A 70,839-nucleotide genomic window follows, 5' to 3' on the forward strand; every position below is an offset into this window, starting at 1 on the left:
TGGAATGCGCACTGGGTCGATGTAACACCCCACTTTTCTTAAATCTAAATCACAACACTTAACTTCAAAAGATAACTAATCAAGTTCAAGATAACATTAGTAACTTAAAAACCAATCCCAAAAGAAGAGTTACCGTCACAATCACCACACACGGTGATTGCACAGGCTAAGATAAGTACTGTCTAGAGTCAAACTCACAGTCTACAAAACATGTAAACAACAGAGTTTTTAAACAACCATAAATAAAACAGAGTCTAGACTAACATCTAGCAACTCTAAGCTACGCGCTAATCTATCTCGATCGCGCTCAAACACTGGGCCCACCTGAAAGGGGTTAACAAACATGCAAATAGAAAACAACCCGTTAGCACGAATGCTAAGTATAACACCACTCAACCCTGTAAAATAGAATTTAGAAAATAAATTTTTGGGTTGTCACATTTTACCGTGCTTAAAAGAAGTTTCGTCCTCGAAACTTAGAAGGAACGAACAGGTTTTTCTTAAAACAGGAGCCTTTGAGAAGATGGCAAGAATTGTAAGAATTGGCTTAAGAGTTTTCTTGGAATATTTGGAAAGTTATGAATCTCTGAGTTTCAAGCTAACATACCACAACTAAAGCACTGCTCAAAACTAACAACTTGAGTAAAGTCTACTAACTGAACTTAATGCTTAACGGTTTACCTTGGTTAAAGTCTCTGGGAGCACCACCTTGAGGCACGTACTTGAGATCCCATCCATACGGGGTCCATCTGTGAACATTCTCCACTCCCATTCTCCCTTCGAGAACTGCAGCCCTTTGATCGAAGTTTGCAAAACCGTAATTCACTTGGGCACTTAAGTTGTTGAACCTCTGATTGATCATCTCATAAAGCTCATCGTAGGTATGTCCCCTTCACCCTCCTTCATAACCTCCTTGTGGCCTTCCCTGAGGTGCTGCAATATTCGCCATTTCATTTCCAGTACACATCTCTTGATCAGTCCCCGTGGCATTCCCTTCACCACCTTCCTCAGCTACAACACCGGCCTCAATGCCAACACTTGACCACTTCTTTCGTGGTATATTTTGGCTAACCACGAGTGCCATCCTCTCATCCATGGGCTTTTTAGTAATCTCCCCCAAGGTCAGATATTTGTTGTCGGCAGCCTGATACAAATCATAATATCTCAAGTTTGTTGCATTAAGGGCCGTTCGTGTAGTTCTTTGTATCCTTTCTCCTCTCTTAGGTAAATTCATCTTGATAAAAATCCAACTCAGGACCATACCATAAGGCAAATATTTCTTATTCATTGTCTTTGAATAGGCTATGTGCTTAAGCATCAAAACTGGCAAATTTATCTCAATCTCAAACCTTACAAAGTAAGCCATCGTACAAGACCAACTACCAACTTCATTATAATTGTTCTTGCAAGGAAATAAACACCCTTCTATCAAAAATATTAAAATTTTTTTCTCACCACTCAAGGTGGATTTCTCGGGTCTAAACTCTTTGGGAAACTCATCTCTTCTTCCCGTCATATACCTCAAATATTCAACATACCCCACTCTCTCATGGGAAATCCAATCATCCCTATCATAAACATCTACTCCACTCAAGGGCAAATCAAACCAATTTGACAACTTTTGCGGGGTTAACTCCACTTTAGTGCCTCTAACATTGGAAGTAAGTATAGTAATTCCCTTCTTTAATTTGGTAGACAAATTCTCATAGAATTCAATAATCAAATCGGGATAAATTTCTTCTTGAAACCTTAGAAATCCTTGATTTTCCATCAATCGATTAGTTGCTTCAGAAAGATGCTCAGGGAAATAGGTTTTACCTTCGATGACCAAGTAGGTTGAGCCCTCATGACTACTCTCTCCCATTTGTTGCTTACCTTTTGCCATTTTTCTTCACAAGCTACTTGCCTTGAACTTGATTAGAATGGAGTGAATGACTCAAGTAGTATCAATTCCTTGCACTTAGAAGAAGTTGGAGAATGAAACTTTGAATTTTCTAGAAGCAAAGATGAAGGATGCTTGAAGTTGGAATTTTGGTTGAGGTGAGGTAGTATGCAATCCGTAGAAGCTGAAGAAGAAAGGAGGGTTTTAGCAACTTTAATTTGGGGAAGAACTTGAGAAAAGACCAAAATGGCCTTGGTGGGACTTGGTCACGGTACATCACGTGATCCACCATCACATTCCGCGGTCTGCTCCTCTACTCCTCTCCGTCGTCGACTGCAACCACGCATGCCGCCTTCTGGGCACGGTGGTAATTACATAGCGCCCAGGGGCGATTATGTGGGGATCCATTATCAGTCCATCCGCTACGAGTTCGGAGTGCTTGTCTTTCCTATCCTCTCCCTTCTCCTTTGATAGTATGGCCCTGTGCCTGACCAGTTAGTGCCCAACTCCTATCGCCTCTGTAACACCCCCAATTTTTAACATAATTTAAAACCAATAAAGTTTACGGAATAAGAACAAGTCTATTATTAATACCTGAATAAGCGGAAGTCAAACATAATAGTGTAGGGGTGCTATGCCACATCTAAGCTTGAGAACCTAGATGCACAAGCTGCTAACTAACTAAACATAATCCGTAAACAATATCCGAATACAAAAGCGGCTCACAGGCCATCAACTAAGGGTAACTACTATCTAAACTAGAAATCGCAGCTCCAACTAGCGTGCTAACGAGCCAACAAATCTGTACCTGAAAAACATGCGGTGTAGCAACCGTTAGCGAATAATGCTAAGTAACCCGCTCCCACCCGTTGAGTACAACAAGTATAAATATAGGAAAACTATTTTGAGACTTGGGGATACGTAGATATAGTCCTAGGAGACTCTAGCTTTAAAATCGGGATCATGACTCATGACATATCATAGATACCGACATGTTAAGACCATACCAAGATACAAGCATGCAACCCATGACTATAAGGCAAGACAATGGTATGGGACACATCACAGACTCTGACCACAAGGCAAGGCAACAATAACAGACCACAATAAGATCACATAACAAGACACGCCCATGTTCCAACCTTTACGCCTCTCTAACCTTATATCAATTCCAACCTGTACCTCCAGACCACCCTATACTCCATTAGCCTTATCCCTCCAGAGCAATGCTCCCCTCTAACATGACCTCCAACATGACCTCCAACATACCACCAATCTCTCAGCACACGCAGTGCCATTACATAACAGGATTGTGCCGCAACACAATAATCAAGCACACGTAGTGCCATTACATAACATGATTGCTCTGTAGCACATAATCAAAGCACACGCAGTGCACATAACATAAGCACGCGCAGTGCATCATACCTCCAATATATCTTTTCCACCAATCTCATATCTTTTCCAACAATCTCATATCTTTTCATCACCATGGGAAACAACACCACAATCAAGACTCAACAACAACATCATCAAGGGGTAACCAGGGAAAGGGAAAACAACATGCAAAGGGACTCGCAACGACATGGGACATCAATCTAAGCATACAACCTACGGGGAATAACATAAACCATACTTTGGACCCACACAATATGCGTTTAAACCTCATGCATAAACATGACTCACAAATCCCATTTACGGTACTTAAGACATCATATTAGACTCACAAACACCAAACGGGCTACAACAGGGCCGCACGGGGAAATGACTAACGGGGACCAACAAAACACCCCACCTCCTGTACCAGCGGGCGGTACGGCGGGAGGACAACCTCCCGCCGCACTGCTAGCCGGCGGGCACCACTGTTCTAGCGGGTGGTCGTCCACCCGCTGGAACGGCGGCCTTCTCCTCAGCGGATGGTTGAGTGGGGGTTCGTCCCCCCCCCCCCCCCACCGACTACCCGCTGGAACGTTACTCCTTGGCATAATTCTTCCTTCGGGAATTCATCAATTTTACCCAAAATCAAGTCCAAACACACCCAAACACATATCAACAACAATAGGGACTTGAACACATAGAATAAACCAAGGACTAACACGATTGAACCCTAAACACAAGCTCTAAACATGCCAAGACTCAAGGATAAACACATAATTGTTCAAGAGCATCAAGAACCTCAAGAACATCAAGAAACCATCATATAAAACCCTAAAGACAAGCTCTATGTTGAGCATATAACCATCAATGTGCAATCCAACTATCAGCTTAGGCTTTTAGTTGAGATGGAGCACATGCTTCAATTTGGTATCAGAGCCAGACCAAAGGTCATGGGTTCGAATCTCAGCGTCACTCGTAAGCGACAACGGTTTACCGGTCCACGTGTTGCTTGGAACTCACCGCACACGTGAGGGGGCGTGTTGAGCATATAACCATCAATGTGCAATCCAACTATCAGCTTTGGCTTTTAGTTGAGATGGAGCACAAGAACATGCATTTAAACACTTATGGAGCACAAGAACATGCATTTAAACACTTACGAATATCAAGAACATCAAGATCATCAGGAAACCACAATATAAACCCTAAGACAAGCTCTATCAAGGCATAATTACAAGATCGCACATACAATCATTCAAAGGAGCCAACAAATAAAAGATTAGTTGAGATGGAGCACAAGAACATGCATTTAAACACTTACGAATATCAAGAACATCAAGATCATCAGGAAACCACAATATAAACCCTAAGACAAGCTCTATCAAGGCATAATTACAAGATCGCACATACAATCATTCAAAGGAGCCAACAAATAAAAGATAGAAAGGAAAATAGGCTTTGTAAGACATGGGTTACCTCTTAGCTTTAATTAAATCTCTCACAACTCCTTAGATCCTTCTTCAAGGTTTTCCTCCAATTGATCTTTCCAAAACTTGGTGATGGGGAAATCTTTGGTTGGGTTTCTTGGGGAATTTCGAGTAGTAGAGATATGGGTGGAAAGGGTTCTAAATGCTTTCTAACCCCCTTTATATAGTTCTAGGAATTCTAATCAGGATTTGAATAGTAAATGCCCACTTCCTTCATTTTTAATAGGCTTAAAGACTTTAATATAGGTAAGGGTCCATGGTCCTCCATGGACCACATTAATTAATTAAGAGATACTGACCAAATTAAATCCTTTTTAACCACTCTTTAACGGAATTAATTAAATAATTAATCTGGGTTCAAGGGGTGTAACACGAGGTGTTACAGCCTCCCAGTCTCCTTTCTGACATACTGTCATCGCCTCAAGGTAGACTTCCGTGGGTTCGGTGGCCCCAGGATATGTTCAAATTCGTGACCGAGACGATTGTAAATTCCTAGACAAATTGGTATCCTCCCATAAGGGTTGTTTGTCCGCCCGGTTGACCCTCTTTACGCAGCCTTCGACTTCCCAACTGTCTGTAGTCACCGTACTATTGCCTTGAGAAGATGCCACCTTGCCATGACAACCTAGCTGATATGGTCAAGCCGATCACCGAGGGTGAGATTATCTCCGTCAGGCGCTTATCGCGACTGTAGGCCGTGTAGAAGGTGGTCATTAGCAAAGTTTAAAGGCAGAACCTTTTGTATCAGTCCCCATAGATGAAGCCAATGTTGGTTTTATGGCTTAGAGGCAGTTGGTCGGCGGGCCACCACTACTATAAAATACTACGTAAAAGAGAGAAAATGTGTGAGAGAATAATGAAGCAGAGTAACGTTAAGTATCTTGAAAATCGAATCCATTACAGTGTGACCCCAAGTGGATATATATACAACAAATAAGGCCTTGAAGAAGACAAGAAGAAAAAACTTAACTAAAATAGACTTAGGAAAGCTTCTAAAACTGCTGAAGTAATTTCCTTATACGAGAAAGGGAAATTATTTGGCGCACAAGGAAATAATCTCCGTTGAATCTGACTGTAACTGCGTCTGAAAGGCGCACTGGGTTGAGGACACACCGACTGCCTAGCCAAGTTGCCCAACCAAGCCGACTAGGGACCCGATCGAGGACGCACCGAATAGTGAGCCAGGTCGCCCCACCGTGCCAATTAGAGGACCGCCTGGGTACCGGTGCAATCATCCGAGCAACAGAGGTTTCTTCCTTTGAACTGTTAAGCGTCCCAAGCAACCATGTCTGATTGCTTACCTCGTGTCTAGCTGAGTGCACAGTTAAGGGGTATCTATCACCTTCAATTAAAAATATAATTTCATTTCCTAATTAAAAACGGGTATCATTCTATCTTACTGGTAACATGATTTTAAAGTTTGGATTAATGCTTTTAGATTTTTGTTTTGATTTTTTTTTTTGGTTAATATTAGTGCTTTGATGTCATTATATTAGGATCAATTGCTTTAATTTTTTATTTTTGTATTTTTAAAAGTTTTATTCTCATTATAGGGTGATAAATAACCAAATATCAATATTGGTAATCATTCCAATTCCACCCTACTACCAAACATGTAAAATACTTTCACCAAAACTCATATGTATCCATTCTTGTGTGAACCAAACACATCCAAAATGCAATTAGCAGATTTTGATGATATTTACATATGTATTAGAAAATGAACTAACGAAAAGTTTTCAAACAAATTTCAAATACAAAACGTTTCTAAAAGGAATAAATACTACCCTCCGATCCCAAAGTTTTTGTGCACCAAATAGTTAGATTAGTATCAAGTATGTTTACGCACCCCAAAAAAGAAAAAAGTATCAAGTATCAAGCATGTTTAATAAATAAATCCAATTAATTGGAATTTCTTATTTCAATGTCTTAACAGAGGAGCAATGTGGACTTGTCGTGGCTGTGCTGTATTATCTATGGAACGCCCGCAACTCGGCTGTGTGGGAACGAGCTCTCCCAGGGCCTGGCCAGGTCTGGAGACGCGCTGCAGTAGCCATGCATACATATCGCCAAGTGCACTGCCGTGTCCATCAACCATGGCATGTCGTGACTGCTACGGCCGAAGTGAGCACGAGACCGAGATGCTTTGTCGACGCAGGGTACAAGCACACGGCCGGGGAAGCTACGTATGGGGCATTGCTGCTCACTCACGAAGGCTCCTTTATAGCGGCAACAAATGGAAAGTTGCCTGGCGCTTTCTCGCCCATTATGACGGAGGCACTGGCTTGCAAAGAGGCTCTATCCTGACTCAAAGAACAGGGTGTGTTAGCAGTTGATCTTCTTACGGATTGCTCAGAATTGCGGAATGGCTTATACTCAAGTTCTACGTCTATCTTGTCGTATGTTGGGGTGATTATATTGTAGGCCAATGTAGGACAACTATATCGTTTATTCATTGCTCGAAGTTATGTTTCCAGAACACTTAACTTACATGCTCATACTTTAACTTCGTTAGCATTTGATCAGAACAACCTTGGGACTCTGTCCCTCCTGACTCTATTGCCCAATTCATTCATTAATATAGCATTATGATTATTATTATTCTTCAAAAAAAAAAAAAAAAAGACTTTGTACGTGAATTTTAATAATTTATAAGTAATTTAGCGATTTAATTTCATAAGTGAGTACTTTTTTTTTTTTTTTTTTGTAAACAGAAGAGGGTGTAAAACCCGTGGGTGAGGACTAAGCGCCTGGCTATGCACGGCACTAACAAAACACATCTGCACCAGCGTTATCCTCCCACAAAACATCCTCAAGAATCTCCGATTTGTCCAACAATTCTCTCGCCCCAAGCTCGTGGAGGAGGGCTGTTGCGGCAAGGCGATCTGCAGCCTTGTTCTGGTTTCGTGATATATGATCAACCGCCAAGGCCTGGAAATGCTGAACCTCATGAACACAAAGCTGTAGGATGTTGCATCTGATGTCTTCCCCATTTCTTAAAGCAGAGAAGCTCTGAACGGTCCCCAGGGAATCACTTTCGATGATGAGGTTTTGCACCCCCCATCTCGCTGCCATCCGCATGCCTATAAGAATCGCCCAGCGCTCCGCATGGTCAGCTGAACAGGAGCCCAGATTGCACGTGAAACCTCTCTCCCAATCTCCCTGGGAATTGCGCAGAGCACCCCCGCAGCCTGCTTTAGATCTCGCGCCTTTGCAGCACCCATCCACATTCAGTTTTAGCCATCCGGTGTCCGGCCTCGTCCACAACCTCTGCACTATCGTGCTCCGGCTTACAGCTCTCCTCGGGCTCCATTTCCGTCGAAAAGCTTCCACGATTTCCCTCCTTTGGGCATTTACCCAGGATATCTTTTGGTCCAGCGCTGTGCTCCGGCCGTTGAAGATCTTATCGTTTCTCCAGCGCCAACACCACCAAATGCATATGCCAAAAAATTCTGGCCAATCTTCTGCTTCACTTAAGCCGTGAGAAGCTCGAAGGTTCGCACTAAGCCAATGTTCCCAGTTCAAGGCCTGAACCGCCGCCCTCGCTTGTCTTGGCATGGTCCTTTCCCAGAAACCCGCCACCTCTATGCACCCCCGAAAAATATGCTCCAACGTTTCTGGTCTCCCTGCACAAAAAACACAAGTATTAATGGGTGTAAAACCCCTCTTTTGTCTTTCCACATTAGTCATAACTCGCCCATGCTTAACAAGCCACATGAAGTGGCTTATGCGACTAGGAACACGGAGCTTCCAAATGCTCTCCCAGTCCTTTTGCACACTCGCTCCATCTTCTCTCCTGATAGCTTCGTACGCCGACCGAACAGAAAACCGCCCGTTTGGTTCGCCCATCCATCCCCAGTCATCACGTACTGCATCATCCTCGATCAAGGTGATGGCATGAATCCTCGCTATCCACTCATCATCCAGAACGCCATTAATCTGCTGCCACTTCCACCCCTGTCCCCGTTCCCAGTAGTCCGTCACTGGCGCATATAGCTCCGGGAGGCTCACTGGTCGTTGCATGTAGTCGTAAAGACGATGGCCGTGTACCCAATTGTCCATCCAAAATTGTGTATCCCTGCCATTTCTCACCACCCTCGTTAGCCCACTCTCCAGCACATGCGTAGCACTTTTGATCCCACGCCAAGCATTTGATGACCGCCTGCCTGATTGTGTTGTAGAGTACTTGCCACGCAGGACTTGCACCCAGAAGTGTTCCGGGTCCTTACGCATACGCCAACCTAGTTTCGCCATGAAAGCAGAATTTACATCCTGGATTCGCTTGATGCCAAGCCCTCCCGCGTTTTTGTCCCTAGTGACCGTTTCCAATTGACCAAGCTAACCTTTCGTGTGTCGCTGTCGCCCCCCCAAATGAACCGCCTTATTAACGCCTCAATTTTCTGGCAAACTCCCATAGGCATAGCCATCGTCTGCATCGTATAAGTGGGAATAGCACATAAAACTGACTTTGCAAGCGCAACTCTGCCTGCAAAACTTAAAGTCTTTCCCCGCCACCCTTCGAGCCTGGATGCCATTCGTTCAATGATCCCCGAGAAGTTCGCTTAAGTCACCCTTCCGTGTAGAGATTGCACCCCTAGGTACCTGCCCAAATCGGTCGTACGTGGGATGCCTAACTCCGTCGAAATAGCCTCTGCAAGATTAAAGTCAGTATTATGAGAAAAATACACCTGGGATTTTCCTAAACTGATACGTTGTCCTGAAGCAGCGCAGAACATGTCCAAGCAGCGCCTCATGACCTCGACCTGCTCCAGTGAAGCTTCGGAGAAAAGGACCATGTCGTCAGCGAAGCAGAGATGGGAAATTGTAGGTCCTGTGGCCGATAACCTGACCCCCTTCCATGCCCCGCACGCCACTTCCTTGGAAATTGCCTGGCTAAGCCTTTCCATGCAGAGCACAAAAAGGGCAGGAGACATGGCGTCGCCCTGCCGAATGCCCCTTTCAGGCTTAAAAGATGCCTGTCGCGTTCCGTTCCAGACAATTTGCATATCCGCCGTCTGAACACACTCCATGATAACCCGCGCCCAAGCCTCGTTAAAACCTGCGTCAAAGAGAGTGTCATTAATAAAGTTCCAAGCAAGGCGGTCATAAGCCTTCTCTAAGTCAATTTTGATGGCCATAATCCCCTTCCTCCCTTTCTTAGTTCTCATTGAGTGCATTACTTCTTGATATACCAGAATGTTGTCCGAAATTTGCCTTCCTGGTACAAACGAGCTCTGGAACGGCCCTATTAGTTTAGGGAGAACAAACTTGAGCCTGTTTGTAATGGTTTTAGTAATCACTTTGTACAGGACGTTGCACAAGCTTATCGGCCTGAACTGCTTTATGGTTTCCGGCGACGTCACTTTCGGAATAAGGACCAATAAGGTAGCATTAAGATCCGCCGGGAGCTGACCAGTCTCAAGCACGTTCCTCACCATACTAAACACATTCTCCCCCACCGTCGCCCACTCATGTTGGTAAAAGGCCGCGTGGAAACCATCCGGGCCTGGCGCCTTCATAGGACTCATATCGAATAGAGCATTGCGGACCTCTTCTATTGTCACGGCCCTATTAAAGATCCGCCAGTCTACTATGTCAAGGTTCGGGAACAGCCCCCGAACGTGGTAAGATTGCGCACTTGAGTCATCAGCTCGGAAGAGCTTTGAGTAAAAATCTTGGACATGCTGGCACAACTTATCTGGTTCGTCCATCCAAGTTCCCCCCTCATCTTTAAGGCTCTCGATTCTGTTCCGTGTTTTTTTTACCATAGTTGCCGTGTGGTAGAACCTGGTGTTTCTGTCCCCCGACACTATCCACTCCTCCCTAGAGCGTTGATACCACGTTAATTCTTCCTGGTAAAACACTTCTTCCAGCTCCCTGCGCAGCTGCTTTTCCAATTTCCAAAGGCCTCGGTGGAAGGATTGGGCCATCCGTTTCTGAATCCCTCCTATCCGTGCCAACAAATTTCTCTTTCGCACTTCAATGCTACCAAAGGTCTCCCGGTTCCACGTTCTGAGGGCCTCCTGGACTTTCTTAATGCTCTCTTGTGGTTCTTGTCCCGGATCCCAAACCTGCCTAATCACGTCACTGAAACTATCATTAGTAAGCCAAGCGGCCTGAAACTTGAAGTTATAACTGACCTGGCCCCCGCCTGGGGTACCTGTTTGGAAAAGGAGCGGCGCGTGATCGGAACCTATGCGTGGTAAGTGCCGTACATTAGCATCCCTGAACCTCTAGCGCCAATCCACACTGCCCATGGCCCTATCCAGACGGGCCCCTTTTGCATTCGGGCCGTCAAGGCCCCTCACCCAGGTAAGCCTAGGCCCACTAAAACCCAAGTCTACCAGGCCTTCATCGTGGATCCAGTTAACGAAGCTCTCATTCCTTTGACTAGCCCAATTTGTATAGTTAGCGGTCTCCTCTGTACACGTGACTGCATTGAAATCCCCCACCGCCACCCATTCGCCGGGGATGTTACGTTTGTGTGCGCTGAGGTCATTCCAGAGCCTTTTCCTTAGGTGGTGGGCCGGACTACCGTATACGACCGCTAGGCCCCATGGATCTTCCCCGCTCTCCTGTACCTGCATTAAAATGAATTGGGGGTGAGTATATTGAATGGTAACCTTGATCGGTTCACTCCAAAAAACCCATATCCCTCCACTGAACCCAACCGCCTCGACTCTAATCCAGTCCAAAAAGCCCAGCTTTTCACAAATTCCGTCAGCGTGCGATCCCGACACTTTCGGTTCCACCAGCCCGAGCAAGTTAGGCTTGTGGACGCGGATCAGGTTCTTAAGGATGCGTTGGAAACTCCTCCCTCCAGCACCCTGGCAATTCCATATCAGACTGATCATAAAAACAACAGAGAAAGAAAGAAAGGAAAAAATCCACACCAAGCAAACAAAGCAAAGAAAGCAACGACTATGCACTCAAAGCGGAACAACTCATGGAGCGCTTAACGCCCCTTCTGCCAAACCAGCATCAAGCTCCATGACAACATCGCCCTCCTCATCAAGTCGCCGAGGTGGGTCACAATGGTGCTCCTTAGTGTTCTGCCAGACTGGAGAGGGAAGATCCTCGGCCAATCCACCAGAAATCACCCTTGTTGTTTCGACCCCCAGTCCTCCTCGCCTTCCTCTAACTACGATATGTTTATCTTCTTCTGCTGCTCTCCTCGGTGTGTTACTAATCCCCCGCCTCGGTCTGCCCGCGGCGTCAGCCACCACTATGTCCTTTCCACGCTGTCTCACCATTTGCGCTGGTCCCTTCGCACTATCAGATGGCCCTGGTTCTGCCCTATTGTCATGTTCAATTTGCTGCTTATTAGCGATAACATTCGGTCTACGCTGTCGTGCTCCGCTTGCCACCCCCTGAATATCTTTCCCATTACGCCTGCCCATTGTCCCTCCGTCCGCCTGCTCAATGTTCAGCTCAGCATCCGCTTCTCCCACCTGCTCTCCGGCCACCCCAGGTTCATCCTCTACTAGTGGTGCAAATTTAGACGCTTGGATCAACCCTCCACTTCGGTCTCTAGTCTCCTCGCCTTGGCCGGCGCCATTTTTCTGCGTTCAAACAGGTTGTCTCGGTTGATACCTCCCCTTCCGTGTAGGCGCAAGCATCCACGTCCCAAACGGGATCTTGGGATCCAGGCGCTCAGCAGTTGCATTTGGATTCCCCGCCGATGGTGCTGGTGGTGCTACATGTTCTGTCTCCCTGTTAGCTTCCATGTCACCCTCTTGGTTGTTCCCTGCTTTTGTTAGATCTGGACATGTCTCGTTCGTATGTCCATATAACCCGCATGCAAAGCAGATTAGATGCATCCCTTCGTAGGCGACATACCTCACTTTCCCCTTGTAAGTGAACTTTGAAACGAGCGGCTTCCTCATGTCCATCTCCACGCAGATTCTAGCGAACATGCCTCGCGACACCAAGCTGGTTGCCTGGTCTACCCGAACAATCCTTCCAATGCGATTCCCCAGCTTCCTGAGAAAAATATTATCAAAATATTCAGCAGGTAAATCAGGAACCCGAATCCAAACCAGAATTTTCTCCGTTGTGTCATTATACGGATCGAAGTCCGGCTCCCACAGCTTCACAATGAGGTAGTGGTCGAGGACCATCCAGGGGCCTTCATACATAGCAAACTCCAGGTCGTCTACCGATCCAAAGCGCACCAAAAAATATTCGTTCGCGATGGCGATGAGGTCCATGCTACCCTTCGGCTTCCACATGGAATATAGACGACGTTGTAGATACGCGTACCCCACCCGGCGACCCATCACCTTAATGATCAGCGCCTTTCTCCATGGTGCACGGATCGCCTCGATCTCCTTCTTCGACAATCTTATCGTGGGGCAGAGAGGGTCATCTTCCTCGTCCGCGTCTGTGTCCGTTTCGTCCGTCTCCGCAAATGGCAGTTCATTCTCCGGCTGCTGGACCTGAGAGCATCGGCCTACCACACTCTCCGCATATGTCCGTCGTGGTGCCTCCGTCGAGCCGGCCACCACTGGGATCTCCTCTAACGACGCTGATCCGCCATCCTGATATGCCTCTACCGGGTGACCAGCAGCTATCTCCATCATCATCTCCGCAGGCGTCTCATGCACGATCTCCACGTCGTTTCCCTCCTGCGGCTCAGAATTCTCACCACCCTCCGGCGATCGAGGCCGCATGGCACTCTGTTTGGGTCTCTTGGTACTCCGTGACAAAAGATCTTGATCCTCAGAGGATCTCGAGGACGAGAGAGTTTCAGAGCTCTCCATTCATACGTTCTTACTCTATTCATATGATAACAACATAGGAAACTAGCTAGCTTCATAAGTGAGTACTTTAATCCAAAAGAAAATCTTTATTCGCAATTATTTCCAACAAAAATAAATTCAGGATATTTTAATTTATTTCAAGATTAATCCAAGGCATTTGTCATTCACACTTTTCTTACAATTGATTAGCTTCATCTTGAGAGAGTGATAGGAGTGTTGAAGCGTCATTTCTAAAGATACAATGGATTACTATGACTATATTTGAACAGTCAACTAAATCATACATAAATAAATAAATAAATACATAAAGAACACTTCGAATTTATACATATGTGTTGGCAGAAACTTTGTGAGAGTAGAGAGATTTCGAAAGAATGAAAACCAAAGAATTTGATGTGCCAAAATTTCTAAAACATAATACCCAACAAAAAGTCTTTATATGAAATTATAAATTCATTAGCATTCATCACATTCAAAAACGATAATTAAAATCCAATAAAGTAACTCCCATAACTGACAAATAAATTTAAATAGATCAAATGCTAAAAAGTTAATTCTCTGTTGAGTTAGTTAATGATCAAAATAGTCCCTCGACTATGTTGTAATTACCAATTTGGTTCTCGACTATCATTCTTACACGATTTAGTTCTCAACTCTATAAAATTTACCCAATTTAATTCTCGATTAAATTTTCTGTTTGTTGAACGTTAAAATTGAAGGCAAAATTGTCATTCTACAAGCTTTCTTCCTCCTCCCTATTAAACAACGCCAACCACGCAACAGTAGTTCATAACCACAAATTTTCACTCGATCTTTTGACTTTAAATTAAATCTTTAATCTTACATTTTAAACGTGTTTGCATGGTACAATGCAAGTGTACTAGCTAGCATTAGAGTGCCCAAAAGTGTGGAAGAAGCATGTATGAAATTAAATCACAATACAATTACCGGGACCAAACGTAATCCATCTCGATCTCTATAAATTCATGGCAAAGCGAAGATTAAATTCATTATTGAAGTTTTAAAAAAATGGCTAGTTTTCGTGTTCACGTGTTTGCCTTGGCTTTGCTTGCGAGCTTTTTTAACTCGGTGCACTGTTTACCTCCCCCTGATATACCAGCATTGTTTGTGCTCGGAGACTCGTTGTATGATGCTGGCAACAATAACTACATTACCACTACCAATGATTTCAAGGCTAATTTTCGACCATATGGCGAAACATATTTCCCTGTCCGCCCTACTGGCAGGTTTGGAGATGGTCGCCTCATTCCTGATTATATTGGTACGTACTATACGTCTTTTCACTTTAAAACTTTCATTTATATATATATATATATATATATATATATATATATATATATATATATATATATATATATATATATATATACAGAGTATATATATATAAAAGTGCCCAGGAGGGAATATGCGAACGAATCCTCGCGCGACATGTGTCCAGATCTAATAGATTAAAAAAAATGTGGTGGCATTTTCGTAAATAATTGAACATCGAAGTGCAATTAAAATCACTTACAAGTGCACCTACTTTCACAAGTGCATGTAATTTTGCCTTGTTAACATTCACTTCCCGCAAACATTCATGCACCTGGGTGCACCTACTTATAACTATAGGTGCACCTACTTTCACTTATAAGTGCGTGTAATTTTGCCTTGTTAATATTCATTGATCTAAGTTCAGCAGGTAGTAATACCCCTGAAAATCACCCGCAAATATTCATGCACATAGGTGCAACTACTTATAACTATCTGTGCAACTACTTAGAACTATAGGTACAACTACTTATAACTATAGGTGCACTTAGTATTGATGCTCAGTGTAAATTTTTATTTGCACCTATAATACATTTTACATGCACCTATAATACATTTTACTTACACTTCGATGTTCAATTATTTACGAAAATGTCACCGCACTTTTTAAAAAAATCAGTGTTTTTTTTTTTTTTTTTTTTTTTTTTCTATTAACTCGCCTTATTTATTTGGTTAAAGCCAACTTTGCAAGGAAGCCATTCGTGCAGCCATATCTCGCAATCAGGAATCGACCGTTAGGTCGATTTATCAATGGCATCAACTTTGCATCAGCTGGTGCCGGTAGTCTTGATGGAACCAATGCAGGCCTGGTACGTTATTTTTTTTGGTAGGACCTGGTACGTTATTAAAGCAGTTTTTTCAATGAACTTTAAAAAAGAAAACGAATTACACCGTGCTTTTAAAGGTCATTTTGCATGTAATCAGCTAACAGCTAATTTATTAAATATCTTTTTCTACAATCAGCTAATGCTATAAGTTAGTCAAACTCACTAACATCTATCAGCTAACAACTATTTACCAAACACCCCATAATATGTCAATTATATATACGAGTTTTGGTTTGGGATCCACCATCAAAAGTAGACCCTAGTACATGGTATAACAATTACTCCTTAATATTGGGCATCGGACGGGTCGGTCGAGTTCAGCCCTTTCATCGATTCGAGACGTGGTACTGTAACTTACCATAAAGTGATGTGATTAAATGGTTAATGTCCACCTACTTATCACTAATTGATTTTAAGAAGGCCAGGTATGACAATCAAATAATTAAACTCCGTGAATCGTGCTTGACTTACAGCGAACCGTGGTTAAGCATGCTTAACTTATAGGATGTGACGTACTGAGAAGTGAACATAGTTCAGCGCATTAACTATACTAAATGTCATAAGTTTAGATGACAGGATGGTGCACTTAATTGACAATCTGATCAGCTAATATAATTACATGCTTGATCCTCACAGGTAATTTCTTTTAAAGCACAGCTGAGAGATTTCAAGAAAGTCTCACAACAACTGAAGCAGCAGGTGGGGAGTGTCAGATCAAAACGACTGATCTCTAATGCTGTCTACATGTTTAGCATTGGCAGTAATGACTATAGCGCTTTCATAACCAACTCCACCCTTCTAAATTCATATACCCCCAACCAATACGTAGATATGGTGGTTGGTAACATGTCAACTGTTTTCCAGGTGATGTATATATTAATTTACAGTTGATCTACAAAATATTATAGATGGATCAGGGAAATGTGAGTGTTAATTACTTTTTTTTTTCTATATTTTAACAGGAAATATACAAGGAAGGAGGAAGGAAATTCGTTATTCTCTCGGTGGGTACTATAGGATGTGTACCATCTGCTAGGGCTGTTAGTAGTGGTGAATGTGTGGAGGTTCTCCAAACCTTGGCCAAATTGCATAATGAGGCTCTACAAAAAATGCTCAACAATTTAGTCAGGAATTTACCAGGATTCAAGTATTCCTACTTTGATTATTTCCAATCTTCCACAGATACAATTAGTAATCCATCTAAATATGGTAAGTTTCATTTGTCGCAGTAAAATTCATAAAACTGCTCAAAGTAGCTTTTTCGATAAGTTTTTTTTAGAAAAAAGTCATTTTGCATGTAATCAGCTAACAACTAATTTACCAAACATTTTTCTACAATCAACTAATGCTATCAACTAATCAAACTCATTAACCAAATCTACTAACAATAAATAACTATTTACCAAATACCCCTGATCTCAAACAAGACTAACTATATTTTTATTCTTTTTAATGTTATAAGGTTTCACGGAGGTGAAAGTTGCATGTTGTGGCAGTGGTCCATTTAGAGGAGATCCAAGTTGTGGAGGAAAAAGAGGAATGACATCTTTTGAGTTATGCCCAGATGTCCAAAACTATTTGTTTTTCGACTTCACTCATCCCACTGAGAAGGCCAACCTTCTTTCTGCTACACAAATGTGGGAGACAAGCCCCTATGTTAAACCTAACAATGTCAAGTCCTTTTTTCAATCCTAGTAATCAAATAAATATGCCACTAGAATCGCTAGTTAATTAGTGGTTCGTTCAGTACTTTGAGTGGTTAATTATGATAATAAATAAAGAGGTTGAATAATATGTACACCTACTACGTTATATAAAGTGTGATCCTACTTGTGCTTATTATAATTGTTGAAGACAATAAAGAGAACTTAGGATGTGTTTCTTTGGGGACTTTTGCACCCTATTATAAGTTTTCATATCTATTACTATGTTTGTTTGTCTAAGTTTTTTATCCAATTTGAAATCAAATCCTTTATTAATTAATAATTACAAAACTCATTACTCTTTTTTACTTTTGAACAATTAAATAAAAAATAAGGGAGAAAAAAATGAGAAGAATAAAAAGGTCATTGTTTATGCATTATATATGGAATTTTAATATATATATATATATATATATATATATATATATATATATATATATATATAAACATATATGTAGTTATCAAAAAAAAAAACATATATGTATGTATTTATATTTGTGTTATATATTTTTATTAATTTTTATTTTAATTAATTAATTTTTTTTTTAATTTCAATTCTTATTTACTACCAAATAAAATGATTCACTCTACTCAAAGCTATTACCATTACCAAGTATTTGATTCACATTACTATTCTCATTCTAATATTTGAACCAAATACACCCATATTTTTCTTCTGTGTTGAATGTACTTACTTGTGTTTGAGTGTTTCAGAATGGATAGACACATGCCAGTAGAATTAATGGGGGCTAACTAAGCCTACTGGAAAGCCCGCACCAAAATGCACATCAAGACCCAAGGTGAAAGTGTATGGAAATCTGTATTAATTGGATGGGAGGTGCAGCAGAAAATGATCCACCTGTGCCAAAGCCTAAACTTGAATGGATAGTGGCCGAAATTGCGTTGGCTAACTACAACAACAAAGCTTTGGGTACTATCTTTTCTCTAATGCATGAGAGCCCATTAACAGCCCCGTTCTTTTTACTTTCGAGCCTAGTATAAATAATAACTCAGGCAATTTATATCCTACATCACGGCGTACATTGCACTATGCGCCCAGATGCAAAACAACGTCGTTTTAATTATTTTTTTTTTTTGAAATTTCCCGCCCCAGTGAATGGCAGTAGGCTTTTCTTTAAAAAAAAACCCGCTGTTCAAGAATGTACATAATGTTATACTTGAATACACATAATGTTATACATGAATACACATAATGTTATAACAAAATATACATACTCTTTTTAAAAGATAATACACATAATCTAACATAATACATAATAAACATAAACTTTTAACATAATACACATCAACTCTTAACATAATACACACAAATTTTCTGATTCGGATGTACATAATTGTATAAAAAATACACATAACTGTATGAACCAATACACATAACGTTGTGAACGAAAACACATAATCTCAGCAACTTCCTACCGCGCCTCCCAACACGACCCCAAAACGACGTCGTTTTGGGAGGCGCGCGGCGCACAGTGCTATGTGCGCCGTGGTGTAGGATATAACAATTGAATAACTCATGCTTGGGTTGAAAATGGATTTTTGTTCACATAACATTTATGCACATTTCACAGAAATGAGTCGTCACACTCCCGAGCCTCCCGAGCCACGCGAACCCACGAGTCATGGACCGAACCAAACCAAACCTCGAAGCTGAACCACAAGGGCCCTGTGCCGAGTTCGTGGCCGTGCGGAGCTTAGTGGCGAAACTGGGGAGTTCCGCCACTACCTTCCGCAACGCCACAGCGCAGAGTGGCGGAATTCCAAGGTGTCCACCACTCTGAGCCCTTTTCTCTGGCGGAACTAGCCAGCGAAACTATCCAGTTCAGTGGCTAGTTCCACCAGGCAACACTGCCTAACGAGGCAGTAGCTCTTTTGAGCTTTGACTGAGATGTTTCCATGGTGGAATCTCCATTTCAGACCACAACAAACCTCCAAACTTCACCCAACAACATTCCATAACATCAAGACATCATCATCATCACATTATAGGCACATAACGACACATTTATCTCTATTTCTAAACATCGCCACATTATACACAACACACAATATCATTCACAGCACATTAGGGCAAAACTACTAAGTTTTGGAAATCCATGAGTTATACATCAAGCTTCTAGACCCAATAAGCTAAGCAAGATTTTCTTCTCTATAACCTCAAGCTTGGTCTCCTTCTTCACCATCTAATTAAGACTCTAAGACCACACAAACAACAGCACATATACAAATACACATTCACTCTGAGAAGTTAGGAAGAAGAGAAATGAAGGAGAAAATGAAGAAAGAAGAAAATGGAGAAGAAGCTTACTGTCAAAATCTCTAGCAGCTTGAAGTGCTCTGCCTGATGAAATGAAGGAAAGATAGAGGAATGAAGAGACAAAGCTACACTAGTGATATGATGTTTAAATAGTGGGACACAAAACCCTAGATGAGAAAATATACACGGCTGATATATTTTGAATAGGAGATTTCAGACTAAAACTTTGAGTTATAATTTTGAGTCAAAAGCTGGATCAATATCGAATAGAAATATGATACAATAAATATAGGAATAAGTTGGGTTCATTTTCGCAAATTATGTTGTGGACTCGTGTTCACAATGCATTGTGGACACGAGTCCAAAACGACGTCGTTTTCAGTGACAACGCAGTCTTCCAGTTAAAAAAAAAAATTGATTTTGTCTCGCCGTTAACGGCGTTATTCGTTTGTGGCATTATGAATGTACAGTTATGGAATTATGAATGTACAGCTATGGAATTATGAATGTAAGTCATGGAATTATGAACACAAAGCTCTAACATTATGAACTTACAATTATGAACATATAGCTCTAAAATTATGAACATAGAGCTCTAAAATTGTGAACATAGAGCTTCGAAAATTATGAATTTACAGTTATTGAATTATGAATGTACAGTTACGGATTATGAATGTACAGTTATGCAATTATGAATGTACTGTTATGGAATTATGAACACAGAGCTCTTACATTATGGACTTACAATTATGAACATATAGTAATAAAATTATGAATAAGCTCGTCTAGCTTAGTTGGTAGAGTGCACGGCTCTTAACCTTGTGGTTGTGGGTTCAAGTCTCACGGTGGGCGTTTCTTGTAGTTTTAGTATTTTTAACCTTGCATGTTGTGGACACGAGTCCAAAACGACGTCGTTTTCAGGTAAAAAGCGGCCTTTCAGTTAAAAAAAAATTGATTTTGTCTCGCCCTTAACGGCGTTATTCGTTTGTGGCACTATGAATCTACAGTTATGGAATTATGAACACAGAGCTCTGACATTATGAACTTACAATTGTGAACATATAGTGATAAGTTATGAACATAGAGCTCTAAAATTGTGAACATAGAGCTTCGAAAATTATGAATTTACAGTTACGGAATTATGAATGTACAGTTACGGAATTATGAATGTACAGTTATGCAATTATGAATGTACAGTTATGGAATTATGAACACAGAGCTCTGACATTATGAACTTACAATTATGAACATATAGTAATAAAATTATGAACATATGCTCTTATAATAAAGTGGTATGAAATTTAAAAAAAAAAATAAAAAAAAATGATGGAAGATAACGGTGCCGTTAGGCACCGTTACCGCGTCCACAATGCTTGCTGGACACGGGTCCATAGCATAACGATTGGTTCATTTTGAAATCGAGTTAAACTAGTCTATCAATTTCTCAGGTTCCTGTCAGATAGACTTTTGGGTCAAGATTTTGATAAATAAATATATTCCTTAAATAGGGCTTTTAAAACCATAAATATTTATATAAATATTTGGTGTTGAATCATTTGAATTAAACAATTTGAATTGTTAACATTCAGTATGTAAATTGTGAATATTTAGTATATAAAATTGTGAACATTCAGTATGTAAATCGTGAACATTTAGTATATAAAAACTGTGAACGTTGGATATGTAAATTGTGAACATTCAGTATATAAATGGTGTATTTTTGGACACGGATCTACCTTGCAATGTGGACCAGATCCATAGAATAATTTGCCAACTTTAATCTCCATTGAAAATGAACTTTTGGAAGAAGTTGATATCAAAAGTTTGGTAAATAATTTTGCGTCTAAATGTGTGCACGGAGCATGTCACTTTTTAAATAAAATTTTAGATGTATTTTTATACAATATTTATATTTTGATACAACTTTTTGAACAACTATTATTTATATATAAAAATTATTTGAAAAAAGGACCTCATATTACACAGGACCCTAATTTTTATTGGAACCTGCCATGCTTGCTGCTTAGCAAGCTTTCCTTATTGTCTTGATTTTTAACTGCTTGATGTATATAAGAAGTAAGAACTAGCTTGCTGCCATACTCTCTTGCAGTTCTAAAATCCTCTTACAGCTTCAAATCTTTACTGTGAGTCTCACTATTATTGTAACTACTGCTTGCTGCTTCTCTATTCCTGCTGCATTATATTGCTTATTCCTTGGCATAAAGCTTTGACAGCATATTTAATACTCAAGGAAATTTTTGGTAGTTCTAAAATCCTAACTTTTTTACACTTTCCATCATCAAAATCTATCTAATAACATTTTATTCCATCCTAACAGCATTAAGTGAAACTTGTAAAATAATTAAAAATTCAAGCTCAATATTATGCGTAACAAACCTTCAAAATAGACCAGAAGATTATGCAAAAGTGTGAGAATTATGACACTACTAGAAATTATGGAATTTCCAACCACCTAAAAGTGATCTTAAATCAAGTCGAAAGCTTGTTCCGACCACTTTTGGTATCCGGAAAACCTTTGTTGCTATTTCCGACCACTTTTTGCTTTCAACTTGATTTAAGATCACTTTCAGGTGATCGTAAATTCCATAATTTCCAGCAATGTGAGTTTGTCAAAGATACTAGTTCAAGTTTAAACCTAGTGCGGCTAGCAATTCATAACCATAAATTTTCACGTACTCGATCTTTTGACTTTAAATTAAATCTTGAATCCTACATTTTAAAGGTATTTGCATGGTACGAGTGTACTAGCTAGCATTAGTGTGCCCAAAAAGTGTTGAAATTAAATCAAAATACAATTACCTGGACCAAAGGTAATCTAGCTCGATCTATATAAATTCATGGCAAAGAGTAAATTCAATTCAGAATTGAAGTTTAAAAATGGCTAGTTTTTGTGTTCACGTATTTGCCTTGGCTTTGCTTGCCAGCTTTTTAAAGTCGGTGCATTGTTTATATCCGCCTAATAAACCAGTATTGTTTGTGTTCGGAGACTCGTTGTATGATGCTGGCAACAATAACTATATTAACACTACCAATTTTTTCAAGGCTAATTTTCGACCATATGGCGAAACATATTTCCCTGTCTGCCCTACTGGCAGGTTTGGAAATGGTCGTCTCATTCCTGATTATATTGGTACGTCTTCACTTGAAAACTTTCATTTTTATGTATATATATCTTTTCAATTTTAATAACTCGCTTCTCTCGCTTGTTTATTTGGTTAAAGCCAATTTTGCTGGGAAGCCATTTGTGCAGCCATATCTCGAAATCAAGAATCGACTTAACGGTCTATTTATCAATGGCGTCAACTTTGCATCAGCTGGTGCCGGAAGTCTTGATGCAACCAATGCAGGCCTGGTACGTTATCTTTTTTAGACTAATTAGGCAAATTATAGCATGGATTAGCTAGGGTTCACCTTGCATTCTAAAAATTAATTAACAATACCAATCAAATTATGTGTGTATAGTTAATAGAACACAAATTAATATATTTACAAGACACATAAATTTTTTTTGCCTTATTATTATTTGTTTTGTTGTTATTTGGTTCATGGTTCCACCTAGATCTTGGTTCCCCTGTTCCTTGGTCGGTTGTACTCAGTCCACCAAACCCACCTAGACCCTTACTTTGTTCCCCTGTTCTTGGTTCCAAGTTAACCTAGTCCTCCGATCCCAGGACCAATTTCAACAAATTATTCCATCCCTTATTTGGGATGGGATTCAATCTTGAGACCTTCCAAATGAAAATCAACAGTTATGCCATCAGACTAGAAGATACTTCACATAATTCATTTAATGAAAACACAATTTTGGCTTGTTTGACTACTATTAGCGGTTTAACTTGGTTAAATAGTCAATATAACTGTGTTGTTAATAAGTTTTTTTGTCATAGCTTATTGCTCCAAAACGCTAAAATTCAAAAAGCTACTTAAAACAACTTTTTCGATAAGTTTTTTGAAAAAATAAATTATATCGTATCCTTAAAGGTTACTTTGCATTTAATCAGCTATATATCAACTAATTTATCAAACATCATTCTACAATCAGCTAATGCTATAAGCTAGTCAAACCCACTAACATCTATCAACTAACAGCTATTTACCAAAATCCCATAATATGTTAACTATAGTCACACAAGTTTTGGTTTGGAGTCCACCATCCAAAGTAGATCCTAGTGCATGGTATAACAATTACTCCATAATATTGGGTGTCGGTCGGCTCAGTCAAGTTCAGTTCCTACTCGATTCGAGACGTGGCACTATGACTTACCATGCAAGGATGTGGTTTAATGGTTAATGTCCACCTACTTATCACTAGCTAATTGATTTTAAGAAGGCCGGATATGACAATCAGATAATCAAATAACTCCGTAATTAAGCGTGCCAGACTTATATAGGGTAACTGACCTACTGAGAACTAAGTAAACATAATACAACTTAACGAACCGTGATTAAGCGTGCTTGATTCACAGGATATGACCTACTGAGAAGTAAACATAGTACAACACATTTACCACTACACTAAATGTATGTTATAAGCATAGACATTACATTTAGATGATAGGATGGTGTACTGTAGAATACAAACAAATAAAGGGAAAAACTGATATATTATGTCTTGTCCATAAACCTCAATACAAGCACTTTATTTATAGTGACATCAAGATATTGAAAATAAACACCCCCCCCCCCCCCCCCCCCCAAGTTGGAGCATGCAGATTTGAAATGCCCAACTTGCGAAGAAGAAATTCAAATTGCCTTTGCCAAAGAACCTTTGTGATGTGTTATCAGCTAATTGCGAATTGGTAGGAATGTAGGAAGGGAAAATCAAACCATCTTTAATTGCATCTTGAACAAAATGACAATCCACTTCAATGTGTTTTGTTCGTTCATGAAAGACCGGATTCTTTGCAATATGAAGAGCCGATTGACTGTCACAAAACAATTTTATAGTTTTGGGATGATGAACCCCTAGACTTAATAGCAAGCTCTCTAATCATTTGAGTTCACAAGTAACGGCCACCATAGATCTGTATTCCGCTTCTGCGGAAGAACGAGAAACAATATTTTGTTTCTTTGTTTTCCACGAGATTGGAGAATGGCCAAGAAATACCAACGAACCAGTAAGAGATTGCCGAGTAGTAGGACATGCGGCCCAATCCGAATCACACCATTCCTATAGCGTTAGATCACTGTCTGCTCGTAGGAGAATTCCTTGACCCGGGGTACTTTTCAAATAACGGACAACTCTCAGAGCTGTCTCCCAGTGCTCATCATGTGGTTCCTGCATGAATTGAGACAACACATGAACAGATCGAGTACGTGAGATCCGGTCGGGTTACGACAAGTAGATAAGCCTTCTGACAAGACGCCGATATGCTCCAGGATTAACTGGCAATCTGATCAGCTAATATAATTACATGCTTGATCCTCACAGGTAATTTCTTTTAAAGCACAGCTGGGATATTTCAAGGAAGTCTCACAACAATTGACGCAGCAGGAGGGGAGTGACAATTCAAAACGACTGATCTCTAAAGCTGTCTACATGTTTAGCATTGGCAGTAACGACTATAGCGCTTTCATAACCAACTCCACCCTTCTAAATTCATATACCCCCAACCAATACGTAGATATGGTGGTTGGTAACATGTCAACTGTTTTCCAGGTGAAATTAATTTACAGTTGATCTACAAAATATTATAGATGGATAAGGGAAATGTGGGTGTTAATTACTTTCTTTTTTTTTTTTTTCTATATTTTAACAGGAAATATACAAGGAAGGAGGAAGGAAATTCGTTATTCTCTCGGTGGGTACTATAGGATGTGTACCATCTGCTAGGGCTGTTAGTAGTGGTGAATGTGTGGAGATTCTCCAAACCTTGGCCAAATTGCATAATGAGGCTCTACAAAAAATGCTCAACAATTTAGCCACGAATTTACCAGGATTCAAGTATTCCTACTTTGATTATTTCCAATCTTCCATTGATACAATTAGTAATCCATCTAAATATGGTAAGTTTCATTTGTCGCAGTAAAATTCATAAAACTGCACAAAGTAACTTTTTCGATAAGTTTTTTGAGAAAAAAATCATTTTACATATAATCAGCTAACAGCTAATTTACTAACATCTTTCTACAATCAGCTAATGCTATCAACTAATCAAATTCATTAATCAAATCAGCTAACAATTAATAACTATTTACCAAACACCTCTAATCTCAAACAAGACTAACTATATTTTTATTCTTTTTAATGTTATAAGGTTTCACGGAGGTGAAAGTTGCATGTTGTGGCAGTGGTCCATTTAGAGGAGATCCAAGTTGCGGAGGAAAAAGAGGAATGACATTTTATGAGTTATGCTCAGATGTCCTGAACTATTTGTTTTTCGACTTCGCTCATCCCACTGAGAAGGCCAACTTTCTTTCTGCTACACAAATGTGGGAGACAAGCCCCTATGTTAAACCTAACAATGTCAAGTCCTTTTTTCAATCCTAGTAATCCAATAAATATGCCACTAGAATCGCTAGTTAATTAGTGGTTCGTTCAATACTTTGAGTGGCTAATTATATATGATAATAAATAAGAGGTTGAATAATATGTACACCTACTACGTTATATAAAGTGTGATCCTAGTTGTGCTTATTATAATATAGTTGAAGAGAGAAAATTTTAATTTTGGTTATATGACTATAGTAGCTTTGTTAATTTCAGCACTTGACTTTTAAAAGTTTCAATTTGGTACCTTGACTATGCGATTCTTTTCAATTTTGGTCACTCCGGTCAAATTGCCGGTAAAATTTTGCCAAAAAATTTTAACAGTTAAAATAGTGAGGATATTTTAGTCATTTCACATCTCTTTCGTTCTTCTCTGACAAATTCATCTTTTTCGGCGAATCCGGGGATGAGGTGAGCTGTGATGCTTTCAACATTATCCAAAAAGAGAAGTATTTATTCAATATCAATTATAACATAATGTTGATATAGAGAAGTTTTAGAATAAATAGGTACCAGCATCACTTTTAGCATTTCGCTTTCTTTTCCGAGCAAGCCTTTTTTTGGCCGGAAAAGCTTTCAACCAGAATTTTGGCAAGAACTACGCTGGACTAGCACAAAGAGAAGTGCAGTTCGAAGATTTCTAGGTCCACCGATATCTCAAACTCCCCTTACACAAACGGTCAAATGTTTTCAACCGGAATTTTGGCCGTCTGAACACTAATAAATCGTCGACGAAGGCTTGGACGAATGAGTTTAAGTATGTTTTGGAAGGTGTGCTGCTGCGACGGATTCGCCGGAAAAAATGAATTCGCCGGAGAAGAAGGAAGAGATGTGAAATGACTAAAATACCCTCAGTATTTTAACTGTTAAAATTTTCCGATGAAATTTGGCCGGCAATTTGATCCGAGTGACCAAAATTGATAAAAATTGCATAGTCAAGGTACTAAATTGACACTTTTGAAAGTCTGGTACTGAAATTTAACAAAGCCCCTATAGTCATATGACCAAAATTGAAATTTTCTCTTGTTGAAGACAATAAAGAGAACTTAGGATGTGTTTGTTCGGGGACTTTTGCACCCTATTATAAATTTTCATATCTATTACTATGTTTGTTTATCTACGTTTTTATCATATTATTGAAATTAAATCCTTTATTAATTAATAATTACAAAACTCATTACTCTTTTTTACTTTTGAACAATTAAATAAAAAATAAAGGAGAAAAAAATAAAAAAATAAAATAAAAAGGTCATTGTCTATGCATTAAATATGGAATTTTAATATATATAAACATATATGTATGTATATGTATGTATGTATGTATATATATATATATATATATATATATATATATATATATATATATATATATATATGTGTGTGTGTGTGTGTGTGTGTGTGTGTGTGTGTGTTATATATTTTATATTTTTATTTATTTTATTTTAATTAATTAATTTGTTTTAATTTCAATTCTTATTTACTACGAAATAAAATGATTCACTTTACCCGCCAAACACTTTGTGCTTAGATGGCATGTAGTGACCTCTTCCATGTAGAAGGTCATGAGATTGAGCCTTAGTGGAGGCGTTGTTGACTACAAAGTATTTGATTCAAATTACTACTCTCATTCTAATATTTGAACCAATAAAACCCATAGTTTTTTACTCTCAGTGGATAAAATTGTAGCATCATTAAAATATAAAGGTGCATGTAACTGATATACAGATATCAAGTGATGAAAGAATGATGAGGTTGGACTTGGTTGACTATTTATCCTCTATGTCATTTTTAGGTTGAATGCTAATCCATTTTTATTAGTGGTAACGGATTGCACTAAGGTAATCTAGGTGCTCTTGTGATCAACTATACACAATATTCTAATAAGCTAGTAAACATGCTCCCATTACAATTAGCAAGTTAATAGGCACAAAAGCAATCGAATAACCAATCCTTATACCATGAACTAGGGTTCACAGTGCATTGTAGATCATGATGCATGTGTATTTGTCTAATGTTGAGTTTTTGTGTATTGTATTATGAAATTTTGTACTTTAAGAATATGAATTTTGTACCTGAAACAAATTAGTAGTTGTGTCTTATGTACGTTGTGAAATTATGTGTCTATGAACACAAATTATGTACCTAAATCAGATTTGAAAAATAAGCCAAGTAATTAAATATATAACATGTATATGTGTCTTGTGTTGTGATTTTTTGTCTTTGAAATTATGTACCTTACATGTATGAATATTGTACCTTGTCGTTTTGATTCAAGATTAATAATGCTATACAGAACTTGGTCCATGATATAAATTGCCTCGAATGAATTTATATGTTGTAAAGAATAAGTGCAATATAGATTTTGATGTGTCAAAGTCTCAAATAGGATAAGTAATTAGACCCCAAATTTTTTTATTTTGTAAGTCTCGAAATACGTTGCAAGATTTTGCTAAGTGTTGACTTTAAGGAAGTTTACATCAAGAGCTTGGTGTTGATGTCATGGTGAAGTGACCAATGGCAAAGGTTGGTAGCAGAATAAGTTTGCCTAGCAATGAAGCTTTACCAGCAACACAAGTCTAGATCTTAACGTGAATGCTCAATCAAGCAGCATGAGTTTTGAGCAGTATGAGTAGCATAACTTCTGAGGACTAATCATAGACATCCATCAAGGCTCTTCAATGGTCAGAGATATAATATAAAAAAATACATGGTCAATTTTATAATTATTATAAACTTTTAAGTTTCCAATGTTTATAAAATTGACACGTCCTTTTTTCAGTTATTTTTAAGAAACTATGGACTGTTGATCTGCCTAAATGGATATATCAGTTTAGTCGTTACTCTTTACTATGAGAATGTTCTCACCTGAACCCCCCTCCCCAAACACAGACACACGGACACACAGACATATATAGTATTGAGATCAAATGAGAACTACTCCTCCAATGAGATCGAACGTGAGAACTATTCCCATCCGTCCATCTAAGATGATCAATGATTGATTTTTTTTTTTTAATGCAGTAACATTTTTGTAATTATAGTTGCGCATTTGAAAAATTAATTGATAGTGATCTGAGTTGGGAGACAAGTTTACAAATGCACAATTAGACATTACAAGATATACAATCGTAATTTCATAATTTCATAATTAGAGAAATAACACTGCATTTTTTATTATACAAATAGATGACAGTGTGTTTGGACAATGTTTTCAGATGCACAATCAGTTATTCACGAATGCACAATCAGTTATTCACGAATGCACAAATCATGCATTACAAGATGCACAGTCATTACAAAAATGCTTACTGCATTTTATCTTAATTTTCAAACCCTTAGATCATCTTGATGAGATTTGTAAAGACATCAATATATATAGTGTTTTATTTTCATTGATGCATATAAATGCAATTGAAAGCTAGACAAATTCGAAAAAGGATTTCACATTGTATGGGTAGACAAGATTGTGGTCTCCATTCCAAAGCAATTTAGCAGACATCAAGTTGGACTTCTCAGTAGGGTGACCATTATCAAAAAACAAATAATCTCCAACATCTTTGCATAACTCATACTCTTTTAGTTGTCCCCTTTTACCTCCACAGCTGTTCAATCCTCTGAAAGGACCACTACCGCAACATGCTGTCTTCGTCTCTTTGAAACCTTAACCATACAAAAAAAAAAAAAAAAAAAAAAAAAAAAACATAAATCTTATAAGTATTTAATTATGAGCATGTGGTAAGGGGAAAGATGAGCTAGTTAACACATTAACGTACCATTTTTGGAAGGATTGTCAATTACATTTGTTGCAGCCGTGAAAAAATCAAAATATGAATACTTAAATCCTTGTAATGTCTTCTCCAGCTTGCTGAGCTTTCTGGGTAAAGCCTTATTGTGCATCTTCACCCAGTCATTGAGTTCCTTCAGACAGCCACTACTATTCGTCTGTTGAAGCTTTAGAGCCCTAGAAGATGGGGAGCAGCCTAAAGGTCCCACAGACAGAATCACAAATTTCCTTCCTCCTTCCTTGTATATATCCTACATATATTATATTGGTTGAAATAAATAAGCACTATTTTTGTCACACTTGTGTGAGACTATATTACAAATCCATATCCGTGAAACGGGTTAGGTCCAGATGAAATATAATACTTACATTAAAAAATATAATATTAATTAGGAATAAAGTCTTTGTCGTTACTCATATGAGAAAGTGTAATACTTTTGATGAAGATGAAAAAGTATTACATTTTTCCTTATAAGTAACAAACGCTTTGTTCCTTATTAGTATTACACTTTTCAGTATAAGTATTACATTTCATCTGGACTCAACCCGTCTTACGGACAAGGATCCGTGCGTGAGACGGTCTCACACAAGTTTTTTGGGATGTTTGGTAAATAGTTGTTAGCTGATTGGGTTAATGGAATTAACTAGTTGATTGCATTAGCTGATTGTAGAAAGATAGATTCGATGTTTGGTAAATTAGCTATTAGCTGATATATAGCTGATTACATGCAAAATAATTTTCTCAAAAAGTTGATCGGAAAAGTTATTTTGAACAACTTTTTGAATTTTAACGTTTTGGAGCAATAAACTGTTATAAAAAAAGCTAATTAATCAAACAATTATATTGACTGCTTAACCAATCCAAATATCTAATAATGGTCTAATAAGTTAAAATTGGCTTATAAGCCAACTTTGTTACCAAACAAACCATTTGCCTATTGTATAATATTTGGTAAATGAAACTTTAAAACTTGATAACAAACTTAAAATTAAAATGTACCTTGATAACAGTAGTGAGATTACCGATCACCATCTCCACATATTCGTGGCGAGTATATGAATTAAGGATGGTGGAATTTGTAAAAAAGGGAAAGCCGTAGTCATTGTTGCCAATGCTAAACATGTACACAGCATTGGATATGAGGGTCTTTGATTCTTTGTCCCCCAACTTCTTCTTCAATTCTTGTGCTACTTTCTTGAAATACTCAAGCTGCGTTTTCAGATCAATTACCTGCAGAATATCAATTAAAGATCAAACAACTAATTAAACAACAAATGGATTCATGCATAAGACTTGAGTATAAATATCCATAGTTCATTTCATATTATATATATGCCGTATAATTAAAAATAAATAAATTATTTTACGGAATATCATCATCACTCACAAAGCCAGAAAAGGTTTCAACAAGGCTACCGGCACCCGCTGATGCAAAGTTGACTCCGTTAATAAATCTCCGATGATCAGTCCCGAAGTACGCCGGAATTAATGGTAGTTTTGCAAACTCCGCTGTGTAACCAAACACAGAAGTTAAAAATGCAATAACAAATTTTATTCTCAAAAGTATATATGTAAAGATCCGTGAGACGGTCTTACACAAGTTTTTGTTCTAAAATTAAAGATCGGTAGTTAAAGTAGGCGTACCAATAAAATCTGGCATGAGACGACCATTAGAAAACCTGCCGGTGGGGTGCTTGAAATATGATTCACCATAGGGTGGATAGTTAGCCTGGAAATTAGTGGTAGTATTGATGTAGTTATTGTTGCCAGGATCAAAGAGTGAGTCCCCAAACACATAGAGGGCAACATTATTATGTTTCTTGTGAGAATGGGCTAAGCAATGCACCGCAGTAGTTAAGCTGCCAAGCAAAGCCAAGGCATACAAATAGGAATAGAAACAAGCCATTTCAAGGAATTATTGAAGTTGATGGACAGGCCATTTGTGGTCTTCGGGATGAATTTATAATACCATTGCCTTGGATAGTTGACTTTTGCTTACCTTTTGTTGTTGTTGGGATGAACTAATCAATTGATAATAAAATTCCTTGAGATTCTTCTTTTATAGAATTAAGTTCCAGGCGGGTACATGTTTTCCGTGTGATTGTGCGGTGAGTAATGTGCATGAGTTTTGTACTTAAGGTGCGTGAGTTCTGTACTTAAGGTGCGTGGGTGTGTACTTAATGTGAGTAGTTGTTGAAACTTAAGGTGCTTGAGTTTTGTACGAGTCTTGTGCTTAAGGTGCGTGAGTCTTGTGCTTAATATGAGTAGTTGTTGAAACTTAAGATGCGTGTGTTTTTGTGTTTAAGGTGCGTGAGTTTTGTGCTTAAGGTGCGTGAGGGTTGTGCTTAAATGCATGAGTTTTGTGCTTAATGTGCGTGGATTTGTGTTCTGAAGGTATTTTGTTTGCGTGCTTAATGTGCGTGGATTTGTGTTCTGAAGGTATTTTGTTTGCGTGCTTAATGTGCGTGTGTTTTGTACTTAAAGTGCGTCAGTTTAATGCTTAATGTGAGTCCGATCCAACCGCACAACCACACGGGAAGCCCCCTCCCGCACCTGATCCCTTCCCCCTTATATATATATATATATATATATATATATATATATATATATATATATATATATATATATATATATATATATATATATATATATATATTTATTTATTTATTTATTTATTTATTTATTTATTTTTAATAATATACAAGTTTTATTAGTGCTTTGTTTATACTTGCATCTTTGAATCACGTTTCAGAATATAATTTTTTATGCTAGTGTCAATGAGGGAAATTTTATCTCCTCAAATTAATTTTAAGAGTCATATATAGGTACATTCACATACTATTATCTTGACTGGAACAGTTCTTTAGAGTGATGGCCAAGTAATTACAGTATTATATTTGACTTTTACTTGCCATTTGTTGTGTCCTACGAAACTTCAATTCTTTGAGTTGAACTCATTTTAATACTACTTTGAGTCCTTTGTTTATGGCGACTTCTTTGAATCGCCTTTCAGAATCCATTTTTTTAAATCCATCCCGTAATATGCGAAATACAGATCGCATCACACTATTATTCAATAAAAATAATGTTTTAATAATAAAGCAGTTTTGTCGTTGACTTCTTAAAAAGAGTATTTATATATTCTTTTGTAATAGGAATATTTTTGTATTCTTTTGTATTGCTCCTCTGATCTATATAACACTAACAAGGCACGCGCGTTGCGAGTTGTCGGATGCCCAATAAAGGTCGAATAAAAGAAATGGTTGTATATAAATAATTGGAGTTGCACTTTTGCATTGAATAGTTATTGTTATAGATTATACACAATTATGCAATTGTTAGCGAAAATAGCTCTTTGTTTAAAGATTTGACAAATTTAGGAATATAGGGGAAAAAAAACATTTATGTATATATTAAATTAAATAAGAAAAGTTAACATACAATTACCCACGAAGTTTAAATTATACTCCGTATGTATTTGCGGAAGAGAATTTGATAGACAAGAAATAGTGCACAGAATTTAGTCTACAATAGGATGGGCAAAAAAAAAAAAAAAAACATACGCAGTCCCAATATTTTTTTTTTTTTTTGTTCGTTAGGTTTGTTGATGAATCTGTGATTTTAGGCAGGTGGTGTGCATCATAAGATGTTGAGCTATGCATTGGTGCACTAGGTGTGGTGCAACGTAGGGTGTTGGGTTGTGCATTGATTGGAGGGTGTCGATTATAGCTATCGGGGAGAGGTTATGCTCTTGGATTTTTTTATTTTTATTTTTTTGTCACTGGGGGATTTTTTCGTGGGTAGTGCGTCGTAGAACATGAGGATATGCATTGGTGCGCTTAGTATGGTGCATCGTAGGACATTGAACTGTGCATTGATTGGAGGGTGTCGTTTATGCTCCGTGTAAATGTATAATCATTGTTGTGCACTTATTGTTGTAGACGTACATTGAGTTATGCAATGGTGCACTAGGTGTGGTGCAAGTTAGGGTATTGGATTGTGCGTTAATTAGAGGGCATTTGCTAACGCTATTGGTGTGAGGTTATGTGTTTAGAGGTTTTTTTTTTTTTTTTTTTTTTTTTTTTTTTTTTAAATGCTTGGGGGATATTTGTAAGGAGGTGGTGCATCAAAGGACGTGAGGATGTTCATTAGTGCACTTAGTGTGTTGCATATTAGGATGTGAAGGTGTGCATCATGTGCAATTGTCATGTGCACCGTGTAATCGGGTGTTGTGCAATTTTCACTATAGACATGTGCATTATTTCGGGTTTGGTTTCATTTTTGGTTTCTGTTTGCTCTCTTGCTTGAGTAGTAGGAGGAGTTCAAAGATTTTAACATAGAGCACTAGGGAGTTTAGGGATACCAAGTGTGTTTGAAAAGGGTAGCGAGAGATGTTTACGTTGTTTTATCGCGGGTTGATGCTATTGTGGTGATCAAATTGCTCTTCGGTGCACTTTCCTTATTAGTTTGTGCCTTAATTAGCACTAAGAACAAATTGCACTTTTGGTCCTGTGAATATTAAGGTACTGGCAATTTGAGTACGTGACTTTCAAAACTCCCAATTTAAACCTTTAGCTATGCATTTTTTGACAGATTTGGTCCTCCGGACCAAATTGCCGACCAATTTTGGCCGGAAAATGATTTAATGGTTCGAATTATTTTGTGATGAGGGTAAAAACGTCATTTCACTCCCTTCTTCTTCATTCTCCCTTTCTTCTTCGTTCTTCTTCTTCTTCACCGCATTATGGCCAAATGGAATCATACTCCAGAAATTTCACAGAGGCAATTTATCGTACAGTTGGAGTGCACAAACAAAAAGCATACCTGCTGAGAAAGGTAAACGGCAAAGAAAGACACCCACCACCAATTCTTCCCATACTGGTCACTCAAATCAATGAATCTCCCATCCTCCCTGGCGCCCCAGTGCCACTTCTCTCGCCGGAAGTAGTTATGCGTCAGCCTTACACTCCACACCCATGTCAGCGCCACAACCGCCGCCGACCTCCAACCGTCGTACTCCCCCGCCGGATGACTCCGGTAGTTGTGCACTCCAATGCTTTTTGGCCATTAATATGATTCCATTTGGCCATAATGCGGTGAAGAAGAATAAGAACGAAGAAGAAAGGGAGAATGAAGAAGAAGGGAGTGAAATGACATTTTTACCCTCATCACAAAATAATTCGAACCATTAAACATTTTCTGGCCAAAATTGGCCGGCAATTTGGTCCGGAGGACCAAATCTGTCAAAAAATACATAGTTAAAGGTTTAAATTGGGAGTTTTGAAAGTCACGTACTCAAATTGCCAGTACCCTAATACTCACATGACCAAAAGTGCAATTTGTTCTTAGCACTAATTAGAGTAATAGGAAGATTTTATCACATACAACTGTGTCTATAGTCAATGGCCCATATTAGACCACAGTTTTCACCTCACTCATGGTTCTCATGAGACTTGAACCCTATATATATATATATATATATATATATATATATATATATATATATATATATATATATATATATGTGTGTGTGTGTGTGTGTGTGTGTTTTCAAGTAAAAATAAAAAATAATAAAATAAGACAGCAATATCTATTGTGTTTTATTTTTATTTCTACATAAAATTAAAATGTAATTGAAAGCTAGACGAATTCGAAGAAGGATTTCACATTGTATGGCTGGACAAGATTGTGGTCTCCATTCCAAAGCAATTTAGCACACATCAAGTTGAACTTCTCAGTAGGGTGACCATTATCAAAAAACAAATAATCTCCAATATCTTTGCATAACTCATACTCTTTTAGTTGCTCCCTTTTACCTCCGCAGCTGTTCAATCCTCTAAAAGGACCACTACCGCAGCATGCTTTCTTCGTCTCTTTGAAACCTTAAACCATACAAATAACATGCATAAATCTTATAAGTATTTAATTATGAGCAAGTGGCAAGTGAAAAGATGAGCTAGTTAATTGACACACTAACCATATTTTGAAGGATTGTCAATTGCATTTGTTGCAAATGTAAAGAAATCCAAATATGAATACTTAAATCCTTGTAATGTCTTCTCCAGATTGCTGAGCTTTTTGGGTAAAGCCTTATTGTGCATCTTCGCCAGGTTATGGAGTTCCTCCAGACAGCCACTATTATTCGTCTGTTGAAGCTTGAGGGCCCTGGAAAATGGGGTGCAGCCTAAAGGTCCCACAGACAAAATCACAAATTTCCTTCCTCCTTCCTTGTATATATCCTACATTATATTGATTGAAATATATAAATAAGCACTAGGGCTAATACTCGATTTGGTATCTCGACTATTAAGATTTCACCACTTGTTCTCGACTTCCAAACTGTTGCATGCTTGGAAGCCTAAGAACGCGTCACTGGGCAACGAACAGGACTTGAGGGACGAGCCGGTGGAATGGAGGAAGATGATGATCTCCCTATGATTGCAAATGGACTAAAGAAACAAAGTAAAAGGTTGAAGAGTTCTGGAGTTCTTCCTCTCCCAAATGTCGTCATTACACAATTCCAAAGAATTCAAAAGAGATGATTATTCCCTGCATCTTCCAAACTAATAAATACCTAAGGCAACGGTAACTTAACGTAAACTATCACAAAATTAAGAAACAAAAACAAATCTAACAGCTGCTTAATGAGAATAGAAAGGAAAATAAAATAACTTAGCTTAAAACTTGTTCAATTTCATCCCCAACTATGTAATTGTCAACCAAAATGATCCTTAATCAGGACTAGCATTGTATAATATCTGGCAAATATTATGATACTTTAAAACTTGATGACAAACTATAAATTAAAATGTACCTTGATAACATTAGTGAGATTACCAATCACCATCTCCACATATTCCTGGCGAGTATATGAATTAAGGATGCTGGAATTTGTAGAAAAGATAATGGTGTAGTCATTGTTGCCAATGCTAAACATGTACACAGCATTGGATATGAGGGTCTTTGATTCTTTGTCCCCCAACTTCTTCAATTCTTGTGCTACTTTCTTGAAATACCCAAGTTGTGTTTTCAGATCAATCACCTGCAGAATATCAAATAAAGATCAAGAACCTAATTGAACAACAAATGGATTCATGCATGCACGGATTTTAGGGCGTGCAAGATGGGCAACAGCATAGGGTCTCAATTTTCAGAGGACCTAATATTTATTTTTGACCTAGCTACTTAGAAATAAAAAATAAAAAAAAAATCTACAATTAATCCTAAAACTCATCCGTTTGATCTCAAATCACTTTTCTCTCCTAATAATTAGGACATAATTAATTGATCATGACAAAACTATTCCATTTCCATAACGACACAGATGATGTCTAAAGCGTTGAATCTGAGATAACTTGAAACATGTATCATTCAACATCTACCATTAAACATTGCGCTTATACTTTTAGTAGGGTCTCATTTATGGATAAGAACGCGACCACAAAAATCCAAAATGGGCCCGAGATTCATATTCTATTCGCGCATAATTAAAAATAGAGTTAACCAACGATTTGGTCCCTCAATTATTACCCAACTGTCAATGTAGTCCCCCAATTGCTTAATAATCGATTTAGTCCCCGAAAACAATTATTTTTAGTCAATTTAGTCCCCCGGCCGTCAATTTGGTCCCCGCAAATAATTATTTTTAGTCGATTTAGTCCCTCTGGCCATTGACGGACACTACTGGAAATTCTGAAATTTCCGACCACCTGAAAGTGATCTTAAATCAAGTTGAAAGTCTTGTTCCGACCACTTTTGGTATCCGGAAAAACCTTTGTTGCTATTTCCGACCACTTTTTGGACTTTTTGGTATCAACTTAATTTAAGATCATTTTCAGGTGGTCGGAAATTTCAGAATTTCCAGTAGTGGGAAGACGGCCAGAGGGACTAAATTGACTAAAAATAATTATTTTCGGGGACTAAATCGATGAGTAAGCAATTGGGAGATTACATTGACAGTTTGGTAATAATTGAGGGACCAAATCGTTGATTAACTCTTAAAAATAAATAACTTCATTTTCAGAAGAAAAAAAAAACTTATTTTATGGAATATCATCATCACTCACAAAGCCAGAAAAGGTTTCAACAAGGCTACCGGCACCCACTGATGCAAAGTTGACTCCGTTGATAAATCTCCGATGATCAGTCCGGAAGTACGCCGGAATTAACGCCGGAATTAACGGTAGTTTGGCAAACTGGGCTGTGTAACAAAACATAGAAGTTAAAAAACACAATAACAAATTGTATTATCCTTTCAAAGGCTGAACCCCAACCCTAAGGGCCCCCACACCCCGTCCCGACAGAGTATTTGGGAGAACAAATTGTATTATCAAAAGTATATATGGAAGGGAAAAAAACAAAGAGTAAAATAAACCATCCACTAAAATTAAAGATGAATAGTTAAGCTAGACCTACCAATAAAATCTGGCATAAGACGACCATTAGAACCCCTGCCGGTGGGGTGCTTGAAATATGATTCACCATAGGGTGGGAAGTTAGCCTGGAAATTAGTGGTAGTATTGATGTAGTTATTGTTGCCAGAATCAAAGAGTGAGTCCCCAAACACAAAGAGGGCAACTTTATGTTTCTTGTGAGAGTGATGAGTCTCATGGGCTAAGCCATGCAAAGCAGTAGTTAAGCTGCCAAGCAAAGCCAAGGCATACACATAGGAATACAAACAACCCATTTTAAGATATTATTGATCTGATGAGCAGGCCATTTGTGGTCGTCGGGATGTCTAATTTTAATACTACTTTGAGTCCTTTGTTTATGCCGACATCTTTGAATCCCCTTTCTGATTCCATTTTTTTTACTAAATAATGTTTTAAAGAGGTTGTCGTTGACTACTTAATATGAATATTTTTATATTCTTTTGTATTGTCCCTTCACATAATATAGAGTTCTACAAGACTACAACACAAAACTAGTTATAACTTTTTATTTGCTCATTATTACTTACTTTTTTTTTTGGAAACCGAAAACGAGATAACATTAATTAAGGTCTAAGCTCAAAGCATGAGCAATGGAAGGAAAAGGAACAGAGAAACAGTCCATACAGTCAGACACCGACAAGGCTTCCCTAGTTAAACAATGGACAACCATGTTCGCAGACCGTTTATATAGCAAACAAAAAGCTTAAGTTTGAGAAACTAGAAGCTATTTTTCTAATGTCATCAAGTATGATAGCAAAAGAAGAAGCTGAATCATAAGTGTGTAAAATCCCATTAATAGCATGTATGCAGTCACTCTCCAGCTGGATATTATCAACATTTAGGTGTTTTATCCATTTTAAAGCTTCCCATCATATGACGGGGAATGCAAATTATTTGAACAATATCAAAGAAAGCAAAGGTGAAGTAACCTTTGGTGATGGAGTCAAAGGCAAGCTAAGGTCATTAGAGTTGGCACCTTAAATGTCACAGGACTACAAAAACTAAAGAAGGTGTTGCTTGTAAATGGTCTACACGTCAATCTTATAAGCATTAGTCAGCTCTGTGATCAAAACTAGAATCTGTGCTTCACCAAAGACAGCTGCAGCGTAATGGATAAAGAGAAGCAATGTGTAATGGAAGGTAATCGATCAATAGACAATTGTTACGTTCTCTATTGCAGGTCCAACATCAATAAGTCATAATTGTGGCATCAAAAATTGGGTCACTTGAATTATAGATCACTTGACAAACTCATAAAGGTAGAAGGAGTTCGTGGCCTACCCAAGATGAAAATTGACTCAGTTAGCGTTTGTGGTGCGTGTCAAGCCGGAAAGCAAATAAAAGCATCTCATCCAGCACAAAAAACCATCAACACAAGCCACTGCCTGGAACTGATCCACATGGATCTATTTGGACCAACTCAGACGGAAATCGTTAGAGGTAAGAGGTACATTGTGGTATGTGTTGACGATTTTTTTGCGTTTTTCTTGGGTGGTGTTTCTTAGGGAAAAATCTGAAACCCTTGGAGTCATCAAAGCATTAAGTCTCAGACATCAAAAAGAGAAAAACGAACCTATCACTAGAATTAGAAGTGATCCTGGGCGAGAATTCGACAACAACTTATTTGATGAATTTTGTAATCATGTTGGATTACTCATGAGTACTCTACACCAAACACTCCACAAAAAAATGGAGTAGTAGAGAGGAAAAATCGCACGATTCAAGAAATGGGCAGAGTTATAACACCCCCAATTTTAACATAAAACAAGGCCATTAAAGCTTAGAGATAGAGATAAAACTAACACTAAGATATAAAGATTGCGGAAGCTAAACTGATAAATCGGGAGATGTCACGCCACACCTAACTACAAAGTTAGATGCACAGGCTAAAGTCGCAACTTAAATATTTAAGACCATAACATAGAATATTCATAAGTTCAATTCTACTGGCTCACAGGCCTCAATAACTAACTAAGTAATCATAAGGGAGCTACGCTAATCTATTTCGTCTTCTAGCGCGCTCGAAGGAAATACTCATCACCTAAAAAACATAAGGGCTAGCACCTGTTAGCGAATAATACTACTTCTCTCAGTCGTAGGTTTCTTGGCTACTTCTCTCAGTCGCAGGTTTCTTGGCTACTTCTTCCAAAGTGATGTATTCATTGCCTTCAACTTGAAACAGGTTGCAACTTCGGAGATTCTAGGCATCGAAGACCATCTTTCCCACAGGCTTAGCCACTGACTGGCTCACATCCACCCCTTTCCCTATCAGAATCCAGCTCAAAACCATACCGTAAGGTAGACTCTTACAGTTGTGGCCAACGCAATAGTCCATGTGTTTGAGCATCAAGGCCGGCAAGTTGAACTTCACCTTGTGTTTTAGGAAGTATGCAAAAGTGCATTCCAAGTTCCCCACATCCTTGCTCTTGTTGTTATTGAGCAACAAACTGTCAGTCACAATCATTACCAAAATCCTCTGCTCACCTGTTAGCCACCTCTTCTCCGGTCTGGTGGCCTGAGTAAAACCATCCTCTCTTCCCAACAAGTACCTCAAATAATCCCGGTAGTCTAACTCCTCCGTCCCAATCCAAGTTTCTCTTTTGTACTCCAAGACTCCGGTTGGAGTCAACTTAAGGAGTTTGGCCAAACGACTTTCATTCAAAGAAATCTTAATACCCCTCACTTTAGAGGTGATTTCTAGCTTACTCCCATTCTTGGTAACATTCATATGGTGATAAAACTCTTTCACCAACTCCAGGTAAGTCTCACACTTAATTGTCAAATATAAGTCCAACAATCCTTGAAAATTAAGCAAGTCCAAAATATTGCTAGAGAAGAGTTCGGGCTTAAAGGTTTTACCTTCTAAAACCGAATGGGCATCCACCCAATCCACCTTCTTGAGAATGCTTGTTCTCCTAGGCATGATGTAGTGAACACAATTGTTGTAGAAGCTTAAAACCCCTTTTCTTCCCCCTGTTTCTTTCCGACGAGCTATCGGCGAGAAGCAACTGGCGGCAGGTCTTTCGGCGGTGGCTGGTGCGGCGGCGGGTGGCGGCTGACGGGCAGAGGCTGGGCCGTGGCTGCTGCTTCGTGGGTGGAGGGCTGTCGCGGGTGGTGATGTTGGTTTTCGTCTTCAGCCGAGAGAGAGCGAGGCAGCGGGGGTTTAAGTGGAGGGTGAAGGGAAGAAGAAGGTTTTAATTTGGGGGATTATTTGGCTAGGGTTAAGAATTAAATAGGTTAAGAGGTTATTGGCTTTGATGAGGTTTAAAAAACAAATTTGGCTTGGTGGTTCAAGAGTTGGGTTGTCAAACATGAGACTTGAGTTTGAAACTCTCTATTAATAGCTTAGGCTTACCTTAAGTTTTAGGCTCTAACTTTCTTAAGGTTTTCCCAAAACTTGCTATTACTATACTTATGGTGAAACTAAAGGTCTTAAATCAAGCGTACTAGTTAGGTCCCCTTTTAATTATTAGACATTAAAACAAAGGCTTAGAAAACCTTAAAGGAATTAACTAGGTTATCTAAGAAAATCTACCTGAAACGAAAGGTTTAGGAGAAAACACAAGGAAAATGCACAACTCAAAGGTAAGGAGATAGGCTCGGGGAAAGATACCTGTGGGCTCTTCTTCGACTAGATTCTCAGCTTCAGCTTGGGATCGGCTCATCACGAACACTCTTCCTCGGGGTGGTTCCGGTCTCCCCGAAGGTGCACTCGCATATCCCCGATTGTTTCCTCCTACCGATTGACCCGGAACCGGTGGTCTCGTACTAGAGTGATGATGGGGAGGTGCTCCTTGGTTAGGTCGATGGTTACACTCGGCAGATTTGTGGCCCCTCCCACCACAGTTGTAACATTGAATCGGATTCCCTTGGCAATCTCTCCCACGGTGATCCTTACCACATCTCCAGCATACGGATTGTTTCCCTTTTTCCCCACTGTTTGCTTTCACCGGTCCTTGAGTTTGAGGGTAGGCCACCCTAGCATTGAAATCACTCCTTTGCTTCTTGAAGTTTGAACCTCCTCCTCCCTCAACTCTCCTCTTCACTTGTTCACATAACCCCCTTTGCAACTGTTGGACTCGATACAAGTCAGCAGCACTGGTGTAGGATTCGCCGAGCGTCCTCAGTTTGAACACCGTTAGAGATTTCCTCGCCTCACAATTGAGTCCGGCAACAAACTTCTCTACTTTGGCGACTTCATTGAGGCCCCTTGCTTCAGATGGACAAACTCCTCATACATTGCCGCCCGAACATGAGAAGGGTAAAAACATTCCCGGAGCTTGTCTTTCAAAGCTTCCCAACCGAACCCCGATTCTTCTTGGCACGCCGGTCCCTCGTGGACCTATCGCAAATCGGCCTCATGGCTGAAGTAGAAAGCTGCTAGCTCAACTCGATGTTCTTCGGGACACCCAACTACGGTGAAGATCTTGTCCATGGTACGGACCCACTCTTCCAAGACCGTGGGGTCTTCTTCCCCGGCAGAGGTCGGTGACCGGTGACTAGAGACTTGACGAGCAACATCACGATTCCCGTTAGGCGTGGTTGATTGTTGTTGTTGTGGAGGAGTGTATTACTCAAGTTTTGCATGATCTGAGTTAGATGCTGCAGATTCTTAGCTAGCTGTTCATTCGTGGGTGTGTCGGGAGTCCGTGCACGATATCGAGGCGGTGCCATTGCTGAGCTCTACAGAAGCAACACAGGTTACGGCAACACTAAAGAACTTGCACCCTTACCCGATGCCTAAACGAAAGAACTTAAACTAAACGAAAGCAGATAACAAAACACAGCAAAAGCAATAAAAGAACTCACATCCTCACCGCGCATCCTAAGAATCCTACACTTAGGCACTTAAACACTTAAAGGTTTCGCAAAGCATCTTAAAGTCTCAATCTACAAGCACTAACCTAGGCTCAAACCTAGGCTCTGATACCAACTATAACACCCCCGATTTTAACAAAAAACAAGGTCATTGAAGCTTAGAGATAGAGATAAAACTAACATTAAGATATAAAGATTGCGGAAGCTAAATTGATAAATCGGGAGATGTCACGCCACACCTAACTACAAAGTTAGATACACAGGCTAAAGTCGCAACTTAAATATTCAAAACTACAACATAGAATTCATAAGTTCAATTCTACTGGCTCACAGGCCTCAACAACTAACTAAGAAATCATAAGGGAGCTACGCTAATCTATTCCGTCTTCTAGCGCGCTCGAAGGAACTACTCATCACCTGAAAAACATAAGGGGTAGCACCCGTTAGCGAATAATGCTAAGTAACCCACCACTACTTATGGAGTACAATATAATATAGATATAGGAAAACCATTTGAGACCTGGAATACATAATATAGTATTTTAAAATGAGGAATAGGAATAACAATGGAATCACTCTCAATCAAAGACCGACTTCACAAAGTCACTCAATAGATCAATAAGAATGACAGAATCAACATACTCATCAACAAGATACATCATACGATAATCAATCAAGGAATAACATTAATCATATTCATAAGCAATGAAAGTCAAGGACCACATTCAATGACACGTTCCAAACTTATGCCCTGTTCCAACCTTATGACTTCCCCCAACCTTATCTCAGTTCCAACCTGTACCTCCAAGTGCCACCCTGTACACCAAGTCCAACCTTTTCCCTCCCGGGGCCTTAGCCTCCCTGCCTACATCCGCCAGTTATACCATGAATCTCACAGACATACGCAATGTCATAATAATAATTCTAATCATGATAGTATACCGCCAATCATTGAGCAAAGCTCAGTAACATTACCACCAATCTCACAGTAATACATAATCATTGTCATAGAGGATTGACGTTCATCAATAGCCCAATCAAGTATCAACAAACGTGTACCACATAAGTACAAGATCATATCAAGGGATTCAATTGATAAATCTCAATGGAAGACATGAACCAACTCATACTAGCATCAACAACAACATAGCTAGCATGTACATCAAAAGAATAAACATAACGGTTCAATCGAACATCAACGACTTCACATTAATCCAACGAATCACAAAGTTGGACCATAAGCACGATTCAAGACTCATAATACTATCATGGATACTTAGGACACCGTTCTAGACGTACGAAACATCAAATGAGACACACAAGTGCACAACGATTCAACAAAACGGATTCCAAAGCATTACGTACCAGTGGGCGGAACGGTGGGTAGACAACCACCCGCACAAACCCTCTTTACACGTACCAGCGGGTGGACCATGGGTGGACCTCCACCCGCGGCACCCCCCCACCGGCACAACTTCCTCCACCCATGGGTGGAACGGCTGGTGGACAGCCACCCGCTGTTCTGCCCGCGGGTACACATACCCAGGGCACAAATTCCCTTTGGTGAAAAACATCAACATTACCAAGTTTAAGTCCAAAACACCCAAAACCTCACATTCAACAAGGAAATGACTTGAACACATAAATAGCTCAATGAATAGCCTTTATGAACCCTAGATACAAGCTCTAAACATGCATAAACACAAGATTATGCATCAAATCACTCACAACATCAAGAATGGCAAGAATTCATATTATCAAATAGAAAATAGGTTTTGTAGCACATGGGTTACCTTTGTAGCCTAAAGAACACCTTCTTTTCCCCACTGAGACTTCTTCTTGAAGCTCCTCTTCTACAAGGTCTTTCCAACACAACCTAAACCACACAAAACCACAACTTTAGATAAAGATAAAGAGAATTTAACTAAAAACACTATCTAAGCTCAAATCTTACCGTTCCTAGAGCCTTGGTGGATGGAAGTTAGGTTCTTGGAGAATTTCTTGCAAGGTTGAGGGAAGATTTTGGTCTGGCTTGGAGAATAAGCTAAACTTCTAGAGAGAAGATGGAGAGTTAAGTGTTTCTTGCCAAATGTGGGAAATGAAATGTAGTCTTGTTTAGAGCCGTCAAAATGGGTTTAGCCCGCCGGGCTTTCCCGCCCCGCCCGCCAAAAGGGCGGGGTGGGCTCATGTTTTTGAAGCCCGTTTTAAAAACGGGCTTTTTTGCCCGCCCCGCCTAACCTGCGGGCTTGGCAGGCTACCCGCCAGCCCGCCTTTTTTTTTTTTTTTTTTTTTTTTTTTTTTTTTTTTTTTATATATTAGTTATATATGTATATATATATATATATATATATATATATATATATATATATATATATATATATATAAAATTAAAATTAATATATATAATATAATAATATAAATTATAGTGTCGGTTATTCGGTGATCGCGGTTATTACAGCTTCGTAATTGATAAATAACTGAATAGCCGAATAATCAATTTTTTTTGCTTATAACCGTTAATCGAAATTATCGGTCGGTTGGTTATCGATTATCGGTTTTTCGATAATTATACTTATCCCTATTGGTGTCATTGTTGTCATGTTGTGATGAACGAATTTATGTTATTTTCTTATGAATAAGTGTTTTAAGTAGATAGCAATTAAGTTATTAACATAATCACATTAGAGTTTAGATTTTAGGGACATCACACATGATTACACAAAAAAAAAAAAAAAAAAAAAAAAAAACAAGCGGGCTTTGGCGGGGCCCGCGGGCCTAGGGGGGGGGGGGTGCGGGGCTGGCTGCCCCTACCTAGGCCTGTATTCTTGGCGGGATTTTTAGCCTGCCCCGCCAGCCCGCATTGACAGCTCTAGTCTTGTTAGGGCAAGGCTTGGATACCAAGTAAGGTGGAAAAGATTAGAATGCCCTCCCTTATTCTAAAAAAGATTAGGAAGACATCAAAAGAGTAGGTACAACACATAAAGCTCAATGTCTTTCCCTTTGACTAAATCAATTGACTAAGGAATTGGTCAATTTTAGTCATCCGACTATTTAATTAAGAAATTGGAAAATGGACTTTACAAAGAAGGTTGAGAATTAATTACATAATTAATTCCATTTTAAAGGATAGATTTTCGGGGTGTCACGAGAGTTCTGCTTAATGCAAAAGGCTTACCCCAAAAGTTCTGGGCTGAAGCGGTTAATACCGCATGTCACATCATCACTCGAGTATAATTTCACCCATGCAGAAATCAAACTCCATATGAAATATGGAAAGGTAAGAATCCAAACCTTAAATACTTCCATATTTTTGGCTCACGGTGTTTTATTTTGAAAGATAGAAATCCCACTGCAAAATTCGAACCAAAAAGTGACGAAGGGATTTTTCTTGGATACTCGATAACAGCCGAGCATATCCGGTGTACAACAAAGTCACAAAAATCATCATGGAGTCTACAAATGTTGTGGTTGATGATCAACCGGATGAAGTAATTGAAATATCTCCGCTTGGACCAGCGTCAAGTCCTATCACAAATAATCCAGAATCTCGTGAACCTCATCCAGAATCATCTGAACCTGAGTCAGCATTTGCTCAACCTAATCCAGTACAAAATTCTAAATCTGAATTAGAACAAAGTGAATTGATATACCAACTCGCATTCAGAAAAACCACCCAATTCAAAATATTATCGGGGATCCAAGTTCTAGCATCCAGACTAGAGGGAAACCAAAGCGCGAATATCTTCAGCTAGTCGGATATGCATGCTATACATCGAAAATCGAGCAATACCAGAAGAACTAGGGAAGTTTGAAAGAAATAAGGTATGGGTTCTTGTCCCTAAACCTAATGATGTTAATGTTGTAGGTACCAAGTGGATCTTTCGAAACAAAACATACTCAACTGGCAACATTGCCCGAAACAAAGCGCGGCTTGTAGCTCATGGCTACTCTCAAATTGAAGGGATCGACTATGATGAGACGTTTGCACTTGTTGCTCGTCTAGAATCAATTTCTCTACTCATTTCGTCGCTTGTGCTTTGAAAATCAAATTGTTCCAGATGGACGTTAAGACGGCCTTCCTAAACGGATACCTAACCGAAGACATCTATGTTGCTCAACCGAAGGGATTTGAAGATCCTCATCACCCAGACTATGTGTATAAGTCGGAAAAAGCGTTGTATGGTCTAAAACAAGCCCCGAGGGCCTGGTATGAAAAACTGACTCATTATTTCCTTCAGCATGGCTACAATCGAGGGGAGTCGACAAAACGCTCGTTATCAAACGGTCAGGTAAGAACTTAACTAGAGCTCAATTTTATGTTAATGACATCGTTTTTGGATCTACTCAGATAGGTTCTACTGATCAACTCGTCAAAGTCATGCAACAAGAATTTGAAATGAGCATGATTGGAGAGCTAACCTATTTCCTAATATTACAAGTAAACCAGACAAGTGAAGGAATCTTTATATCTCAAGAAAAGTATGCAAAGAACCTGTAGAAGAAGTTTTGTTTAGAGTCTGCTAAAGATGCATGAAACCCTATATCAACTTCTACAAAGCTATTCAAGGATGAAAGAGGAGTCTTTGTTGATCCGAACTTATATAGAAGTATGATAGGGAGCTTACTGTACCTTACAACAAGCAGACCAAATATCATGCAAAGCATCGGGATGTGTGCAAGATATCAATCTAATCTAAAAGACTCACATCTAAAAGCAGTAAAATGTATTATAAAATACATTAAAAGGTACATTAAATTACGGCATTTGGTTTTCTAATGACAATAATCTAAGCCTTGCAGGATTTAGTGATGTCGATTGGACGGGGAATGCTGATGATAAAAAAAAAGCACCTCTGGTGGTTGTTTTTTTATTGGTAAAAACTTAGTCGTTTGGCTAAGTAAGAAGCAAAATTCAATTTCGCTTAGTACAGCTGAAGCTGAGTATATTACCGCCGATAGCTGTTGCACTCAATTACTTTGGATGCGTCAAATGTTGTCTGACTATGGCCTAAATCAGAACATAATGACTCTTTATTGTGACAATATCTCAAAAAATCCTGTTCAGCATTCCAGGACGAAACACATCGATATCCGCCATCATTTTATCCGGGAATTAGTTGAAGAAAAGGAAATAGAATTGGATTATATCTCTACTGAAAAGAACTTGGCAGATTTATTTACCAAAGCCTTTGATAAATCAAGATTTGAAGCTCTATGACAGCTCTTGGAGTCTGCAATCCATCCAATTAAAAGAATATCTTTATATATATATATATATATATATATATATAAATAAGGTAAGATTAATTAAATAATATTTTATTTTGTTATCTAATAATTTCGTTTAATGTTTCATATGTTATTTAAATCTCAAGTGTTACTGCCTATATTTGAAAATCAAAAATCTTCATCTGATCGCATTCTAGTGGCTTTTAATTTTCAAAGACCTTTTTTATGCCTACCTCTTAAATATAGCCTATTCTATAGCATTAAAAGGAGTATCCTAGTCTAATCAAATGTCTCTTCCTATCTATCAATCCCATCTCTTCTCACGTTACTCAAGGAATTCATTAAATTAATCCATCTTGCTTGTCTTCCTTCCACTCACGAGACTCATCTTCTCACAGCCAAAACCCATCATCTTCACCTAGTCTTTCCTCCATAGCCAAACAACACTCAAAGCTCTTCAAAAATGGCGAATCCTTTTTCTATCTACTGAACCAAACCTGAAAGACTTAATCTTTTCCGTCAGATCATTGACGTCGATTCCCCCCTCTCACCGACGATCGAAAATAGGGTCCTAACAACCATTGAGCAAAACCTCAAGCTAGTCGAAGATCTAACCACCAAGGAAACTCGACAAATCCGTGCTTTGGCTGGTAAAGTGACAGCTAAACTTTGGCCTTTGATTCCTAAAGCCGGAGAGAAGGATGTTGATGAAGCCGAAGTTCTTGCATCTCTCTACATGGCAAAACAACAATCTCAGGCATTGGTATCCTATTTCTCTGAATCTTTAGGGGGCACTTCCTCCGTACCCGCGTCTAGGAAGTTAAATTTCTCTGTTCATATGCCTGCTCAATTTGGTAATTCTAATGTGTCTTCTATGCCTTTATCTATTCCTTTAAATTTGCCTAATGTGTCTAAAGGTATGCATGTTACACCTATGTCTACCATCATCTATACCGGACCCATTCCCGCATTTGAGTCATCTACTCATAAAACCTCTGCTTATGTCACTATTTGCGACTCTAATCCGGTTCTAGTAGGAATTCCTTCTGGTTTGTCTCTACTTGAGTCTCAACCTGTTGTGACTGAACTAGTTTCTGCCTCTAATGTACACGTTTCTGCCATACCAAATTTAGTTTCCGTGTCTAAAGTCACAAAAACTGTCCCTACTGAGTTTTCATTTCGAAATGTGGCTCAATATGTCAATTTGCCCAATCTGGCTGTCTCTGGTCCAGAGTTGTCTATTCTAGTGTTTGTCCCTCCATTTGATCATGTTCCTTCTCAACATGTTACATGCCCTGCATCTGTTGTTTCTGTGCCTATCATATAGGTTCCAGTGGAGAAATCTTCCCGTAAAGGGAAAGAAAAGGTTTCTAGTTCTGAAGCTGCTTCGACTAAGCGCAAACTTGATGAATCTGATGATGTGGTTTTTGTGTCTGAAACCAACCATCGCAAAAAGAGTGGCTCTTATGTTCCTGCCAGAATAACCCAGTCTCGGGCTTCCTCTGTTCCTCCATTTATTCTAGTTTCTGTCTAGAAAAGTTCTAAGGGCTCAAAATCTAAGTCCTTCAGGCTCATTCTTCTTAGTGGTGATCTTATGGATTTATGGAAAGTTCATTATAAACGAGAGCTTCTGCTTGAAAAATCCATTGATGAGGATAATCTGTTGTCGAGCTGCAATATTCTGTCTTTGCTCCATGATCTGAACCTTCTCCAGTTTGTCCAGGATATCGGACCCTATTCTCAAAAACTAACTGCGGAATTCTACACTAATATGTCATTCTACACTAATATGTCAGTTGAATTTTCTGTCTTGGTTTCATCTCATTATCATCAAGTTTTTATTCGCAACAAGTGGTATGATTTTGGCCCCGAGGAGATCAATGCATACTTGGGCCAATCTGATATTGATGATGCCTCTGATCCATATCTTAATTTGCTTGCTGTTACATTAACTCACAATCAAATTGTTAAGTGGCCAAAAGGAGGTGTACAATCTCAGAAGTTGACTACGGTATACTCTGTTTTGCTCTGTATTGATGCCACGAATTGGCTTCCAGTTGTAAATTAAAATCTTGTTTTAGACAAAATAGTCCTGCTACTTTAGAAGGTTCGAAATCGGATTGATGTTGAGTTAGGGTCCATTATTTTCTCTCGTATTATGTCATTTACAAAGAAGGGGGCTAAGGTGCATCTTCCATTCCCAAGTCTCATTTTTGGTGTGTTGAAGAAACAAGGTTTTGAGTCGTATGCTTCTGAGAAGGTTCTTGCAAATAATGGTGTCTATCTATTTGATCCTAGACTGTCCCAGAGTTTTCATCATGATGATAGAGTTGATCTTCTTCCTACCATTGTTGATACTGTACCTTCTGCTACAATTCAGGTTTCTCCTGGTGGTTCTAATTCGTCTACTCTTCCAGCTACGTCTACCAGAATTCCTGAAGAGCCTCCAACTCTCATTGCTCATACGCAACTTGCTGATACAGTTCAGTCCTCTCTAGATCAAATGCATAGGTCTATTGCTACTCAACAAGAATCTATTGCTAGTCTTCAAAAGATTCTCCTTCATTATCGTAGCGAGATTGCCCCCGGTTTGAGATCGTGGCAAACCGTACCAATCATGTCTCTGACTCAGATGTTGTTGCGTCTGATCCTGCTGAAGCTTCTGAAGATTCTGATCCTGATGAAGATTCCATTGCGTCTAATGATGCAACCAGCTCCTCTTGCACTCCGTCAGCCCACTGATGTTCAACATTGTCAATTTTTTGGCAAAAAGGGGAGAATAAATTAAGGGGGAGCTTCGGTTTTTTGTGGTAATAATTTCTGTTTCGTAGTACTCTTTGCTTGGGTTGCCTTGGTTTGAATTTTTTATTTTTTTTTTGGATATTATCTTGGTCTATAGTATGGTCTATTGTATATTATCGCATATGTTTGGATGGTTTCTATTCTATTATGGGTTTTCCTTTTGTTGTGGCGTATCTATTCTGCGTTGGTTGGATTATCTCTCTTTATTGGGTTTTCTGGATTGAGTGAATTCCATTTCTGGTCCTATTGTTATAGGTACGTTTCCATTTTAGTCCACCTTAATTTTTTTTGCCACTTTACAACCACTGTTATTGAATGTGTTCCACTTTTAGTCCACCGTTAATATTTTTGTCAAGAGACCGTATAATCCACGAGTATTTTGGTCTTTTTATGGTGGTCTCTTCTCTTTCAATCCAGGCGCTTCGTCCTCCTCCTCTGATATTCGTAGATGGCTCTTCGAACAACGAGAATGGGAAGCCAAAGCTACATCGTTTCATTTGTTCCAACGTGGACCGGCGAGGTTTCTTGATGGAAGTACTAACGGTGGACTAAAAGTGGAACACATCCAATAATAGTGGTCATAAAGTGCCAAAAAAATTAAGGTAGACTAAAACTAGAAACACCCCTATAAGAATAGGACCAAAAATGGAATTCACTCTATATTAGACCCGCAGGGCGGGCCAATTTCCGGAGCTCGGCCTTGAATCAAGCCTTTTTCGATCTCTTCGTCTCACTACGAAGAATCCGAATCCACTTTGACCGGACCCAATTCGGAAGTGGACCCCACTGATAATTGTATCACAAAATAGCCACTTAACATGCCATTTTAAGCTATTTTTTCCAACATTTATCACGTACAACTGTGTCTATAGTCAATGGCCCATATAAGACCACAGTTTTCACCTCAGTCATGGTTCTCATGAGAGTTGAACCCTATATATGTGCATGTGTGTGTGTGTTCAAGTAAAATAATAATGGCCATGTTTGGTAAATGGTTGTTCGATGATAGTTGATAGTTGTTAGCTGATTGGTTAATTAAAGGGTATAACTACTTGATAATATTACCTGATTGTAGAAAAATGTTTGGTAAATTAGCTGTTAGCTGATAGTTATTTGGTATAATTTTCGTTTCTCAAAAAGCAAATTGAAAAAGTTTTTTTGAGTAGTTTTTTGAATTTTAGCATTTTGGAGTACAAAAAACTAATTAACCAAACACTTATATTGATTTTTAAACCAAGTCAAACAACTGATAATAGTCAAAATAAGCCAAAATTGACCTATATGCTAACTATTTTACCAAACAGGACCAATAACAACAACAATAATAATAAGATAGCAAAATCTATTGTGTTTTATTTTCATTTCTGCATACAAATGTAAATGAAAGCTAGACAAATTCGAAGAAGGATTTCACGTTGTATGGGTGGACAAGATTGTGGGCTCCATTCCAAAGCAATCTAGCAGACATCAGGTTGAACTTCTCAGTAGGGTGACCATTATCAAAAAACAAATAATCTCCAACATCTTTGCATAACTCATACTCTTTTAGTTGCCCCCTTTTACCTCCACAGCTGTTCAATCCTCTAAAAGGACCACTACCGCAGCATGCTGTCTTCGTCTCTTTGAAACCTTAAACCATACAAATAACATAAATCTTATAAGCATTTAATTATGAGCAAGTGGCAAGGGATTGGAAAAGATGAGTTAGTTAATTGACACACTAACCATATTTTGAAGGATTGTCAATTGCATTTGTTGTAAACGTCAAGAAATTGAAATATGAATACTTAAATCCTTGTAATGTCTTCTCCATCTTGCTGAGCTTTTTGGGTAAAGCCTTATTGTGCATCTTCGCCAGGTTACGGAGTTCCTTCACATAGCCACTATTATTCGTCTGTTGAAGCTTGAAGGCCCTGGCAGATGGGGTGCGGCCTAAAGGTCCCACAGACAAAACCACAAATTTCCTTCCTCCTTCCATGTATATATCCTTCATTACAATGATTGAAATAAATAAGCACTAGAGGTAATACCTTATTTGGTCTCTTGATTGTTAAGATTTCACCACTGTGTTCTGCTACTTCCAAATTTGTTCAATTTCATCCGTAATTGTTAACCAAAACGATCCTCAATCAGGACTGTTTTGGTTCAGACCAATGACTATTTTAGATAAAAATTGCATATATAGAGGATGAAATTGAATAAGTTTCAAAGTCGATAACCAAATGGTAAAATCCTAATAGCCCAGCTGAGGGATCAAATTGGGTATTAACTCATAGCACTGTATAATATTTGTTAAATGAAACTTTAAAACTTGATGACAAACTATAAATTATTTGTACCTTGATAACAGTAGTGAGATTACCAATTACCATCTCCACATATTCCTGGCGAGTATATGAATTAAGGATGGTGGAATTTCTTAAAAAGGGGATGGCTAAGTCATTGTTGCCAATACTAAACATGTACACAGCATTGGATATGAGGGTCTTTGATTCTTTGTCCCCCAACTTCTTCTTCAATTCTTGTACCACTTTCTTGAAATACCCAAATTGTGTTTTCAGATCAATTACCTGCAGAATATCAAATAAAGATCAAGCAATAACTAATTAATTAAACAACAAATGAATTCATATGTGCATAAGACTTTAGTATGTATCCATAGTTCATTTCATGTCATCATCACTCACAAAACCAGAAAAGGTTTCAACAAGGCTACCGGCACCGGCTGATGCAAAGTTGACTCCGTTAATAAATCTCCGATGATCAGTCCGGAAGTACGCCGGAATTAATGGTAGTTTGGCAAACTGGGCTGTGTAACCAAACATAGAAGTTAACAAATTGTATTATCAAAAGTATATATATATGGAAAGGGAAAAAACAAAGAGTAAAATTAAAGATGAATAGTTAAGCTAGGCCTACCAATAAAATCTGGCATAAGACGACCATTAGAAACCCTGCCGGTGGGGTGCTTGAAATATGATTCACCATAGGGTGGGAAGTTAGCCTGGAAATTTGTGGTAGTATTTATGTAGTTATTGTTGCCAGGATCAAAGAGTGAGTCCCCAAACACAAAGAGGGCAACATTATGTTTCTTGAGAGATTGATGAGTCTCATGGGCTAAGCCATGCGAAGCAGTAGTTAAGCTGCCAAGCAAAGCCAAGGCATAAACATAGGAATACAAACAACCCATTTCAAGGAATTATTGATGAGCAGGCCATTTGTGGTCGTCGGGATGTCTAATTTTAAGACTACTTTGAGTCCTTTGTTTATGCCCACATCTTTGAATCCCCTTTCTGAATCCGTTTTTTTAATCCATCCCCTTTCTGATTCCATATTTTTTTTTTACTAAATAATGTTTTAAACAGGTTGTCGTTGACTACTTAATATGAATATTTTTATATTCTTTTGTATTGTCCCTTCACATAATATAGAGTTATACAACACAAAAGAGTTATTACCATCCGAGGTCCTCCGAGTATAGTGGTTTTGCTACGTTTAGTCCTAAACTTTCAAATTAGCCATCTGTGGTCCTTCGACTTTCAAATTTAACCATCTGTGGTCTAAGTTTACCACCCATGGTCCTTCAACTATTAAATTTTAACCAACCATGGTCCTTTCAAGAGGACCACGACTGGTTAAATTTCAAAACTTGAAGGACCATGGGTGGTTAACTTGGACCACGAATGGTTAAAGAGTTTTTTCCACTTTTGGTCCCTTGACTTTACTTGTGCTGACAAATGTGATTCATGACTTTTATTTCAGACAAAATTAGTGCCTAACTTCAATTTCTTTTCCACATTTGGTCCCATCCGACCAAGAATCCGGCCAACACACCGGAAATTTGCACATCTCTTGTTTTTCTAAGGGTAAATTATTCTTTTATTGCCCTTGTAAAATAATACGTAGTAAAAACTAAGAAATATTTAATTGCTTCATTCTCGTAAAATTAAAGTTGCTTCCTATTATTATTATTTATTTATACCTCCATCCTCATCCTATAAATCAATGTCACTGCCAGTTTCTTCCCGAAGCTTCTCTGCTAACTGATATTTGCGTCTGCTCGACGGCGGTGATAGAAAAAAGCTTTGTTCAGTGGAGTAGAGTCATCGCGAAAAGCCATACAGGGCTCTCTGAAATGTATATGATCTTCAAGCTCCTGATCATCGACGGCGAGATTGTTGAAGAAGAAGGCGAGTGGGAGAAAAAAAAAAAAGAAGATAATTTTCAAACAGAAAACCAGGATCGTTGCTGCAAACTCTCTCCAGATTGTCTGTTAAATGTATGTATAATGTAATTTTGTAGATATAGTATAAACTTGCATGTAGATTTGAGAAGTTTATAGTGTAGGTTTACGGGATATATATTTGATTCATGGAATTTATCAGAGGATTCTGATTTTGTGTTTGATTTTTGAATATATTGTGCTCTTATGCAGTGCGTAAATTTCGGAAGAGCGGTTTGGATTTGGAATTCACCGAGAATGGCAGCGAAGACGATGATGATGAGGAAGGAGGCGACAGCGTAGGGAAACGGAGCGGCGGCGAAGATGAACGAAGTGATGTTGTTCGCGTAATGCGAGTGCTGCGGACTGACGGAAGAGTGCACAGAGGCGTACGTAGTGAAGGTCCGAGAGCGGAACCAAGGGCGGTGGATATGCGGGTTGTGCGCGAGGTCGGAGCAGCATATTGGCAGTGAAGAGGCTCTGAACAGCCACACGACGTTCTGCAAAAAGTTCAAAGCTCAGAGGCCGCCGCCGAGCAAAGACAACAATGAAGCAATTAAATATATCTTAGTTTTTATTATTTTACATGGCAAGAAAATATTAATTTACCCTTAGAAAAACAAGAGATGTGTAAATTTCCGGTGGGTTGGCCGGATTCTTGGTCGGATGGGACCAAATATGGAAATGAAATTGAAGTTAGGCACTAATTTTGTCTGAAATAGAAGTCATGAATCACAATTGTCAGCACAAGTAAAGTCAAGGGACCAAAAGTGGAAAAAACTCAATGGTTAAATTTGAAAGTCGAAGGACTACAAATGGTCAATTTGAAAGTTTAGGACTAAACGTGGCAAAACCACTATACTCGGAGGACTTCAAATGGTATTAACTCCAACACAAAACTAGTTCTAACTTTTTATTTGCTCATTTTACTTTTTTTTTTTTTTGGAAACCGAAAACAAGATAACATTAATTAAGGTCCAAGTAAACAATGGGCAACCATGTGCGTAGACCGTTTATAGCAAACAAAAAACTTAAGTTAGAGAAACTTGAAGCTATTTTTCTAATGTCATCAAGTATGAGAGAAAAAGAAGAAGTTGAATCATAAGTGTGTAAAATCCAATTGATAGCATGTAGGCAATCACTCTCCAGATGGATATTATCAACATTTAGGTGTTTGATCCATTTCAAAGACTCCCGTATGCTAATGGCTTCGGCCTTAGATGGTTTATATGCGCCACACCATGGAAGACGTCTTGCAGCGATGAAGGAACCTGCTGAATCACGAAGGATAAACCCATAGCCCATTTTGTTATTGTGATGATCAAGCGCAACATCAACATTAGCTTTGAGCATTCCTGGCGGTGGACTGGACCAAACAGTATTATCATTGGTGGACCTGCCAGTAGTATCAGCTGAAATATTTACGTAATTAAATCCATTCAAAAAGATAATTTTTTGCATATTGGCATATAAAAGAAGCCAAAAGAATAGTGTGATTCCATATTTTCTCATTTCTAGCGTCCCAGGGCTTCCAACAGACAGAGATAATAACAGTGGAAAAGATGTGCTCAAGCCATTCAAAAAAGGAACTGCTAGTATTGTAATCGACACCACCAAGATAGTGTTGGAAAAAATAGCTTAAAATGGCATAAAATGGCATGTTAAGTGGCTATTTTGTGGTACAATTATCAGTGGGGTCCACTTCCGATTTGGGTCGGATTAAAGTGGATTCGGATTCTTCGTAGTGAGACGAAGAGATCGATATATTGTACGCTCAAAACGGATAATGGGTGAATGAGATATTGATTCTCAAAGTAGACCCATTTGAGTTGGAAAATGAAGGGAAAAAGTGAGCTTTTTGTCCCACATTGCTTTGGAATGAAGATTTTCCCCCCTTATATACAAGAGCTCTTTTGAAGCTTGTAGAATTGTATAGCATAGAGGTTCTCTTGCGCGGGGGGGGGGGGGGGGGTGGGTGCAAATCAAATTCCAACTAGCAGAGCTTGATTCAAGCCCGAGCTCGTGTGCGCCGGCACCTGGGGGCACGAATGTCGTCCGGAAATTGGCTGGCCTTGCGGGCTAAGTTATGCCAAACTTCGGTATCATTTTCCAACTGGTATAGCCACTTGGTTCGGCCAGAACCGAACCGAGAGCACCTACTCTCGTGCACCGAGAGCACAACTCTCGTGCAACAGCCACCTACTCTCGTGTAGTGGTGCACCGAGAGCACAACTCTCGTGCAACAGAGTCCACGAGAGGTGCAAGGGCCGAAACTGGATGAGGTCGAAAGTTGAGACCGAACCCTGTACGCTAACGGTCTGGAACCCGAAAGTTCTGACTGTTGAGGGGATTGAATTCATCTGTTACGGAATTAATTGTCTATTAATTCCAATTTTGAATTCTGAATTCAATTCCCAGGTAGTGGCCTGCTGTTATAGCTGTTGGAAGGCAGCTTTAATGTCATTTTTAATTGCCATAATAAAGGCTATTGGTTCCTTCAACCCTATATAAGAGAGGGTAGAGGCAGTAGAGTTTTACACACTGTGAGAACAGCAAGAACACTGCACGAAACTTTTGTTTTCCAACCTCAAAACCTCTCTGCTTCTACTCTTTCTTGGCCTACTGTGTTCATAGCCATTGTCTTGCTCGCCGGATTCCTTGTTTGAGTGCTCAAACATTGAATCATTAGCAAGTTTTATCCTGGGAAGCCTAGGCCACAACGCTCCTAGCATCTTTGGGAGGTGGCAAATAAGGTTTTAAGGAGAGAGTGCTCACTCGACTCTTGCAAAAACCCAACACCAAACACTAGCCAATTTCTTCATTTTTTCTTCCCCTCTTTCCAGAAAATAATAGTCAATTTTTTATTTGATTATTATTTGTTTTCTACCAACGGTACCAACAGTCTTAAAACCTTATTTATTTGTTTTCCCGTTGGTGGTCTTCTCCGAATTTCCTTGAAGAAAAAATGGAGCATCCCGTACTGCCAATTGATGGGGAGGATAATGTTGTTGCGGACAACAATGGAAGAAACGACAACAATAACGTTATTGCGGATAACAGTGGAGGGAATGGCAACAATGTTGCTAATTCCCAAGCTACACCAGTGAACGTTGGTTCACAAGATAGTGGGAGCACTGAGGGATATATTCCCATGTCTCGGGTACCTACGGTACCGAGTGGTTCGGCTGAAAAGCCGGAGAAGTTCACCGGTGTTGGTTCGAACTTCAAGAGGTGGCAACAGAAGATGTTGTTCTACCTAGCAACTCTCGGCTTGGCAAGGTTCTTGTCCGAGAGTGTTCCCGAGTTGAAGGAACAAGATGCACAATCCGTGATGGCGGTTGGCTATTGGAAGGATTCGGACTTCCTTTGCCGAAACTACATCCTGAATGGATTGTGTGACACGCTATATGATGTATATCGAAAGATAAGCACATCAAAAGCGTTGTGGGAAGCTTTGGATCATAAATACCGAAGTGAGGATGCCGGCTCAAAGAAATTTGTAGTTGGCCGATTCCTCGACTTCAAAATGGTTGATTCAAAGACCGTGCTAAGTCAGGTAGAAGATTTGCAATTAATCTTTGATGAGATCCGTGACGAGGGCATGGTGCTAAGTGAAGCCTTCCAAGTGGGATCTGTGATCCATTTGTTGCCTCCAGGTTGGAAGGATTTCAAGAACTACCTTAAGCATAAGCGAAAGGAGATGAATCTGGAGGACCTGATCCAGCGACTCAGGATTGAGGAAGGGAACAGGACGAATGATAGGAAGGCTCCTATCGTTGTTGGCGCTAAGGCCAACGTTGTGGAGCACGGTAAGAGCTCCAAGAGGAACAAGAAGGACAAGCGAAAGCTAGGTCCGAAAGGTGGTGTTACCAAGAACAAGTTTCCTGGTGAATGCTACAATTGTGGCAAGCATGGCCACAGAGCATCTGAATGCAAGGCTCCAAGGAAAAAGAACAAGAGTTCTGAAGCCAATGTTGTTGGAGATAGCAGTCAGAAGGAGGTCGAGATTAGCCTTTCGGCTATGGTGACCGAAGTGAACCTCGTGGGTTCAAACCCTCGTGAGTGGTTCATTGATACCGGTGCAACCAGGCACTTGTGTTGCAACTGAGAGATGTTCAACACCTTTGAGACCATTGATGGTGAAAATGTGTGGATGGGAAATTCTGCTCAGTCTGCCGTGGAAGGCATGGGCAAGGTGGTTCTGAAGATGACTTCCGGGAAGGAACTAACGTTGAACAACGTGCTGTATGTTCCTGAGCTAAGGAAGAATCTTGTGTCTGGCTCTCTGTTGAACAAGCATGGCTTTCGCATGGTGTTCGAGTCAGACAAAGTAGTTTTGTCCAAGTTAGGAATGTTTGTTGGTAAAGGATATGTAACCGATGGGCTCTTTAAGCTCAGTGTAATTCCTGTTATCAATAAAAGCAAAGTTAATTCTGTTTACTTGCTTGAGTCTTCCAATTTATGGCATGGTAGACTAGGTCATGTTAATTTTAATTCTATGCGTAGATTAATTAGCATGGACCATATTCCTAACTTCCAAATTGACACAAATAACAAGTGTGAAATTTGTGTTGAGACAAAACTAACTAAAGTACCTTTCAAATCGGTTGAAAGGGAAACTGAACCACTAGAATTAATCCATAGTGATTTGTGCGATTTTAGATCGATACAAACGAGAGGTGGTAATAAGTATTTTATCACATTTATCGACGATAGCACACGATACTGCTATGTGTATTTGCTTAAGAGCAAAGATGAAGCCGTTGAAAAATTCGTTCTTTATAAGAATGAAGTGGAAAACCAACTTAATCGGAGAATTAAGAAGGTTAGAAGTGATAGAGGTGGTGAGTACGAAGCACCTATTGGTGACTTCTGTGCAAGTGTAGGTATAATACACGAGCGTACTGCACCTTACTCACCTCAATCGAACGGTGTTGCCGAACGAAAGAATCGTACATTGAAAGATATGATGAATGCGATGCTTATAAGTTCGGGCCTACCTCAAGATGCTTGGGGTGAGGTGATTTTGACAAGTAACTACCTTTTGAATAAGGTACCCCGAAAGAAGCTCGATAAGACTCCTTATGAGCTGTGGAACGGTAGGAAACCTTCCTACCAGTACCTGAAAGTGTGGGGGTGTCTTGCCAAAGTTTTGGTGCCAACACCTAAGAAAGTAAAGATAGGTCCTAAGACGGTGGACTGTATCTTTATTGGCTATGCACATAATAGTAGTGCTTATCGGTTCTTAGTACACGAGTCCCATAATCCGGACGTACACGAGAACACGATAATAGAATCAAGGAATGCATATTTTTTCGAAAATATATTTCCTTATAGGTCCAACGAGGGACCAAGTACGTCAAAACGAACGTTTGACGAAACTATGGATAATGATAGTGGGGAATCCGAGAGAGAACCCGAGCTCGAGCCGAGACGCAGTAAGCGGGCGAGAGTTGGAAAATCATTCGGTCCTGATTTTCTAACTTACTTGTTAGAGTACGATTCGGGTACTCTAACTTGTTTATTAGAAAATGAACCCGATTTTCTATCTTGTTTGATAGAGAACGAGCCTCGAACGTATGTAGAAGCCGTGACTTCTACGAAAGGACCAATGTGGAAAGAGGCTATAAAAAGTGAAGTGGATTCTATTCTACAGAATCACACTTGGGAACTGGTTGATCTTCCTCCGGGTAGTAAACCCTTAGGATCCAAGTGGGTCTTTAAAAGGAAGATGAAACCGGACGGTTCCATCGAGAAGTATAAGGCTAGGCTTGTGATCAAGGGTTACAGGCAACGCGAGGGCCTCGATTACTTCGACACGTATTCTCCCGTGACGAGAATAAACTCCATTAGGATGATACTTGCCATAGCCGCGTTGCGGAACTTGGAAGTTCATCAAATGGATGTGAAAACCGCTTTCCTAAACGGCGAATTAGATGAGGAAATCTATATGGAACAACCCGAAGGGTTCATGGTTCCGGGCCAAGAAAGGAAAGTGTGCAAGTTGGTTAAATCGCTATATGGTTTGAAACAAGCGCCCAAGCAGTGGCACGAGAAGTTTGACCACGCGATGTTAACTAACGGGTTTAAAATAAACGAAAGTGACAAATGCGTCTACGTTAAGGAAACGATAGACGGCTATGTCATCCTTTGTTTATATGTCGATGATATTCTCATCGTTGGTAGTAATGATCGGATGATCAAGTCTACCAAAAACATGTTAAATGCAAGATTTGACATGAAGGATATGGGTTTGGCCGATTTAATCCTCGGGATTAGAATCATTAGAAGACCTGATGGTCTCGTGTTGAGCCAATCACATTATATTGACAAAATCCTTGAGAAATTTAACAAGGATGATAGTCAAGTGGCTAGGACACCATTTGATACAAACATTCATCTAACCAAGAACCACGGAGAAGGTATTTCACAAGTGGAATATGCTCAGGTTATTGGTAGTTTGATGTATCTTATGAGCTGTACTAGGCCGGATATTGCCTATGCGGTTAGTAAGCTCAGTAGATATACGAGTAACCCCGGTGCTATGCACTGGAAGGCAATAGTAAAGGTTATGAGATACTTGAGGTATACTCGTGATCTTGGACTGCACTACGGGAGATATCCCGCTGTACTTGAAGGGTATAGCAACGCGAATTGGATATCTGATATTAAGGACTCTAAGTCCACGAGTGGCTACGTGTTTACACTAGCCGGTGCAGCCGTTGCATGGAAATCCTCTAAGCAAACTGTGATAGCTAGATCCACGATGGAATCTGAGCTGATAGCCTTAGACAAAGGTTGTGAAGAGGCTGAATGGCTACGCCATTTTATAGAGAATATTCCTAATTGGGAAAGACCGGTACCTCCAATATGTGTGCATTGCGATAGTCAAGCCACAATCGGGAGAGTACAGAGTCATATGTATAATGGTAAGTCTAGACATGTGCGTCGTAGACATAATACCATTAGACAACTACTCACAACTGGAGTTGTCTCGATTGACTACGTAAAGTCAAAAGACAATATAGCGGATCCGCTGACCAAAGGGTTAGGAAGAGAAGTTGTGGAGAAGTTGACACGAGGAATGGGTCTAATGCCCTTGGACTAAAAAAGTTCTAGAGTGGATACCCAACCTAGCTGGCACCTAGGTTCAATGGGACAACTAAATTATGGAACGGAGCGCGTCACTGTGGGGGTCTCGGACTCCCTACCACTCCTCGTTAAAACAGTGACTCCCGCAAGAGGCTAGCATGTTAATGCTTTAATGATTCTTGAGTATGCGGGATACTCGAGAAAGAATCACCTATGTTAGAGAGAAGTGAGGGTCGCTTCAAAGGAGAATTGTTGGGCACAATTCTTTAGAAACTCTCGTAGAACCAGGAACGGTGACCCACGACCAAAACGGACACACTCATGAGAGCAAGAGCATGGTTGGGAGATTCCTGTGTGAGATATGTCATCGTCTACACAAACGGCAGTCGGTTCAAAGACATCGCGTTCTACCGTACAGCCAGTAGAGTAAACATGTCTTCACGAGGGAAGGTTCAAAGGGTATAGTGACTCCCTACCTATCCTATGCAGGGATCGACCATTTGAACACAGTTGTTTCCGATTTCAAAATACCCCGAAAATCAATTTTTCATTCATGTGGGGGATTGTTGGAAAAAATAGCTTAAAATGGCATAAAATGGCATGTTAAGTGGCTATTTTGTGGTACAATTATCAGTGGGGTCCACTTCCGATTTGGGTCGGGTTAAAGTGGATTCGGATTCTTCGTAGTGAGACGAAGAGATCGATATATTGTACGCTCAAAACGGATAATGGGTGAATGAGATATTGATTCTCAAAGTAGACCCATTTGAGTTGGAAAATGAAGGGAAAAAGTGAGCTTTTTGTCCCACATTGCTTTGGAATGAAGATTTTCCCCCCTTATATACAAGAGCTCTTTTGAAGCTTGTAGAATTGTATAGCATAGAGGCTCTCTCGCGCGGGGGGGGGGGGGGGGGGGGTGCAAATCAAATTCCAACTAGCAGAGCTTGAAAAAGGCTTGATTCAAGCCCGAGCTCGTGTGCGCCGAATTCATCTGTTACGGAATTAATTCTGAATTCAATTCCCAGGTAGTGGCCAGCTGTTGGAAGGCAGCTTTAATGTCATTTTTAATTGCCATAATAAAGGCTATTGGTTCCTTCAACCCTATATAAGAAAGGGTAGAGGCAGTAGAGTTTTACACACTGTGAGAACAGCAAGAACACTGCACGAAACTTTTGTTTTCCAACCTCAAAACCTCTCTGCTTCTACTCTTTCTTGGCCTACTGTGTTCATAGCCATTGTCTTGCTCGCCGGATTCCTTGTTTGAGTGCTCAAACATTGAATCATTAGCAAGTTTTATCCTGGGAAGCCTAGGCCACAACGCTCCTAGCATCTTTGGGAGGTGGCAAATAAGGTTTTAAGGAGAGAGTGCTCACTCGACTCTTGCAAAAACCCAACACCAAACACTAGCCAATTTCTTCATTTTTTCTTCCCCTCTTTCCAGAAAATAATAGTTAATTTTTTATTTGATTATTATTTGTTTTCTACCAACGGTACCAACAGATAGTCCCAACATTCTCTTTCTAATGGACATTTCACAAATAGGTGATGAGAAGGTTCCTCTTCGGCATTACAGATTTGGCAAACATCCGGGACTTGAACATGTCTTGTTCTCAACTGGTCATGAGTAGGCAGTGAGGAGGAGCATAACTGCCAAAAGAAGGTTTTAATTTTTGGGGGAAGCATTAATTTTCAAACCTTTGTCCAAAATGGGGCAATGAACTTGACTCAACTTTTGACCCAAAATTATAACCCGAGATTTTAAATCGCAAAAGGACCAAATTACCCCTCTTTAGCCGTTCATTTCTCTCCAAGTGTGACCTAGGGTTTGAGTCTATAAAAAGACTCATATTTCATTGCCTGATGTTCAATCTCCCTACTCTTCCTCACAAAAACTCTCCTGAGAAATCATATTCATACAAGGAAGACACCATTGTAAGCATTTTCTCTTCTCTTCCTTTCTTCCCCATTTCTCCCATCCATCATCTTCTTCTCCCTTCTTCATCTCACTATTACAGTGTATTTATATGCTTGTGTATGATGTGTGTTATCTATGTTCTTGCTTGGGGGTTGATAGGAGGTGAAGGAAGTGTTCATAGTTGAAGAAAGGATGAGGGATTCATACAAGGAGGATAGCAAGCTCAAGGTATAATCCATAGATTCTCAAAACTTAGTATTTTGCCCTAATGTACTGTGAATGATAGTGTATGTTGTATATAATGTGGTGGTCTTAGAAATAGAGATTAATGTGTTGTTTTGTGCCTATAATGTGTGATAATGATGCCTTGATGTTATGAAATGATGTTGGGTGAATTTGGAGAAGTGTTGTGGTCTGAAAATGAAGTTTTCACCATCGAAACATCTCAGAGCAAAGCTCAGATGCTCACTGCCTCGTCAGGCAGAATAGCGTGGCAGGACTAAGCCACATGACTGGCCAGTCCTGCCGGGGCAATGGCCCAGAGTGGCAAGCTCTCTTGAACCCTGCCACTCTGTACCGTGGCTACTGCGGAATGCAGTGGTGGGACTCCCCAGACCCGACACTGAGTCCCGTAAGGCCACTGACTTGATGCAGGGCCCTTGTGGCTCAGCGTCGATGCCTAATTCAGTCCGACTCGTAGGTCCGTGCAGCTCGTGAGGCTCGGGAGTTTAACGAAGTTTTTTACATGAAATGCGCCTATTTGTTATGTGAGTCAAATTCATTTACAACCCAAGCATCAAATATGATTTACAAAGTGTTATTGGAGTTATGAAAGCTTAGTATGAGTTGACCCTAGCATTGAATCATGAATTGATGAAGGAGTATTTGTTTAAGTGCTCAATTTATATTACTTAGTTGCATTAAAGTGTAAGAGAGCAAGATTACATAAACATTTATGCATGGGTTACTATCCCTCTACTTCCCCATACCCAAACCTATGTTTTAAATACTTAAAACTATGTAACTATTTTCAAGGGGCATATACTAATGCCCTAAAACCCTTTTGAAATCTATATATGTACACACCTATATTTATTTGCATACCTCTTTGAAAATTATATATATATATATATATATATATATATATATATATATATATATATATATATATATATATGATTTCCATCTTGGAAAAAAGAATGGATTTTGTTTACTCTCTTGCTATAGTAGTAGGAGGAGTTCAGAGATTTTAACGTAGAACGCTAGAAAGTTTAGAGATAGAAAGTGCGAGGGATAGCGAGAGATGTTTACGCTTTTTTGTTGCGGGTTGATGCTATTGTGGTGACCAAATTGCTCTTCGGAGCACTTTTCCTTATTAATTTGTGCCTTAATTAGCATTAATTAGAGTAATAGGAAGATTTTATCACGTACAACTATGTCAAAAGTCAATGGCCCATATTAGACCACAATTTTCACCTAAGTCATGGTTCTCATGAAAGTTGAACCATATATATATATATGTGTGTGTGTATTCAAGTAAAACAACAACAACAATAATAAGAGAAAAGGGTCAAATACACCCCTAAACATTATAGGAAAGTGCAATTAGGCCCTCAAACATTTAAAAAAGTCAATTAAACACATAAACTTATCATTTTGATGCATTGAGATCCAATAGCCGGTCACCTACCGGTAATAACCTGCAATTAAACATCACAAAGTTAAATTGGGCGCCGGCGACCTTTTTCTGGACGCCGATCGCGTTCTTCCTCAATCGAAGAAGGCACCCAGCGTCACCTTCTTCAACTGAGGAAGAAGGCTGGTCGCCTTCTTCCTAGAGAAAGAGGCGACCAAACGTCGCCCCTTCCTCCAAGAGGAAGGCGATGCCGGTCGACTTCTTCCTGGAGAAGGAGGCTGTTGGACGCCGGTGACGGTTTTCGGTTTCCGATGTATTTTTTTTGGATTAGTGTTGAAGATGGCGGTCAACGGCGTTGATGTTGGTCAAAGATGATATAGTTACTGGTAACCTATTGGGTACCTGCTAAGTGGACATATTTGATTGATTTTATGAAGTTTATGTGTTTAATTAACATTTATAAAAGTTTGAGCGCCTAATTGCACTTTCCTATAATGTTTAGGGGTGTATTTGACCATTTTCTCTACTACTACTACTACTACTACTACTACTACTACTACTACTACTACTACTACTACTACTGTGGGTGTTAATGAACCAAAAATCAATTTAATATCGTAAAATAATATTTATATATACACACATGAAAGTATATAAAATATTATTCGATATATATATCCAATATATATATATATATATATATATATATATATATATATATATATATATATATATATATATATATATATATATATATATATATATATATATATATATATATATATATATATATATATATATATATACACACACACACACACAAATATATATATATAAATCAGACCACCATGGTTATATGCATGAATATCTACGGAAAAGATATATACATATCAACCAAATGAAATTTATAATCCACAGATTATAATTCCAACCAAACTAAATCAAAAGGAGGATTTTTGCTTAGAAGCACAATCCAAAACCGAAAGAAGGAAAAGATGGCTCGTGTTTGGGTAAGGGTTTTTAGCGTGAGTCAATAGACCACTCTTTCCTTAAAACCTTATTTGCCACCTCCCACAAATGCTAGGAGCGACGTGGCCTAGGTTTCCCAGGATAAAACGCGCTACGGTTCGATGTTCGAGCACCCAAACGAACGAATCCGGCGAACTAGAGCAAAGCCTTGAGCACAGTTAGGCTTAAGAAAGGAGTAGAAGCAGAAGTGTTTTGAGGCTTGAAAACAAAATCTCATGTGTGAGCTCTCTACTTGTTGTTGTAGTTCTTAAAAAAAAAAACTTCTGCCCTCTACCCCTTCTTATATAGGGATGAAAGACCTTAATAGCATTAAACAAGGCCATTAAAACTTGGCTTTGTAAACTCTAAAACAGCAAGCCATTTCATGGGATTTAAATTCAAAATTACATCTGGAATTAAATGAAAATTAATTCTGTAACAGAGCTATTTAATCCCACATTAGTCCGTTGACCTTCAGCCCCAGACAAGCTAAATTTCGGCCCCAAGCCGAAACCATACTGCTCCAGTTTCGGCCTGGACGAAACTACAAGCCAAGTTTTGGCCTCCCTGGACGAAACTAACCAAGTTTTGGCCTGGCCGAAACTACTGGCCAGGTTTCGGCCTCCCAATGGCCGAAACTGTAGTTCAGTTCGGCCTGGACCGAGCTCATCTCGGTCTTGGCCGAACCCAAGTGACTACTCATGTTGGAAAAATGACAGAAACTGTAGTTCAGTTCGGCCTGGACCGAGCTCATCTCGGTCTTGGCCAAACCCAAGTGACTACTCATGTTGGAAAAATGACTGAAACTGTAGTTCAGTTTGGCCTAGACCGAGCTCATCTCGGTCTTGGCCGAACCCAAGTGACTACTCATGTTGGAAAAATGATACCGAAAGTTGGCATAACTTAGCCCGCAAGGCCAGCCAATTTTCGTGCCCGTAGGTGCCGGCACACACGAGCTCGGGCTTGAATCAAGTCTTTTGAACTCATCTCTAGTTGGAATTTGAATTGCACCCCCCCCCCCCCCCGCGCGAGAGAGCCTCTATGCTATACAATTCTACAAGCTCTAAAAAAGCTCTTGTATAAAAGGGGGGTCAAATCCTCTTTCCAAACCAATGTGGGACAAAAACTCACTTTTTCCCTTCATTTTTCCAACTCAATGGGTCTACTTTGAGAATCAATATCTCATTCACCCATTATCCGTTTTAAGCGTACAATATATCAATCTCTTCGTCTCACTACGAAGAACCCGAATCCACTTTTACCCGACCCAAATTGGAAGTGGACCCCACTGATAATTGTACCACAAAATAGCCACTTAAAATGCCATTTTAATGCTATTTTTCCAACAATCCCCCACATGAATGAAAAATTTATTTTCAGGGTATTTTGAAATCGGAAACAACTGTGTTCAAACGGTCGATCACTGTATAGGATAGGTAGGGAGTCACTATACCCTTTGAACCTTCCCTTGTGAAGAAATGTTTACTCTACTGGCTGTTCGGTAGAACGCGATGTCTTTGAACCGACTGCCGTTTGTGTAGACGATGACATATCTCACACACTCCCAACCATGCTTTGTTCTCATGAGTGTGCCCATTTTGGTCGTGAGTCACTGTTCCTGGTTCTGCGAGAGTTTCTAAAGAATTGTGCCCAGCAATTCTCCTTTGAAGTGACCCTCACTTCTCTCTTACATAGGTGATTCTTTCTCGAGTATTACTCAAGAATCATTAAAGCATCAACATTCTAGCCTCATGCGGGAGTCACTATTTCTAACGAGGAGTGGTCGGGAGTCCGAGACCCCCACAGTGACACGCTCCGTTCCATAATTTAGTTGTCCCATTGAACCTAGGTGCTAGCTAGGTTGGGTATCCACTATAGAACTTTTAGTCCAAGGGCTTTAGACCCAATCCTCGTTCCAATTTCTCCATAACCATTTGCTTACCCTCGGGTTAGCGAGTTAGCGGCCGCTACGTTATCTTTTGACATCACGTAGTCAATAGAGATAACCCCTGTTGTGAGAAATTGTTTAATGGTATTATATCAACGACTTATAAGTCTAGACGTACCATTCCACATCTAACTCTGTACTTAACCAATTTTGGCTTGACTATCGTAATGCACACAAATTGGAGGTACGAGTTCACCACTAGGAACATTCTCGAAAAATGGCATAGCCATTCGGCCTACTCGCTCGCGACACGAGTCTAAGGCTCTCAGCTTAGATCCCGCCGGATCTTAGATATCACAAATCATTTCGAGAATTTCCATAAAACCAACTGCACTGGCCTACGTAAACACGTAGCCTTTAATGGACTTAGCGTCCTTTGATATCCGCGCTATACTATCCAAGTGCAGCTAGATATCCCACGTAGTGCAGTCCAAAGTCACGAGCATACCTTAAGTATCTCATAACCCTCACTATTGCCTTCTAGTGCGTAGCACTAGGGTTACTCGGATGTCTACCAAGTTCGTTAACCGCAAAGACAATATCTGGCCTAGTACAACCCATTTGATATAATTAAACTACCAATAATCTGAATGTGTTCTCCACGAGAAGTACAATCTTTGTGATTATTGGCTAGTTGTACGTTAGTATCTAACGGTGTCCAAGCCACTTGATTATCATCCTTTACAAGGATTCAATCAAACTTAATGAGATTGGCTTAACACGAGACCAAACGGTCTCTTCACGATTTTTAATCTCGAAGATTAAATCTGCCAAACTCACACCTCTCATGTCAAATCTCAATTTTAACATGTTTCTGGTAGAATTGATCATTTGATCGTTACTACCCACGATGAGTTTATCGTGTATAAATAAACAGTGATATCACCGTCTATCATACGCAATACGTAGACCCACTAGTCACTTTTATTTATACTAAACTTGTTGGTTATCATTGCATGATCAAAGCCTCACATGCCAAATACTAAGGCAATTGTTTCGAACCATATAATGATCTTACCAATTACACACTTTCTTTTCACATCGTGGAACCACAAACCCTCAAGTCGTTCCATGTCTACTAAGAAGTGACACATCCATTTTGATGAACTTCCAAGTCTCGCTAAACGGCTTTGGTAAGTATCATGCTAATGGATTCCATTCTCTTCACAAGAGAATATATATCGAAGTAACCGTGGCACTCGCGTTGCATGTAATCTACAATTACAAGCCCGGCCATTTTACTTCAATATAACCAACCGGTTTGTTTTCCGACTAGTGATCCACTTAGGATCCCGAGGTTTTACAACCTGGAGGAAGAACAACCAGTTCCAAGTATGATTCTTTAAGATAGAATCTACTTCACTCTCGATAGCCTCTTTCAGGTTGGTCCACTTGTAGAATTCAACGCTTCTACATACGTCCGAGGCTCGTTTTCTAACAAACATGTCAGAAAATCCAATTTATTTTCTAGTAAACAAGTTAGAATATGCGCGTCACATTCTAGCATGTATGTCAGAAAATCTGGACCAAAGGATTTTTTAATCCTAGCTCTCTTGCTACGTATAGCTTTGAGCTCGGGTTCTCTTTCACACCCTTCAACCATAGCTACGGCGAAAGTTCCTTTCAACGTGCTAGGTCCTTTATTGATCCTTCACAAAAATACATCTTCCAAGAACGATGAATTTCTTGAATCAATCTTTCGTGTTCTTATGTACATCTAAACTCTTGGACTCGTGTACTAAGAACCAATACACACATTTGGCAAGACACCCCCACATTTCAGGCATTGGTAG

At 39.3% G+C, this 70,839-nt stretch overlaps 6 protein-coding genes across 9 annotated transcripts; 3 read left to right on the forward strand and 3 right to left on the reverse strand.

Annotated features, from left to right (window-relative positions):
* The first annotated feature begins 14,532 nt into the window (after positions 1-14,532).
* On the forward strand, positions 14,533-26,306 carry LOC109151958 (GDSL esterase/lipase 1-like). 2 transcript variants are annotated; one of them, XR_002049313.1, is made up of 6 exons: positions 14,533-14,790; positions 15,519-15,649; positions 16,304-16,531; positions 16,630-16,876; positions 17,130-17,514; positions 26,251-26,306. XR_002049313.1 is itself a non-coding variant. In XM_019299552.1 (5 exons), the coding sequence occupies exons 1-5, from the start codon at positions 14,538-14,540 to the stop codon at positions 17,360-17,362; spliced, it is 1,092 nt and encodes a 363-aa protein (XP_019155097.1). In that variant the 5' UTR covers positions 14,533-14,537; the 3' UTR covers positions 17,363-17,555. The 2 variants fall into 2 exon arrangements, 1 of the variants encoding a protein (XP_019155097.1); XM_019299552.1 differs by lacking the exon at positions 26,251-26,306 and having other exon boundaries at positions 17,130-17,555.
* Positions 22,543-26,317, forward strand: LOC109151967 (GDSL esterase/lipase 1-like). The gene is made up of 5 exons (XM_019299562.1): positions 22,543-22,799; positions 22,891-23,021; positions 25,101-25,328; positions 25,429-25,675; positions 25,927-26,317. Exons 1-5 carry the CDS (start codon positions 22,547-22,549, stop codon positions 26,157-26,159), a joined length of 1,092 nt encoding a protein of 363 aa, XP_019155107.1. The 5' UTR covers positions 22,543-22,546; the 3' UTR covers positions 26,160-26,317.
* Positions 26,318-29,521: 3,204 nt separating this feature from the next.
* On the reverse strand, positions 29,522-38,748 carry LOC109153483 (GDSL esterase/lipase 1-like). Of its 2 annotated transcripts, XM_019301352.1 has the most exons (6): positions 38,648-38,748; positions 31,589-31,871; positions 31,332-31,453; positions 30,944-31,174; positions 29,933-30,194; positions 29,522-29,819 (listed from the first exon to the last, which is right to left on the reverse strand). In XM_019301352.1, the coding sequence occupies exons 2-6, from the start codon at positions 31,848-31,850 to the stop codon at positions 29,578-29,580; spliced, it is 1,119 nt and encodes a 372-aa protein (XP_019156897.1). In that variant the 5' UTR covers positions 31,851-31,871; positions 38,648-38,748; the 3' UTR covers positions 29,522-29,577. The 2 variants fall into 2 exon arrangements, with proteins under 2 accessions (XP_019156897.1, XP_019156904.1); XM_019301359.1 differs by lacking the exon at positions 38,648-38,748 and having other exon boundaries at positions 31,589-31,908.
* Positions 35,576-38,630, reverse strand: LOC109153472 (GDSL esterase/lipase 1-like). Its single transcript, XM_019301345.1, has 5 exons — positions 38,360-38,630; positions 38,011-38,144; positions 36,759-36,986; positions 35,922-36,183; positions 35,576-35,826 (listed from the first exon to the last, which is right to left on the reverse strand). The coding sequence occupies exons 1-5, from the start codon at positions 38,628-38,630 to the stop codon at positions 35,585-35,587; spliced, it is 1,137 nt and encodes a 378-aa protein (XP_019156890.1). The 3' UTR covers positions 35,576-35,584.
* Positions 38,749-48,820: 10,072 nt separating the features above from the next.
* LOC109153822 lies at positions 48,821-51,358 on the forward strand. Of its 2 annotated transcripts, none has more exons than XR_002049613.1 (2): positions 48,821-49,277; positions 50,804-51,358. XR_002049613.1 is itself a non-coding variant. In XM_019301695.1 (2 exons), the coding sequence occupies exons 1-2, from the start codon at positions 49,160-49,162 to the stop codon at positions 51,209-51,211; spliced, it is 435 nt and encodes a 144-aa protein (XP_019157240.1). In that variant the 5' UTR covers positions 48,821-49,159; the 3' UTR covers positions 51,212-51,358. The 2 variants fall into 2 exon arrangements, 1 of the variants encoding a protein (XP_019157240.1); XM_019301695.1 differs by having other exon boundaries at positions 48,821-49,186.
* Positions 51,359-52,545: 1,187 nt separating this feature from the next.
* Positions 52,546-54,450, reverse strand: LOC109153801 (GDSL esterase/lipase 1-like). The gene is made up of 5 exons (XM_019301666.1): positions 54,145-54,450; positions 53,913-54,034; positions 53,565-53,795; positions 52,951-53,212; positions 52,546-52,854 (listed from the first exon to the last, which is right to left on the reverse strand). Exons 1-5 carry the CDS (start codon positions 54,413-54,415, stop codon positions 52,613-52,615), a joined length of 1,128 nt encoding a protein of 375 aa, XP_019157211.1. The 5' UTR covers positions 54,416-54,450; the 3' UTR covers positions 52,546-52,612.
* Positions 54,451-70,839: the final 16,389 nt, after the last annotated feature.

Source organism: Ipomoea nil, unplaced genomic scaffold (assembly GCF_001879475.1).
Source record: "Ipomoea nil cultivar Tokyo-kokei standard unplaced genomic scaffold, Asagao_1.1 scaffold0268, whole genome shotgun sequence".
In the NCBI taxonomy this organism is placed as follows: Eukaryota; Viridiplantae; Streptophyta; class Magnoliopsida; order Solanales; family Convolvulaceae; genus Ipomoea; species Ipomoea nil.

What these genes read in the sequence shown, in the direction of transcription:
- LOC109153801 (XM_019301666.1), bottom strand. Translation starts at nt 54,415, where the DNA reads ATGGGTTGTTTGTATTCCTATGTTTATGCCTTGGCTTTGCTTGGCAGC. An exon ending in TTGAAACCTTTTCTGGTTTT is followed by an intron (nt 53,796 to 53,912) that starts GTGAGTGATGAT and finishes GATATTCTGCAG; the next exon opens with GTAATTGATCTGAAAACACA. An exon ending in ATCTCACTACTGTTATCAAG is followed by an intron (nt 53,213 to 53,564) that starts GTACAAATAATT and finishes ATTGTAATGAAG; the next exon opens with GATATATACATGGAAGGAGG.
- LOC109151967 (XM_019299562.1), top strand. Translation starts at nt 22,547, where the DNA reads ATGGCTAGTTTTTGTGTTCACGTATTTGCCTTGGCTTTGCTTGCCAGC. An exon ending in ATGCAACCAATGCAGGCCTG is followed by an intron (nt 23,022 to 25,100) that starts GTACGTTATCTT and finishes TGATCCTCACAG; the next exon opens with GTAATTTCTTTTAAAGCACA. An exon ending in ACATGTCAACTGTTTTCCAG is followed by an intron (nt 25,329 to 25,428) that starts GTGAAATTAATT and finishes ATATTTTAACAG; the next exon opens with GAAATATACAAGGAAGGAGG.
- LOC109151958 (XM_019299552.1), top strand. Translation starts at nt 14,538, where the DNA reads ATGGCTAGTTTTCGTGTTCACGTGTTTGCCTTGGCTTTGCTTGCGAGC. An exon ending in CCTCATTCCTGATTATATTG is followed by an intron (nt 14,791 to 15,518) that starts GTACGTACTATA and finishes ATTTGGTTAAAG; the next exon opens with CCAACTTTGCAAGGAAGCCA. An exon ending in TAGTAATCCATCTAAATATG is followed by an intron (nt 16,877 to 17,129) that starts GTAAGTTTCATT and finishes TAATGTTATAAG; the next exon opens with GTTTCACGGAGGTGAAAGTT.
- LOC109153822 (XM_019301695.1), top strand. Translation starts at nt 49,160, where the DNA reads ATGGCAAAACAACAATCTCAGGCATTG. An exon ending in AACAACAATCTCAGGCATTG is followed by an intron (nt 49,187 to 50,803) that starts GTATCCTATTTC and finishes GCTACAATTCAG; the next exon opens with GTTTCTCCTGGTGGTTCTAA.
- LOC109153483 (XM_019301352.1), bottom strand. Translation starts at nt 31,850, where the DNA reads ATGGCTTGTTTCTATTCCTATTTGTATGCCTTGGCTTTGCTTGGCAGC. An exon ending in ATCTCACTACTGTTATCAAG is followed by an intron (nt 30,195 to 30,943) that starts GTACATTTTAAT and finishes TAATATATGTAG; the next exon opens with GATATATACAAGGAAGGAGG. An exon ending in TGACAATCCTTCCAAAAATG is followed by an intron (nt 29,820 to 29,932) that starts GTACGTTAATGT and finishes TGTATGGTTAAG; the next exon opens with GTTTCAAAGAGACGAAGACA.
- LOC109153472 (XM_019301345.1), bottom strand. Translation starts at nt 38,630, where the DNA reads ATGGGTTGTTTGTATTCCTATGTGTATGCCTTGGCTTTGCTTGGCAGC. An exon ending in ATCTCACTAATGTTATCAAG is followed by an intron (nt 36,184 to 36,758) that starts GTACATTTTAAT and finishes AATATAATGTAG; the next exon opens with GATATATACAAGGAAGGAGG. An exon ending in TGACAATCCTTCAAAATATG is followed by an intron (nt 35,827 to 35,921) that starts GTTAGTGTGTCA and finishes GTATGGTTTAAG; the next exon opens with GTTTCAAAGAGACGAAGAAA.